Source organism: Streptopelia decaocto, assembly GCF_964273445.1.
Source record: "Streptopelia decaocto genome assembly, chromosome: 16".
In the NCBI taxonomy this organism is placed as follows: Eukaryota; Metazoa; Chordata; class Aves; order Columbiformes; family Columbidae; genus Streptopelia; species Streptopelia decaocto.
The window spans coordinates 11,039,950-11,105,215 of record NC_138671.1 but is presented as its reverse complement, the minus strand read 5'-3'; the positions used below and the strand labels follow the sequence as shown (position 1 = coordinate 11,105,215).

The 65,266-nt window shown below is 41.9% G+C and overlaps 2 protein-coding genes across 2 annotated transcripts; both read right to left on the bottom strand.

The window, feature by feature from the left end:
• Positions 1 to 13,389: 13,389 nt before the first annotated feature.
• LOC309447116 (myosin-1B) lies at positions 13,390 to 33,152 on the bottom strand (the record flags this gene model as incomplete). The annotated part of the gene is made up of 38 exons (XM_082067423.1): positions 13,390 to 13,673; positions 14,335 to 14,430; positions 14,710 to 14,814; positions 14,901 to 15,071; positions 15,168 to 15,293; positions 16,207 to 16,410; positions 16,501 to 16,809; positions 17,005 to 17,129; positions 17,301 to 17,466; positions 17,553 to 17,736; positions 18,154 to 18,350; positions 18,641 to 18,759; positions 19,627 to 19,753; positions 20,386 to 20,775; positions 20,863 to 20,953; positions 21,042 to 21,187; positions 21,270 to 21,446; positions 21,549 to 21,791; positions 23,053 to 23,308; positions 24,108 to 24,244; positions 24,330 to 24,453; positions 25,252 to 25,369; positions 25,456 to 25,543; positions 25,801 to 25,874; positions 26,525 to 26,819; positions 27,497 to 27,667; positions 28,333 to 28,482; positions 28,595 to 28,713; positions 29,949 to 30,087; positions 30,166 to 30,269; positions 30,370 to 30,468; positions 30,551 to 30,614; positions 30,728 to 30,820; positions 31,469 to 31,583; positions 31,681 to 31,708; positions 32,238 to 32,394; positions 32,724 to 32,867; positions 32,949 to 33,152. The coding sequence occupies 38 exons, from the start codon at positions 33,150 to 33,152 to the stop codon at positions 13,521 to 13,523; spliced, it is 5,808 nt and encodes a 1,935-aa protein (XP_081923549.1). The 3' UTR covers positions 13,390 to 13,520.
• A 10,876-nt stretch (positions 33,153 to 44,028) lies between these two features.
• On the bottom strand, positions 44,029 to 63,285 carry LOC309447041 (myosin-1B-like). The gene is made up of 39 exons (XM_082067301.1): positions 63,245 to 63,285; positions 62,108 to 62,345; positions 61,876 to 62,019; positions 61,627 to 61,783; positions 60,201 to 60,228; positions 59,983 to 60,103; positions 59,812 to 59,904; positions 59,635 to 59,698; positions 59,454 to 59,552; positions 59,241 to 59,344; positions 59,024 to 59,162; positions 57,532 to 57,650; positions 57,269 to 57,418; positions 56,486 to 56,656; positions 55,931 to 56,237; positions 55,515 to 55,594; positions 54,190 to 54,277; positions 53,977 to 54,094; positions 53,205 to 53,328; positions 52,983 to 53,119; positions 52,635 to 52,890; positions 51,386 to 51,628; positions 51,116 to 51,292; positions 50,886 to 51,031; positions 50,707 to 50,797; positions 50,230 to 50,619; positions 49,982 to 50,108; positions 49,653 to 49,771; positions 49,174 to 49,370; positions 48,571 to 48,754; positions 48,319 to 48,484; positions 48,023 to 48,147; positions 47,041 to 47,349; positions 46,686 to 46,889; positions 45,593 to 45,718; positions 45,327 to 45,497; positions 45,136 to 45,240; positions 44,800 to 44,895; positions 44,029 to 44,295 (listed from the first exon to the last, which is right to left on the bottom strand). The coding sequence occupies exons 2-39, from the start codon at positions 62,309 to 62,311 to the stop codon at positions 44,143 to 44,145; spliced, it is 5,832 nt and encodes a 1,943-aa protein (XP_081923427.1). The 5' UTR covers positions 62,312 to 62,345; positions 63,245 to 63,285; the 3' UTR covers positions 44,029 to 44,142.
• Positions 63,286 to 65,266: the final 1,981 nt, after the last annotated feature.

Here is a 65,266-nt window from a genome sequence, read left to right as displayed (position 1 = left end):
TAAATAGTTCTTCATGGATTTCTTCTATGAAATTAGTCAGTCATTTTAGTACTCCTGTAAGCATTTGGCATTTACAACATCCTGTGTCAGCAAGTTAATTGCATGTATGAAGAGCAACCACTTTAGTTCGTTCTGAGCCATCCATCTGAAAAACTGATATAATCTAAAGTGAAACATTATTTCCTGTCTACTCTGTTTTTCCACCCATGTTTTAGTTCTTAATAATTCCTGATTCAGAAGTGATAGCATTGCTTTGTTCACTATTGTTGTCCTTCTCTAAGCCTTCCCTGGTTCATTCATCTTCTTCTTGGGTTCATGCAGTTCGGACTGCATGCAGTATTCAGGCTGTGAGTACATGATATTTTCATACACTCATCTAATAGTTTTTCTTTGTGCTCCGTTCCTTTCCTAATAATCAAAGCCAATTGATTTCCCTTTTTGAACCATTACAAAAATAGAAGGTAATGTTCTGTGCGGTGCCTTCTGAGTAGTGATGGTCATCTTAGAGCCCATTTCTGTGTGTAAAAATGGGATTAATTTTTTTCTCATGAGGATCATTTCACATTTATTATTATTAATTTACTCTGCAGATTTATCACTCAATTACAAGATAGTTACAATGAGGAAAGCAAGGAATGAACATCTCCATCCTTTTTCTTGAAGCTGCTCTGATACGAAGAAAAAATTCAAAGTGTTCTGAGTTAGAACAAATACAAGAGAGCCAGAGATAACCACAGCTCTCTAGATTCACCAGCGAGGAGTTGTCCATTTATGCTATTTAAACAGTGGTTGCTTGCTATAAAATATATGAAAAGGCCTTTGAATGAGGTTTAGCATGTAGAGCTAACAGGTGGATTTCCTAACCAGTCATCACCACTTTTCTGCCTGTGTCCCAAGCACTCCTGTTGAGAATGTTAATCTGTTCCTCCATGGGCCTGTGCACATGCTGTGAGCTTGCAGAGAGCCATATAGCTACGGGAATGGGAGCTTGGCACCTGAATTCCTCAAGGAACAGTAAGATTTGATTTCAAGTCTCTTACATCTTGGGTAAATGCTCCTACCATTAAGTAATTTTGTACGGGAGGTGAGGTGGCAAAGCAGATTTGTCATCATTACCTCATTTTTTCTTTATTTTAAAGTCAGAAAAAGTAGTATTTGTCACAAGATGATTTAAACTTTAGAGGCCATGAAATCTTATCACCTCTTTGTAAATCGACCTAGGTCCCTATCTGGAAGGAGATGGATTTTCAGATGTGTCGTTGTCATCACTTTAAGTTGGCTCAGATGTCCTTTCACCGTGTCCCTGGTGCATTTCCACAGACCTCATTGGCTGTTCGTTTTGAATTATGTTCATGATGCCTAATATTTAGGTACACTGTAGTACTTAAAGGAAGCAGGAGAATATCTCAGAGCATATGTTGGATTCTGTCAGAGCAAATGGACTCCTTCAGGTCTGGCATTGCAACATGCGGTGTTGAGACATCCTATTTAGGCCTTTTCTTTTGCTTTTGGAGTCTTTTAGTATGCTTTTCAATGCTTTTATTACATTGTTTATTGGGGTTTTTTGGTTTTGTGTGTTTGTTTTTGTTCACAGTCTGTCGCAGTCTGGCCTGAAGTTTGAGCACAGACATGAAATGACAATGATAACTACTCAGATGTACAGATAATATTATTATTGTCTTTTTCTTTGACAACTTGCTCTCTATCAGATATCCAAAATAGCTGTGCTGGTTGCAGCATGGAACTTACACGCACTATTTACAGGTTGCATTCTTCATTATTTGCTATATACACTTACATTTGCATTTTAATTAAGTGCATCTGTAGCTGAACTGTGAGGATAATGGAACCATGATTACTTTTTCTCAGCAATTATATTGTCCTTTATATATGACTCATCTAATTTTTTTGTAAGAAATGTGATTTTGCGCTTTCTCCTGAGTCATCTTTTTATTAAAACAGAATACGGTGAAGGACCAATCCTTTCCAAAGGCACATCCACCCCCTGATGACCCCACACATACAGAATCATTTGAACACCTGTCAATTAAGCAACTTTTAATCCGTGTAGTGCTTACCGCTTTGGTTTTGTAGTTTTCTAGCTTGCCGATATACATATAAATGAAGACCAGAAACAGATATATGTGCTATTAGTATTATTACTTCTAAACTCATAAACATCAACACAGTTTAAGCTACCTTAAAAAGTACGAATTACTGTATTTATTTTAGCATATCAAGTATTCCAGTGTTTGTCTCAAATCACTATCAACATGATTATTACTTACAGCACTGTTTAAAGTGTCACAAACATTTATAATATTTATAGAATTTTAAGTTACTACCTGCCCTTTGGCAGTTCCCCAATATTTCAAGAATTATTGAAAATCAGTTCTAATGATGCTTTCGAAATATAGTATCTGTTTGCCAGATTGTCAGATTAAGTTACTTTAGAAGAGATGTGCAGAAGAATAGAAGAAAATGACTGGTATGGAATAACCTTCACCGGAGAAATGACTAAGTAGACTTTGGTTCTCCAGCTTGAAAAAGATTCAGTGGAAAAGGTAATATATCTTTATTATATCCTGAGTGTCATAGATATATTCACCGAGTCTTTTATCTAAGAACTATGCAACAACACATGAAAATAGTAGGATGATGGTTCAAAACAGATTAAAGGAGATGTGATTCATTGCCAGAGGTATAATAGATGACACCTATGCAGGGCATCTGACTGCAAGGTAGGTGAGAATGACTATCTCAAAGGGCACCTTTAGAATGAAGGAAGAGCAGTAAGGATGATCTTCCAGAGGGAATTCACAGGTCATTAGGGGAAGGCCTGGGCTGCTGAGAAACAAGGGACTGCAGGTGGTGCAGATGGTGAGTTTCGGGAATACTGGCAAACCACCCCTAGACTGTGCATATCTCCTCCCGCCAAAAGAAACTACCCTTATCAGTGATGGCAGTCTCAGATTTGTGATTGCTGCCGGCAGATATGAAGAACTTTTAACCAGGACTTTTAACTTTTATTTTGACAAAAATTCATTCCTTTTTCTGCACGGGTAGTGGTGTCTGACACTGCCTCCCTCAGAAAACCCCAAATATCTGTAAATCAGCCCTGTACTTCTGCACGCCATTTATTATGCCTCTGGAATACTGAATATAAAACATCACTGCAACCACTGAACTAGAATGGTGGAGACAGGTCCATACAACCTTCAGGGCACATTGTATCTTTGTCTCAGGTACAGTCTACTCTGAAAACCTGTGTGAGGAGCAGGGAAACCAGGAGTCCCTCAAGAAGAGAGAGAAGAAAGGAGAGCGCAGAGCCCTCTGCTCTGTGAGACCCCTGCAGTGCTGGTCCAGCTCTGGGTCCTCAGCACAGGACACACATGGACCTGCTGGAGAGGGGCCAGAGGAGCCACAGGAATGATCCGAGGCTGGAACAGCTCTGCTGGAGGACAGGCTGAGAGAGCTGGGGGGTTCAGCTGGAGAAGAGAAGCTCCAGGGAGACGTTATTGTGGCCTTTCTGGACTTAAAAGGGGCCATAAGAAGGATGGGGACAGACTTTTAGCAGGGCCTGTTGTGACAGGACAAGGGGTGATGGTTTAAACTAAAGGAGGGAGATTCAAGCTGGACATGAGGAAGGAATTGTTGGCCCTGAGGGTGGTGAGAGCCTGGCCCAGGTTGGCCAGAGAGGTGGTGGATGAACCATCCCTGGAGACATCCCAGGCCAGGCTGGACGGGGCTCTGAGCAACCTGAGCTGGTGCAGATGTCCCTGCTCATGGCAGGGGGGGTCTGGGGAAGTTTTGAAGGTGTTTTCCAACTCAAACTATTTGATGATTCTATGATTTTTCCAAAATGGCCACAAGAGGGTAAGTTGTGATCTGGACACAATGTGGGCTATGGTGGCTGGAGAGTAGCACTGCCAAGTCCAGAAATGGAATAGCATGGGGTGTACACTCTGCTGTGGTGCCAGAAAGGGGCTGGCAGTCCCATTGTTCTTGTGACTCTTCTTGTGAGGATGTTATGAAGGAGTAAAAAAATAAGGAATGGTCTGAGGAGGAACATTATCTTCTACAGAAGACAGACAGATCCACAAATGCTACTTCTTTTTGTATTCCAGAGCATATAGTTTCCTTTAAGAGCCCTCCCAAGTTCCTGGATACACGTGGACTTCAGTGTTATTCCCAAGGAGCGTGTCCCATGTTGGTAACCATCCAATAGACCTGCTTTCCTGTGACTGCAGGGCCATTACACTGAAAGAAGAGGAATATATAAAGACACGGAAAGGCTGTATGTGTGTCCTTGAGCACGGTGACTTTCTGGGGCATCCCAGTAAGGCGTTAGGGATCTAAATGACTCAGGGATCTCGATGTCTACCTTGCTTCCCATTGTATGAGTGGGGGAATAATGTCTCATTTGGGCAAATGAAATACAAAAGACAACTTGTGACCAACTGAAAATTTCCACTTCTAGTTAGATAAACTGAACCTTCAAAGTTTATTTAAGTAGAAAAAACAATCAACTGAACAGGTTTAATATAAAGATTCAGAAAATGTCATGTACCAGGAAGATTTGTTGAAAGTACATTTAAAGTCAATTCAGGTAAACATACCAGGTGATTTCTAGAAGTACTGTATATATCTATGCAAATATAGATGTGATATTTATATGATGAGTTTGTTGTCCATCTTGACTGGTATATTGTTGTTCATAGTACATATTTTCACATTATATATGCAGATGTGAATTTATCAAAACCATAAGTATGGCTGGAGTCTTTTACAGCAATTTCTCTGTTAAGAAAAGGGCCACACATTTATTGTGTCAGTTTCTAAACGTGTGTTGTACCAGCTGATTCATCTGCATGGTTTATGTAAATTCTGCTGTTTACATGGGCTGATCAATCAAGGCATCGTCATGCAAACAACATCTTCATGAGGTCTCATAATTCTGGTTTCGTCAAACAGTATATGAAATGTAAATGTAAGCCTGTCTTGGTAGCTGAAAGGTTAGATACTATGCAAAAGACAACCCGGAAAATTTGTGCATTTGATTATCTTATAAGTTCTTTGCTCATTGTGGATAGAACAGTGTTTGCGTTCTCTGTTCCTGTGCTTCTGTCAGGACTCCTCAGTTCCTCGCATTTAGTGTGGGGTGCAACACCACACCTGTTCACAGCACTAAATAGCTTTGATCCTGCTACAGTTACCCAGTATCTTCTCAATTGGATGATCTTGAAGAGAGAATTTGCGTAGTACAAGTGGCCGGTGAAGTACACCTGCCTGTGTAAATCCCCAAAGTGCTGCTTGATAAGTTGCTGGATCTGCACCTGTGTGACACTGTTGGGACAGATGGACATTTTGGTCTAAACTAGTGTAGCTGTTCTCATGTTTCATACCCAACCCCCTTTTCCTAGGCCTTTAAGCAGACACGTATTTGTTCCTCATACCATCCACCTTTCAGACTTTTTATCACTGCATCTTTATAGGTTATTGTGTTGCTGTTATTGGGATACATCAGGAAGAATGAAAAGGGAAGAATGGTAACTTGCCTCTAGTTGGCCTCATCAATTTAAACAGCTTCTGAAAATATCATTTTCTGTGGCTCTAGCCCTCATGTAGGATTCTTCCATTACGTGTTCAGTGACACAAAGTTGCCTGGCCTTTAGGCTCATAGGTTTGAACTGTATCCTGGTCTCTGACAACCACAAAGGTACTCTATCATATACATTATTAGTGTTCATTATGGGATAAAGCCTGTCCCCCGTGCTTTAAATCATCTATTTGCAAAATTGTGTTGGACTGATTCTGGAGAGAAGGAGAAAAAGAGACACCATCCAGAAGACACAGAACTGCAACACGACTCACTGCAATTTAATACCATGGTGACCCCACCGTTTCACTTGGTGGTGTCTTGTTTGTTGAAAGCTTTTTGGCATACTGTCCCCTGTTCCATGAGCAAAAGTGTGAGAATTCCTCCATGACCCTTCTCAGATTAGACAAACTGAGTTTTAGGCTCAAATGATCAGTGGCAGCAGAATAAATGCATACTCATGGAAAGATGTATCTTCAAGTACGCTTTTGAACTCAGCAAGGGTTCCTGCATTTAATAGAAACAAATGTACTGAACTTTGAAAACGTGTACTAAAAGTTCATCTTCTCAGCCTTCTCAGCATCTTCTTCTCTGTTGAAAGGTGAAAGATAATTTATGTGAGGGCAAAAGAAACTAAACTTGTCAGAAGTGTATGACATTGCATGCTGATTTTCTGTGTCACTGCGTGTGAGTTTGACGCTGCACCAAGGCCAGATAGAATTAATGATAATCTTTGAGACATTCCTTTCTAAAAATATATTTGCAAGGTTTTTTCACAGCTGTCAACTAGCCCACATCTTGAAGAGCTTCTGTTGTAATACAGGAACATGGGCATTGAGGATGTCTTTCAGCTAACTACTGAAAATGGCCGATGATATATATTGTGTATTTTCACATATTTTGGGGAAAAGTTGATGTCTATCCTAAATCTCTTGTTCTATCTTTTTTTCAGCAATTGTAAAGGCAGCAATCCATACTCTGTGCACTTTACTGACAAGAACTGTTATCCTGTGGACTGTGAGGCTATTTCACATTAAATGACAGGTCTTCTGCTTCCTTCTCCTTCCTGAGGCAACCAAACAAGAAAGCAATTCATTACCAGGCCATCATTTGTACGTTAGCATTGTGAAGGCAATTCTGACAGCAAGAGAAGAAGTAAAGGCAGGAACAATTGAAATTATACAGTTTGCTCCCACTTTGAGCTGGTCTCACACCTCTATTGTCTCCTTGTACAAGAGCAAATTATATTGTTTATTTGGGACGTTATCTAGTAGCAACAGAGAAAAAAAGTGTGTTGGGGAAAAAACCAGCTTGGCTTCCCTGCCAGAATCATTCAGCTAATAAAATGATGATGATTGTACATTCTGCCTGTTGCCAAATAGACAAAATGAATAGTAACAAGTGGCCAAGACCAGATGGGATTTAGACAAGATTTCCAAAAAGCCACAGCAATGAAACAGCTGAACTATTGGCTTGATATGTGAGTTCTTAGTAAAACTGCTTTGCTTTTGGAAATCTGGAAGCTGTCTAATAGAATGCAATTCTTTAAAAGGTGCTTCAGGGAACAGTGGCCCAGTAAACCTGGAGCCTGCACTGCGAAAAACATTATTAGCAGAAGCTGATAATGAGTAGAATTTGTGGACACACTGGTGAATGTAACATACTGAGAAAAATAATGTTTGTAAAGGGAACTGGTATTCCCCAAACGCAGTGGAGAATCAAAAATAGGTGGATAGGTGGGAGAACCAGCTGGTATTGCCCTGATGAATATCTAAAAGCCATGTGAGAAGATATATCACCTTTCTTAAAGAAGCTAAGTGTCTGTATGTGTTGTTATATGAGATAGTTCTGAGAAGTGATCCTGGACAAGGACGGGCTGATAAACATTGCTGCAGACATACGAGTGTCCCTGGGGGTGGTCTGAGTGTCCAAAGAGGCTTGATCTGAAGCAAATACCAGGAGCAGCTTGGGAGAAAGTTCACTCCAGCAGCTCTATTTATATATATATTGCATTAGAGCTCAGCACAGCCCTGCAGTACCACCTCAAGGGCCTTGTGTCCTCACACTCCTTACGTAACCTCACACCCTTCCTAAGTGATGTCCCATATGCCCTCACTGCCATTCTCTGCCCATCCTGCCAGCGGGTTATGAAACAGCTATCAATATTTTAAGTCATCAACGTACTGAGTAATGATTACCAGGTTGTCAGAAGGGTCTTGCCTAGTGCACTTTTTGTGAAGTATCTTCTACATCTGGGACATCAACCATGTCCAAAGCAAGTAGTAAAGACACAGGAAAAGGGAACTGGCACAGTCAGGATGGCTGTTCTCTGTTGCCGTCTCATTGCCCGGAGCTGCGTCACCTCTCTCCGGTGCCCCTGGCAGCGGTCGGCTCAGGGCTGGTCCCAGGGCTCTGCTCTTCTGGTGGCCGCTCAGCACCACCCGGCCAGTCGGCCAGTCCAAAGCTGCTCTGCGAGGCATCTTTGTGGATCTAAGCTGAATCCAGCTCTCTAAAGCACTGCTACTCTCCTTGCTATGAAAGTATCTGGGAAGATGGATATAGGAAACAGTGGAACTGTCAAACGTGCTGTAATTCTCTAGTTTTTTAAACAGGCAAAACTCTGTATTGTCCTTTTATTCCATATTTAACAGGGAAGACCCTGCACCAACTCTGCTTATCTCCCTCCCCCTTCTTCCCAGCTGAAGCCATTTGAGGGAACTCCTGGATACCCTTGTGGCAGCAATTCAGCCAGCCCGGGGTTTTAGAGGAAGATGTAACATGCTGGAGATGGTGGGTTGAGAACAGTGAGGCTGCCACAGCTCCATGGCCTCAGGAGCAGCCGGTGCCGAGCCTGCAGGTGTGTGCCCAGCAGGCACATGTGTGTAGAGCTCACGTACACACCCCACGGGCAATCGCACAGTGGCACTCCGTACATTATTGATTGTGCACACATGCACTATCCCCATATTTACAGTACTCGCAGCTACAAGTTTTATTTCAAATAAAGTATTAAAAAGGCAGGGTGTAGAGACAAAGGAGGTAGGGAAAGGGCAAAAAGCACAAAATCCGTAACAGGAAGGTGAGGCTGAAATTTGCGCCTTTCATCCTTCCCAAAGGCTCATAGTGTTACTGTATGAAGTGGAGCCCTATTAGCAGAGTTCATAAAATTAGGAATTCTTCTGTACGTTGAGGACACTCATTTGCAATTGTCAACACCTCTTTGTAAGTCAACTTCCATCAAGTGGTTTGCAGAGAACAATGCCTTAGCCTTCCAATCTCTACCTGCTTCGTGCTCAATTTAAAACTTAGTTTATGGTGGCAGTTTGTCAAAATAAACAAACTCTACTTGCAAAGCCAATTTACACACCAGTCTTCTCATCCACAATATTCTGTATGTATTTCTCAGTCCATCACCCTGATTAGCCCAGGAGTTTCTCTCACGATATTTCAAAAGTTTGTTAAATAATTCTAACAGATAGAACACATTTGCAAAAGGATCAGTTCCCTTCCCATGTTGCAAATGTTTAATCTGCTATTTTGGGAATACTCACAGCCCATCTGGCTCTTGCTGACTACACCAGATGTTAAATGCTGCGCTGGAGCCGACAGCCTGAGGCGAGGCTGCTGCAGCTCTGTGCCTCCAGATCCACGCTCCCCGGTCCATGCCCCCTGGAGGTTCAGGATGTACTCCCAGGAGGCACAAACACACACAGAGCAGAAGTATATGCACCATATATGCATTCAATGCATAAATACATCTATAGATATATTAAGCTGTATATACATATGTACTTATATACATATCTGTGTGACTGGTCCTACAGATCACAAATACTCAAGAGTGCTTACACGAACACAAGCAGCACCAGCAGCCTCATCCTTCCCCCCCTTTCTGGCTGTCCAGGATGGGGCTCTACTAGTGAACAGATAAATACATATGTACGAGGCGCATCCCTCCAGCAGCCCCTGGATCACGCGTCCCCAGTTGCTGACACCCAGACATACGGACGCCTGATGCTGCAGACACACTCCAGTTGCTGGTACAGACTGTCCCTCACCCATGCACAGCTGACCAGGACTCCCCTTGTCCCACAGCTGACCCCCTGCCATGCTCTTGTCCCTCAAGACAAAAGTGATCTCGCGGCCAGGGCTGGTCCCTTGCTCCCAGGACATCTCACCCGCTCACCAGCTGGTCTGGCTTGATCTTCACTGGCAGCCACACACTCCAGCGCAATCCAGACTCAATCCAGTTGTTTCATCATGGGCACACGGGCCCTCCGCCCCACAGTCTGACTCCTGGTGCTGCACTCACACCCCACACACACCAAGTAGAGAGCCCACCCACGATAGAGCTAGAAAGCAGTTAAATAAGACAGGACAGACTGTGATGATCAGACAGAGGACATGGCCAGATAAGTGTACTAACCAGACACTACATGCCATTGAACGTTTTTATCTCCTTACCCCTCTATTTTCCTACATTTGTTCACCTAACCCCTCCTATTCCACACCTTTGCTTTCACCCTTAAACATTCTGTCACCAGCCTTGTGCAACCCTGACTGCTCTTCCTCTGCATCCCACGACGTGCCCCACACTCCCAGCAGCAACTGGAGTTATTATTATATTATTCTCAGTGGAATAATATTTGCTGCTGCTGCCTTTGGGCCTACAAACCCCTCATGGCTGAGCTGCCCTGTTAGGTTGATTAAATAGACCCATCAACCTTGATTTCTGTAATGGACTGCTAAAAATCCCGAAGTTTTGAGGGCTTTTGCACTCCAGGGTTTCATCCTGTGCATACACTGCAAAGTAGACACGAAAGGGCCTGTGTAAAAGCAAAATGCTGTCTCTACACTGGAAAGCAGGCAAAGCCATTTTCAAATAAGGTAGCTACTCTCTGTAAAGTCTGTATCTGTGGCAGTAAAAGATGATCGGCTTGAGCCAGAGGCAGGAAAAAATAATTACAGAAAGCAAGAACTGGGGGCCCCAAAGTCTGAACAGTTCTTTGGCAGGTGAGGAGATTTCTGAGCAAAGACACTTTCTGCTGCTCCTGTTTCTGTGGCATACACGAGAACAGAGTTATCTGTGCAGTGTGAAGGCTCCATCCTGATTTGCCATCTTTTTTCTTCCTCCAAAAGGAACCTGGTAGCAATGCTTTTGGCGGGTGGCAATCAATCCCACAGACTTAATTTCTCAGGTGTCTGACATTTGACGATGGGAATGGGTTTGGAGAGATGGTGACACTGGACCAGGGGTGCAGTCGGGGGAAGCTGTCCTGTGAAGGTGTCAAATGCTTATCCAAGCCTTGAAATTGTTTGCTAAAAATAGTGACTACTTTTGACCTTGATTACATGTCAGTGATGAAACAGTAACGTACATCTTTACGTTACTAGATTGCTGCTGAAAAAAAATAGCTTTGGAAACTTTATGTGTTTATGTGTATATGTGGTCTCTTCATTTGGCTTCTTCTGAGTGATCCAGCCTGCTGGATGCCACCTGGCATTGAGACACCACTCTCTGAGACCCATCTTTCAGCTTTTGTACGTCTCACAGGTCAGAATAAACACTATTGCAGGTCTCAGAGCTGAACATCATCCTAAATAGTTTACCAGTCGTTCACAACCCTCCTGTTTCCTCTTAAAATAAAATTTAGTTATTAAGCTTCCTAACCATGGAATGGTTAGGAAAAGACAGAATTATGACTGGTGTTCGGTCTACTGCAGTCTCTTCTGACTATGTATTATGTTATACAACCTTTAGCTGCTTTGCACAGGTCTGATTCTTAATTTAAGACACATGAAAACAGCATTCAGTGACTGAGAGCTATGGAGTAATTTTCCCCCTTTTTTTTCTGTTTAATGAGCGGTATTCAAACCCACATTGAAGATGGAAATGCTGAATTCCTCATTGGCTTTCCAAGTTTATAAGATACATGTGTGAAACATTACATATTACTGTATTTACTGTATGCAATTTATGTATACATATACGTCTCTGCGTGTAGGTATACATACACATAGGTATATATGTATGTATGTATCTGTTGATGATTTCACATAGATTCCATGATCATCTACTGATGATTTCTTAAAGATCCAAAGGCCTAATTTTCTGTGATTTGATGATCACCTGCTGATGAATGTTGACACATTAAATGGGTAATTTATAAAACTCAGGAAAGAGAAATTTTAATCATAGATTAACCTCTGTGTGTGTGATCTGATTTTAGAACTGTTTTGTCTGTCTATTTGTCTGTTAGAGTGTCCATGTGTTTGAATTTACCCCTTTGTGTGTGTGTGTGTGTTTTAGTTAAGAAAATCCTGCTGTAAGTTTAGTGTGAACCTTACCATTTACCAATCTTTAATTAAGTTGCTATTTTGATTTATTATAACAAATTTGATTGAATAAATTTGTTAAACTGGCTGATGATTAAGTGCTGTTAGTAATTACACAACCTTTGTAATAGACCACAAGGTACTGATATATCCTAAATTGCTGTTAAATCAAAGCTGTGTAAAAATTCCATCTGCGAAATACCAATCAAAAAAGGAGTTGAACAGGCCCATGAGACACCAGTGCTAATCGGTCTATCAAATCATAGAATCATTTTGGTTGGAAGAGACCTTCGGTATCTTCAAGTCCAACCATAACATAACTTTGGCACTAAACTATGTCCCTAAGAACCTTGTCTAAAGGTCTTTTAAACACTTCCATGGGCAGTGGCTCCACCACTTCCCTGGGCAGCCTGTTCCAATGCCTGACACCCCTTCCCATGAAGAATTTTTTTCCTAATATCCAATCTGAACCTCCCCTGGTGCAACTTGAGGCCATTTTCTCTTGACATCCTTTTCCCAGAGGAGTATTTTCTCTAATATCCCGTTTTCACATTTTTCATTGTAGATAGTTATTTTTTATTCCTGCAGGCATAGCAGTACATCTTCAACAGGAATGGTTCATTTGGCTTTTCCAATTGTCTTATTTCCAGGTCAGATATGATACAAACCTAAGAAGGTCTCAGTGGTTCAAATCCCTTCATACTACGAAAGGACAAGTGCTCCAAGTATTAGATTATAACGGGAAGTGACACCTATTTCCTCTTGTTTTCTAAGAGGTGACCATGGATTCTCTGATCTGTGCTGATATGTATAATAAATGAAAACACACATTTTGAGTGAGGCCATGCTATGCAAAGCATTGGATTACCCAAATGGCTGCCTGACCAGCGTGGAAGATTCAGGGAACTTTTGGGAACAGAATATGGACAATAAATGATTATATGATGTAGCTGGTTGTTTTGCGCTTGCAACATTGGTTTGCACATCACTTTCCTGAACAAAAGTTAAAAGCGGATCTCATTTTAGGTTTAGGTGCCCACCAAACTATGTTTGAAAGAAGCTTGAAGGACTGAAGAGGTTTAACCTGAAAAAGATCTTGCAGATAAGACACATGATTTAATAGAATTGTCAGTTATTGGGCTGGATTACTGGATGGTGCAGTACCTTTGAGTTAAAATCTATTGTATCACTAAAGCAGAAGTTATGAAGGATAATTACATTCTGTTGCAAAGAAATAATGATTTTTTCTTCCTTAAGGAAGTCTTAGATAAAATTCCACTATGACAATGAAGCAGGCTGTCTGATGAGAACACTTTAACAGTGGCTGAAACAGTTTGAAGCAAGATTTTCAATTGAATTAATTTAAATAAGTAAGGAAAAATGTAAACCTTATAGGAATTCAGGGTAATGATTAAAATACAACAGCAGATTTCTCATTATTTCCATGGGAAAACATCTACAGTTTTTATTATCTAGGCATCAATTATCTAGAGATTGATGAAGGACTAAGCAGTGATTACAAAATTGAAGTGACAGAGTTTCACATTTTGTGCAGTTCTCTTTCACTTCCCACCACTGGAGACTTTTACTCTTCACTTTCTGCCTTCTTGCCAATTTCCCGGCTCTTCGCTCGGAGCTTGTTGACCTGCGACTCTGCAATGTCAGCCCGCTCCTCGGCTTCCTCCAGCTCGTGCTGGATCTTGCGGAACTTTGTGAGATTGACGTTGGACAGTTCCTCCTGGGCACAAGAAAAGAGATAAAATAGGTTTTACATGTTGAATGATGTTCCTACTGTAATATTGCGCTGGACATGCTGTGGTATTTTGCCTTTATATAATGAAACAAACAAACAAACAAACAAAAGAAACTGTTAGTGTGTAATTCTGTCTAATAATCCAAAGAAATACCTTGAATGCTAAATGTTTAGATGGGTAATAAGATAAACCAGGAATCCCTCTCTCAATATGAAGTGCACTTTGGAGTTTTTGAATAATTACATAGAATTACAGCTATTTCCGTTAAATCATTTTCTATTAATTTACTGCTATAACAGTTATAAATGATGTATTACATTTTCTGAAGGTATTTTTTTTCTTCTAGGTAGAAATGTGAAGTAAAGAAAGTGAAAGGAAGCACAGAACTACTTGCACAATGTTGACCTGAGCCTTTGCTGTTCTTCCCAGTGCTACAATAAATTTCACAGAACATGTATTCTACACCCTTCTAAACTCCTACAATGTTCAGTAGGAACAGCTGCTCAGCTGTTCATTCCTGCATGCACAGCAGGAAAAAGACAAAGAAATTAAGGGTTCAAACAGAGCTGTGCAGGGGAAAAAACACCAACACAGAATTCCACCTGCACTTGGACAGGGACTGACTCTGCACACAGCAATACTCACAGCCTCTTCAGCTTGTCTCTTGTAGGATTTAACTTTCATTTGAAGCTTGTCTACCAGATCCTGGAGCCTGAGAACGTTCTTTCGGTCTTCCTCAGACTAAAGAGAAGAATGAGAAAGAGAAGCACCTCTTTGCCCCTCCTCTTTAAATTCCCTCTATATGAAACAGAGAGTTACATTTCTTATGGACGATTGCTGTCGAGTAAGATGAGGTAATGAGCTGAATCTTCGTAGCATTACCAGAAAGATAATGTTTTCTGATGTTCTGAGTCTTCTCCTTTTTAACTTTTTGACTCAGGACAGAGATAAAACCCTAAAGACTATATTTTAGCTTCCTGCCAGAAGGGTATGTGAGCGCAAAGAGACCTCCTGCCTTACCTGGTAGGTCAGCTCCTTCACCCTCCTCTCGTACTTGCGCACACCCTTCACGGCTTCAGCGCTGCGCTTCTGCTCAGCATCAACCTCCCCTTCCAGCTCCCGCACCTGCAAGGACAAGCCCATCCTTGGAGCTTCCCTGATGGCTGCTTATGTGACATGTTCACTCATGTACAAAGAGCAGCCCTACGCACTCTGGCCTCCAGCTTCTGGATTTGCTTCTTGCCTCCCTTCAGGGCCAACTGCTCAGCCTCGTCCAGACGGAGCTGCAGGTCCTTCACCGTCTGGTCCAGGTTCTTCTTCATCCTCTCCAGGTGGGCGCTGGTGTCCTGCTCCTTCTTCAGCTCTTCTGCCATCATGGCTGCCTGATGAGAGCAAAGGGTCAAGTCCATTTGGGGGTTGCAGACAGTTTGAAGGAGAATTATATCCAGCATCAGCAATGAAAGGAGCCCCCAACTCACATCTGTGATGGCCTTCTTGGCCTTCTCTTCAGCATTGCGGGCTTCCTGGATCGTATCCTCCATTTCACTCTGAATTTGGGTAATGTCTGTTTCCAGCTTCTTCTTGGTATTGATCAAGCTGGTGTTCTGTTGAAGAGCATCAGAGATTTGGTTTTGTTAGCTCATTCTTTCAAGAATATTAGGGGGTTTTAAATTTTTAAAGCATAATTATGTGAAAAATCAATACCACAGATTTTAATGTAAAATTTCTTATCACTGGGGAACAATTTCGTGTTGTTGGTTTTTTTTCCTCCAACAATTCATTTTCTTAATTTGAAAAACAGTACTTAGAAATTTAATCCATACCACACCCACCCTTGGTGGGTCCACCCACCAAGGCCGGTACAGGAAAGTAAGAAAAATAAAGTGATATGCCTTCTCTTCAACACAATCAGTGAAGAGTAATCCATTCTTATCAACTGAGAAGAGAAAAATTTGTAACGTGCCAAAATCTTTTCAGCAATTGAAACCAGACACTTTCCATAGATTTCAGCATTTGACTGCTGATTACTGCTATGACATTCAGTTCATACCAAAGTCTGCTTGAGATGGGCTACATCAGAGCCAGGAGTTCATCCTCACTTTCTTGCTAGAGTGAAGAAGTACATTTTTGAAGGAATTTGAGGATTCCCTAATGCTGCATTTCAACTGAGCAAGGAATGCATGTTGCTCTAGTCTCAGAGTTTCAGTTTCTGGCTGCTCAGAGGGAGATCATTTGGCATGTGTGACAAAAAAAATCTGGTCCATGTTACTAAGTGTCTTTCCTCTGGAGATTATGTTAGGATGTGAAGAAGGTAGAAATACAGGTTTCATCAAATGCAACCTCAGAACATAGACAGTGTACACAGTTTTTCAGCAAAGATCTCTTTTAGTATAGTGATGATAACTGCAGAGAAGATAACTCTCTATTTCAAAGCTGAGCCTCCAATGGTGACTGGAATAAAGCATACAAGTGTTCTCCTTCTTACCAAAAGTGCCGTTTCTCACCAAGTGACCTAACCTGGGTATGGAGGAGCTGCACACGCTCACTTGCATCCATCAGTTCCTGCTCAGCCACCTTTCTACACCTCTCTGTTTGTTCTAGTGCTGCCCGTAGCTCCTCAATTTCAGCCTGCAACAGGTTTGCTCTGCGCTCCACCATGGCCACCTGCTCCTTCAGGTCCTCCTGTGTCCTCAAAGCATCGTCCAAGTGTATCTGGGTATCCTGTAGAGCCATTGAAAGAAATTGTAAGATGATGCAGGTCTCTTTGGCACTGAAAATAACAGCTAAGCTATTTCTCCATAGGCAACAGACCTTGAGCACTCCCTGGGTGTTCCTCAGGTTCTTTTGTGCCTCTGCAGCCTGACGGTTGGCATGGCTCAGCTGGATCTCTATTTCATTCAGGTCTCCCTCCATCTTCTTCTTCAGCCGCAGGGCTTCATTCCTGCTCCTGATCTCAGCATCCAGGGTGCTCTGCATGGACTCCACAATTCTGAGGTGGTTTCTCTTCAGCTGGTCAATCTCCTCATCTTTCTCTGCTATCTTCCTGTCAATCTCCGACTTCACCTGGTTGAGCTCAAGCTGGAGGCGCAGGATCTTCCCCTCTTCATGTTCCAGGGAGGCCTGGAAAGAATAAATTAGAATACTTTTAATGTGACAACTGTAGAACCTGAAGCTCTGTGTAAAATGACTACTATGTTTAGATGATATATAAACACTTTTATGCAAACACTCTTTTCTCTTGTGTCTTGGAATAACTCTAGTGTAATTATAATGAGGTATAAGATGTGTAAGAGAGCAACAAATAATGCCAGGTACCTCAGCTTCCTCCAGGGAGGCTTGGAGTTCAGATTTCTCCTGCTCAACCTGCTTCTTGACTTTCTCCAGCTCATGAATCGCCTTTCCTCCCTCTGCAATCTGCTCCGTGAGGTCGGAAATCTCCTCTGTGGGAACAAACACCAATGGCATGGTCAGGCACAGAGCACAACGGGAAGGGCCCTGTCACACCAAGGCGACAGACATCCCTGCCCACCTGCAGGCACAGACCCATGTGCAGCGGTGCGTAGTGCTGGACAGGAGAAAGCCCTGCCAGGAGCAGAGGGCCAGGCACTTACGCTGCAAGTTCTTGTTCTCCCTCTTCAGTGTTTCCAGGTGGTCCAAGGACTCCTCATAGGCATTCTTCATCTTAAAGAGCTCCGTGCTGAGAGAGCGAGACTCCTTCTGGGAGGCTTCCAGCTCAGCCTGTGTCTCCTCGTACTTCTGCTTCCATTCTGCCAGGATCTAAAGAGAAACCAGGTGTGAGTTTGGATGTGGCCATCAGGAGGGGATGCTCTGCTCAGGAACCCCAGGTCTGGAGCCCAAAAGACCTTGTCAAAGTTCTTCTGCTTCTTATCCAGAGCTGCACAGGCAGCATTTGATCGCTCCACATCAATCATCAGGTCCTCCACTTCATTCTGCAGCCTCTGCTTTGTCTTTTCCAGGGAGGCACATTTGGCATTCACAGCTTCAACGTGTTCCTCTGCATCTTGCAGGCGCTGTGCCAGCTTCTTCCTGGCAGGAGACAAGCACAGCTCCAGGTGAGGAAGGATACAGGAACCTGTGGTGTGCAGCCAGTATGTTTTTCACGGGAGCACACTTAGCCCCTTGGTGGTGTGTGATCCCCATTTACACAGAGGTGTAGGTCCTCTCCCAGCCAGCCATTGTATTTCTATGTCTGAATCCTGGGCTGTAGCACTTCACTCTTTGCTATTCACCCTGCGTTCATAAGCATCTCTCTGCTCTTCTGCATCTGAAGAGCTCTGCTGCCTCTGCTGTTCCCAATACATACCAGCTCTGGGCTATACGTCCTCTCTTCCTGACAATATCTCTACCCCAAAGCAGAGCATTGCCTTCCTCCTGACAATATCACAGTTGTCTCCTCAGATCTCTGTTCTTAGTCTGCTACTGTTCCCCACCTTCCCCACGTACTTGGCCTCCTCCAGCTCCTCCGTGCGCTGAATAGCGTCAGTCTCGTATTTGGTTCTCCACTGGGCCACTTCGCTGTTGGCCTTGGACAGCGCACGCTGCAGCTCCCCCTTGGCTTCCTGCTCCTCCTCATATTGTTCCCGGAGCAAGTCACAGTCGTGGCGAGCAGACTGCAGGGCGTGGGCCAGGGCGTTCTTGGCCTGGGGGAAAAATAGTAGTGTGACATTGAATCCAAATGTGCATTGAAGTCTTTCATGGTGATGGACACTGGATTATCCTGCTGTGAGCATGATGACAAGCTACTGAATGCGAAATGAAGATCTGGGAATCTGCAAAAGAATTAATGGATAAACTGCAGGGAAGAGGGAAGATTTTTGGTGACATGTTTTTTTTCTCTCTCATCTTGTTGATTCTGTGATTTCATATGTATCCAAATCTCCTCCTAGACAGGAGGCATCTGCCTAATACAAAATTTGGGAGGACTTCTCACCTTTATCTCTTCTTCTAGGTGCCTCTTGAGTTCCTCAATCTGTTGGGTGAATGCCTGCTTGCCTCTTGACAGCTGAGAAATCAGAGCATCTTTCTCCTCCACCTGACGTGAATATTCACCTGGGAAAGGTCAGATGAATAAAATAACTTTTTATGACTTATTTAAAATTGTTAACCTTGACTATTGAATGCACATTAAAATGTTTTGAGTTGAACAAAATTTTATTTCTTTCATGAAATCCTAATCAATAATACCTATCCATATCTCTGAGTATGCCAAAGTTTTTATCTTAGAGGCAAGAAATGAGATACGTCATGCCTCCTTGTCCAGTATCTGACTCATCTTACTGCATGTTTGCACTGAGTTCAGTGGTCATTTCAAGCCTTAAGCTTACAGAAGTAGTAGTATATGGCTTATGTGCTCAGGTATATCACTCTCCTCTCCTGAATGTCTTATGGGAAGTAGAAGGATGAAGTCTAGCTTATGAAATATAGAAATTCTTCTTTGAAGCTTCAGAATCATAGAAAAGTCCAAGTTGCAAGGGACCTTGAGAGGTCATCTGTCCCAACATTTAATGTGAAAGGGAGCCTAGATTTGATTACTTAACATCCTGCCCAGTTGTGTCTTAAGAGCTCCTGTGGTGGGGACTCTACCACACCGCTGGGGAGGTTGTTGCAGTCCTTGAATCATGTTATTGGTCTTGCTCCAGATTGTCTGTATCTCTCTGGTACTGGGGAGCCAAACACTGGACACGGCACTCCAGGTGTGGCCTCACCTGTGCTGAGGGAAGGGTCACCCTTTCCTAACTCGCTGGCAACTCTTCTCCTAATGCAGCTCAGGATTCTGTTGGCCATCTTTGTCACAAGAGCACATTTCTGGCTCATGTTCAGCTTGGTTTTCAGCTAGACCTCCAGGTCTTTTTAACCCATTCCTTTAAAGCCCCAAGTCATATACGGTGTTCTCTTAAAACATAAAAATGTGTTTACCAGATTCTGTTTGCAGCCGAGATCTCTGAGCACTAATGTCATTAATTGTACGCTGTTGTTCCTCTTCCTTTGTCTTAATCTCACTGAGCTGATCTTCTAGGGAGCGACACATCTTCTCCAGATTTGCCTATTTGCATGAAGAACAACATTAAAGATGATCAGTGATTCAACACATAATTACTGACAATCTGAACTGTTACAAAGGGGAAATAAAAATAAACCAATGATTTAGAAGGAAAGTTAAAATGTCTCAGTTAACTGATACATGTTTCTATGAAATTTGCATCCCTAATTGCAACACTTTTGTAACTTATTAATGTACACTCCATTTTTGCAATAGATAAAAAGGATGATGGGACACTGTAACACAAAAAATTACTTTAAATTTCTGTTTGGCTCTTAATGATTACGTTACTGAAGTACTTAAGGAAGAAAAAGAAAACTATGAATAAAAAGGAAAGCATATGGCAGGAGTAATTTTCTGTTTTAGAAGAAACTAAAACCTGATAAGGTCAGTACCATAATATTCTGAACCAAGCAATGAGGCCCTAAAGCACCTTAGATTAGATGCTTCAGGTGAAGTTTTGAAACTCTTACCCAAAGGACACAATATATTATTATACTAATACTGAAATATACAAAGTAAATTAAAGTTGCAAAGTGCAACTATTTATTTTAAAGTAAGACTAACTTAAATTTCTATATTATAATATCAATACTTGGCTATATTTGAATTACTGCAAAGAAACATTTCAGTACCTTGGCCTTAGAGACAGACTCCATGTTACTGGCCAAGTCATCAATCTCCATCTTCAGCTCACTCTTCTCCTTCTCCAGCTTCTGCTTCACTCGCTGCAGGTTGTCGATCTGCTCCCCAAGCTCAGCTGTGCTGTCCGCGTGCTTCTTGCGCAGGGCGGCAGCCGTGGCTTCGTGCTGCAGCGTGGCCTCTTCCAGGTCGCGACGCATCTTCTGAAACTCTGCCTCACGCTTCTTGTTCATCTCGATCTGAGCTGCCGTAGCCCCTCCTGCTTCTTCCAGGCGCTCGCTGATCTCCTCCAGCTCCCTGGAGAGGTCAGCACGATGCTTCTCGGCTTTTGCCCGAGAGGTTCGCTCGGCCTCAATTTCCTCCTCCAGTTCCTCAATACGGGCCTGTGGAACATTAGGGACCCTTCACACCTGGGCCTCCTCCTACCTGACCTGAGACTGGGAGAGAGAGGGGAAGGAACAGAGACTTGCCTGAAGCTCCTTGATCTTCTTCTGTAATTGCATGCCCAGGGATTGCTCATCCTCAATTTTGCTCTGGATCTGGCTGATTTCAAAGTCTTTCCTGTGGGCAAATCAAACCCTGTTAGAGATGAGGGAAAAAAGACAAGTGTGACCACCCCAGCACTCAGGTGCCCCACAGCCATGCTTACTTCTTTAGTTTCTCATCCAGCTGTTGCTTATCATTTTCCAAATCCATTATGGATTCCTGGTTCATCTTCAGGTCTCCTTCGAGTTTCCTCTTAGCTCTCTCAAGGTCCATGCGCAGTTTCTTCTCTTGCTCCAGAGACCCTTCCAGCTAAAGAGAAGACCATCAGTGCTCAGCTGGTAGTGGCTGAATGTATAACAGCCTTGATCTCCCCCTATACATTTGTGCTTACATCGTCCACTTGCTGCTCCAGCTTGGTCTTGGCTTTGGTCAACGTGTTGACTTTGTCCTCTTCTGCCTGCAGGTCATCCAGTGTCTGCTGATGGGCCTCTTGGAGGGCTTTCTTTTCTTTTGTCAGCTTGGCGATGGTCTCATCCAGGGCTGCCATCTCCTCTGTGAGGTTTTTCACCTTTGAGAAGGGAGCAAGTGTCAATAAAGCAAGTAGGAACAGAAGTCTCATAACAGCGGGGTGCTCTTTTCTGGAGCGTGAGTGACAGGTTCTGCCTCATACCTTGTTTTCGGTGGCATGTTTTTCCTTCTCAACCTTGGCCAGTGTTAACTCAAGGTCATCAATGTCTTTCTTCAGCTCTGAACATTCATCCTCCAGTTTCCTCTTCTTGGCTGTCAGCTCAGCATTCATCTCTTCTTCATCTTCTGCTCTCTCTGTTAGCTCCTTGATTTTGGCTTCCAGCTGGATTTTGGTTTTGATGAGCTGGTCACATCTTTCCTCAGCATCAGCCAAACCATCAGCTTCCTACACACAATTTATTTAAATATTTTAAAGAAATAATTAGTTTTTGTTACTAATTTTAAAAATTGAAATTATTTTCAAAGCAGCTTTACAGTGTACTTTGTAGTTTAAACTTATTATTATCAGAGTATCTGTTTGCTTTGGACTGCCTCCATCTCAGAAAACAAAGGAATATGTTATCAAGCTATAAACCTGGGCTCTGAGCATTTTTTAGATATGTAATTTTATTTGAAAATTGTAATACTGATTTGAAGATAGAACCTGAAATCAGATATGGCAGTAACTCCCCTGTATCTTTTCACCATTTTACTTACGTTGCATTTGACTGGACTGGAAACTGCATATCGTTCTACTGAAGACAGATTAGTCTTCAGTAGATTACATAGACAGACGTTTTTAGCATACATTGTTTTAAACTTGAGTGCTAAAACCTCTGACATTCAGCTGAGAAATTCTCATTACAACTCTCTCCAAAATATTTACTGAGCAGGAATTTATTATCCAGTTTTGACAAAAATTGTTTTAAGATCACTGTTTTGAATGCAATACTTGAATCAGGCATGTTTCTAGCCCTTGTGGTCTTGAAGAAAAGTCTGGAAGGGAGTCTGATGTTTACCAGGCCAGTGTCAACTACCTGAATTTACACATGTTCTAAGATGCAAGTTACTGAGAATTAATCTTTATTTTCTACATACTGCTTGTTCTTCTCCTCTTTGTTGTAGTGAAGAGCAATGATACCATCCAGGCAGAGGACTTTTTATAGCTCAACAAGATAGCTAGGTTGGGGTTTATCTCATGTACATTAGGACATCTGCCACAATATCAAGATGCAGCCCATCCAACGAAAAAAGTTTACATTTTTTTATTAATTGTATAATACTCTAAGAGGATGAGTTTCTCCTCGCTGAAGATGAAGGAAAACCTGAGGCTACTAGCTCAGATACAGACTTTTAGACTGTAGACATGGAAATGGGGTCAGACAAATCCTAGTCCTTGCTGGTAGAGACTGTTTTAAGGGGATTATTGATGCTACCTTTTTATTTCGAGGGAAAAAGGGGAGGACTCCACTTTCATCACTGTTTTTCCTGACGAGACAGGGACCATAAATGCTAGACAAATGCCTGACACTCTCAGCCTCTCCTACTCCACCTGAATTCACTTGTGATTCTCCAACTAAAAGGTGTTTGTAGGACATCCAGACTACCATCATTGATCAGTTGAGAACATAACAAAATTACAAACCAAAAACATCAGCGGTACTCACCGCCTGCACTTGAAGCTGCAAATCATTTTTCTCCTGCAGTAGTTTCACCATTTTTTCCTCCAACTCCTTCCTCTTTGCCTCAGACTTCGCAAGCTCTTCCTTGGTTTTCTCAAATTCCTCTTTCATGTTGGCCATCTCCTTCTCAGATTCTGCGCTCTTCAGCAAGGGCTTGATCTTGAAGAACAACTTCATCCAGGGCCAGTGCTTCACATTCATGAATGCACGGATGTTGTACTGAATGCAGAAGATGGACTCCCTGAGAGGTAATAAAAATACATTATATTGCATACTTTAACATTTATAATAAATAGTTAATTCTATATGTTAATAAGCATAACATGAAGTTCTACATATAGTAATTTATACTTATAGTTGTATATGTCTTTGTCTATAAAATATTTATTATGTATTATTAAGTATATATTTATGAATTATTTTTAATATATTTAATCTACAAACAGTATGTATTTCTTTGAAGAAAACTCCCCAGTATGACGTAGATTGTCGACCGGTATGGACACTTTTGAAATCCAGAGGTTTGGCTCACTTTCATGGGCAACGAAAAGGAACACCTCCAGAACTTGACTTGGTCCATTTCATGAAAGTTATCCAAGGGAAGAGGATACTTGTCTTGTGCTAGAAGTGTGTGTTTCTCACCTTTCATTATAATGGTGACCTGAAAAAATCAGCTTATACTAGATATCTGGTTTCTGGACATACATGTAATGTAGCCATTTGCTGGATTTAGCAAAAAATAGTATGAAGGTTGATTTAAAAACAACATGTTTTTCACAAATTGGGATTTTATACTGCTTCATCTGCTGCCATGGTATACTCTCAAATACATCCATATTAGTAAGCTGAATTAATGAGAAATAGATGAAATTTGGCTAGAATCAGCTTATTTTCAGTTTTGTTTATGTATCACAGTATCACAGTATCACAGTATGTTTGGGATTGGAAGGGACCTCAAAAGATCATATAGTCCAATCCCCCAATGTCATTGGTATCTGATAGGAATTGGCTCAGCAGGCCAAGTAAGTATAAATACCTACCTCCTCTCCATCATTTTCTTGAACTCCACTCTCATCAGGAAGCCCCTGCACAAGGCTTGTGTGCGGGTGATGAGCTGTGCCAACTTCTCATCCCTCATCTCCTCCAGCAGTCCCAGCAGCCCAGCTTTGAAGAACACCTTGAGAAAGGGAAAGTTGCAGCACATCATTGTCAGGCAGAGCAAAGCACAGGCACACAGGGGGTGAAACAAGAGGGGGTTGTACCTTGGTGTGGCCAAATTTGTACTGGGTGTGGTCCACATCGATTGACCCAAGAAGCTTCTCAGAAGCCTTCTTGCTATCGATGAACTGTCCCTCTGGGATGGCGCTGGCATTAAGCACCTTGTACCTGTGGGAGGAAGTAGAATATGAAGAAGGTCACATTCCTGAAAGCTCAATCAAACCTGTACCAACTGATGCCACTGCTAAGATTCTCTGAAGAGGAATCAATTGTGAAAAAGAGGTAAATAAGTCTGAACTCTATTCCATTGTTTAGAAATCACATTTTCATGGATAAATATGTTTTTAGGAAAAACCTTGTACTTTCCTTAGTCCAGAAATTCTTGAGACAGAATGGGTACTGATTTCCATATTTAAGTGTTGACATCCTGTTATCTAATACCTGAACTCCAAATGAGAACTTTATGTGCAAAGAACAAAATATGAGGAGAGAAGCAATTCTTCATCCAAAATAGTGGCAGGACATACTATCTGAGTATTTTCAAGCTGATATGGAACAAAAAGCACGTTATTTTTATTTTATCTGGATTTCCAACAAGTTAGTCTAGAATATCTTGTGGTTTCTTTACTCACATTTCTGTGCTGAGGGCTACAAGTCATCTTACTTTGCTACCCAGAAGTTAACTAAGTCTAAGCTAGTCAGCTTCATTTCTGTCTAGTTATTTAAAAAATGCTTTATCCCATACCAGAATATGAATCAAGGACAGGAACAAATAACTGCACTTTGAAAATGCCTGTTCTTCTATTTAGCTATAGAAAGAAACTGGATGGTTCTTGGACTTTTGTATGCCTAAAGGTAGGTACAATGAACTCTTCTCACAACTCCCATATTAGTTAAAACAATTAGGAAATGCAAATTATTTAGCATTGGCGAATATGGTGGAGGGTGGATGACATGGAATCTGACCTCTGTTTAAAGTCAGCATAGAGGATTCTGCTGGGGAATCCTTTCCTGCAAATTCTTATCCCTTCCAACACGCCGTTACACCGCAGCTGATGCAGCACCAGCTCATGTTCCATGGCACCTAACAAATGACATAATGAATTAGTACTTCATTGCACTGCACAGAGAAGAACAGATTTGTCACATCTTTAGAATTTAACAACTTACCTGGTGTTTTTGTTTCATTAGGAATAAGGCATCGCACAAAATGGGGATGTGTGCTTCGAAGATTGCTCATCAGCTTGTTTAAATTTTCCTTAAGAGCAAGAGCAAAGACTTGTGTTTAAAAAGGTCACTTACACAATCTCAGTATCAGATGATCAGTACTTTTGGGCACTTCTGAAAGAATACTTCCAAGGATTCAGAGAGAATCCTTCTTTATTAAGAAACATGTGCCTTTATCCCTTCTAAACATTTTGTGTATTAGCTCAACCTAAATCTTTTCTAAGCCATATTTTCTATATATTTTTATTTGACAATGAAGTAAAATTTATAATGATTATACTACAGTACCCGGAAAAGAGCCGAGACAGTCTGGAAAGAAGAACCCTTCTTCTTGGCACCCTTCTTGCCACCGCCACCACTCTCTAAACGATATTAAGAACAAAACAAACCAAACCAACCAACCAAACATAGACACACACAAAACCCAAAAGCATGCAGTTAGAATCTGAAGAACTTGTGTGTTCATCTTAAAAAACAGAAAAGGTAATAACATGATGAAAATTTGCAAATGCATACAGTACTGAAAGTTATGATAGAAGACTTTTTCAGATGATAGCAGAATGAAATCTAATGCCTTGAAGCTGAAGTTAAGAAAATGCAAACAGGAAATAACATTTTGCATAGTAAGATATTTAAGGAATTAAATAAATCTCTAGTGAATATAACAAATGCAGTCTTTATGTACCTTTACATCTAAGGGTATGCATACATTTAGCAGGATGTTGATACGTTTGGTTGCATTCCCTGGAGTATTGCAGAAATCTGTTTTGTCAGCTAACCTCTGTCGATGTTGTAGTTCAGCTGTCTGGTCTTAAAACCTACATATCTATTATGGTCTCTAAGGAAGTGTAATATCCTTCACTAGTCAGAGTGACTGTGTTCCAAAAAGTAGATGAGGTTTTTGGTTTTCAGATTTTGAGATGTAAGTATTATTGCAAAATATTGTGAGGTTTTTTTTTTCCTGTAAATTATAGTACAGTAGATTAAAAAAAATTACCTGCTTCTGCCCCACCAACAGAGGCAAAGAGTAAGGCCAGTGTCTTCAAGGATGATTTCTGATACAGCCCCACAACAGTTTCATTCAGGGGGTCCTTGTTCTTCTCCAGCCAGCCAGTGATGTTGTAGTCCACCGTGCCAGCGTAGTGCACCAGGGAGAAGTGAGCCTCAGCCTTGCCTTTGGCAGGTTTGGGCTTCTGGAAGTTGTTGGACTTGCCCAGATGCTGGTCATAGAGCTTGTTCTTGAAAGAGGTGTCAGTTGCCTTGGGGAACATGCACTCCTCTTCCAGGATGGAGAAGATGCCCATGGGCTGGAAAAAATAGCAACAAGTGAAGAAAGAAAGCATGGAAGCAAGAAGCAGAGAGAAGGCATATAAGAAAGAGGAACCAAAGACCAGCATTATACAAAAAGTCCTCCTCAGAATGTGTAATCTTAGGGTTTTTTGAGAAGGACATTTTGTTATTGGATATGACATCAGCTATATGAAAACAAGCTCACCCATAAGTTTCATGGTTGTGTTGTAATAAAGATCTAGCATGTAGTAATTAACTATGTGCATGCTAGTTGAAGATGGAAAGCGCAATGAATGAAATTAGTAGCATTCAGATGTAAGGAAGAGTTTATACTTCCTAAATCTTTTTTCTTGGAACCAAGACAGAAAATTTCTTTAAACATATTAAAATAGAAGTTGCTCAGTGTATTTACTCAGTCTGCATGCATTCAAAAAATTTGAATATGAACTCCAGAACAGTGACTAGGGCTGAAATTTTTGCCCCGTGTAAACCATATGCATTACATGACAGAATCCTGCAGGCAGTGAAATAATAGAAAAATGAAGATGTATGTGAAATGTTTGGAGCTCAGAAAAGATCATGTCATGTGCTGCTTTAAGTGTGAGTGCCACACATTAGAGTGGTCTAATTAGCATAGAAGATTCCTTTTACATTTTACATCTGGAAAACTATTAAGTGTGTAGGGCCCAAGAACCTTCTCAATGAGCTCAATGCAGGCAGCCAGGTCCATCCCAAAGTCAATGAACTCCCATTCAATTCCCTCCTTCTTGTACTCCTCCTGCTCCAGCACGAACATGTGGTGGTTGAAGAACTGTTGCAGTTTCTCATTGGTGAAGTTGATGCACAGCTGCTCCAGGCTGTTGAACTGCAGAATGCAAAGAGCTTTAGTTACTTGAGAAGTTCAGTTCCAGGAACGCTTCCCACTTGCAATGTGTTTAATTTTCAGCCCATTAAATTCTCCATGATGGGGGCCTGAATTTCTAGTCATGGGACTGGGCAGGTGACTGGCACATCCCATCCTCTAATATGCCTACCCTTTCAGGCTCTGGCACTGTCTCTACATATTTTGAGCTCTGAAAAGAGCTACAGAGCTTAGTCCAAGTCCAGCTTTTCATCTGCTTGAATTCATCTACACTGCCAGTCTGTTCCCCAGCATTCAGAGAGAATCTGACCTTAGCATTAACAAAATCTTCCTTCAAGACAGCACATTTTAACTTCCTCAAAATCTCTTCTATTACCTATCAGTTCAACATTTTCATATCAGTTTTCAATGCAATTTTCCGCTCTACATGTGACAACAGTCATCTGTAAATACCCCTAACCTTTTTGGGATAATAAATACCATGAGAACAAGAAGAGTGCCATTCCTACAGGAATGTCAGGATTATCCAATAATAAAAACACCACCACCACCACATAACAACAAATAAACAAAGAAACAAACAACAACCCCCCATCGCCACCCCCTCCAGTCTATCATGGTTTCTTAATGCCCCTTCCAGGAAACTGGTATGGAAATCCTCCTCTTACATCAAAGATCTCAAAGCCAGCAATGTCCAGGACACCAATGAAGTACTGTCTGGGCTGCTTGGTATCCAGCTGTTGGTTGATGCGAACAACCATCCACAAGAACATCTTCTCAAAGACAGATTTTGCCAGAGCACCCACTGAATTGTATACCTAAAAAAAAAAAAAAATAAAAAAAAGGAAAAGTTACTATCCAGGGCAAAAGAGAAAGCTCAAAGTTTTAAATTCATGTCATTTTTTTCCCCTGTCATCTCTTCTTTCTCACCTGCTGCACAGTTTGACCCTTGGTCACGTATTCATTCCCAACCTTGACTCGGGGGTAGCAGAGGGCCTTGAGCAGGTCTGCTGAGTTCAGACCCATCAGGTAGGCAGCCTTGTCAGCAACTAAGGAAACAGACATACAGTGTGGTCAAGCAGTAGCTCTCCAGTAGATGTATCTGGTAGTAATTCAGAATAGTTTCTGCAGAACTCGCATGTAATTTGTCACATAGTTTAAAATACTATATTTTTTCTTGATTTACTGTTTTTTTTTTCCCATTTAATTTAGATGATTTTTTAAACGTAAAGATTCTTCCAAATGCCTTTACAAAGAACATGCCAACTTTGAAACAAGTGACTAGATGGAGGGAAGGGCAAAGGGCCATGAAAATGGCAGGTTGAACAACCCACAAATTCTGAATTGGAAAAAAAGAAACTGGTTGGTACTGAAATACGTTGTACTGAAGATAGTACAGTGTACAGAAAATAGTCAGTGAAACTCGACTGTCATGTTATGCCAAAATTATGAAAAGGAAATTTCACCCAACTTTCATAGTGTTGTCACATTGTCCCTATGGACACTTATCACACACATAGGTCTTTTCCAGCTCTCTTTTTCTCTCAATCTAGACTATTAAATACAAGCACTGGAGCACTGGGTATACTCTCTTGTCACTTTCCATTTCTTCTCACAGCAATGATGATACAAAACACCAGTGCTATTTACAAAATCCTTTAATGCGAGAAGGCCAGACTTCAATATAGAATATATATACAGATGCTGGTTTTGAGCTGCTTCTATTACGTGTGATATTTACAACTAAGTATTTAATGTACACTCATCACTAAAAAAAGTAAGGCTTGATTCGAGAACGAAAATGGAACTTACATTTTATTTAACTCTTTTACAGTTATTTTTAAATGTTTAAATAGCAATCTAATTCTATTATACTCTTCTATAAATCTTTCCTTTGGATATATTCATGAAATGATTACAACTATTATTTGTAGTCGGTTCTACTATTATTATTTATCATTATCAGATTAGTCACTATTGCACTACTTGCAGTCATTTTCATTTGTCTTAACTTTCCTGAAAAACTCCAGACCACACACACACACACAAAACTCAAGGAAAAAAAACTCCAACGTTAACAGTATGTGTTTATGATATATGCAAATAACTCTAGTCTCAGGGAAGTATTTCGACGAATGCACCTTTGAACCCTATTGGGCAAGGCAAACATGACAGACATATCTTAGATGTCTATTTTTCAAAAAAAAGTCCCGGAGACTTGCCAAGACTCTACAGGAAATGTAGAACATATCAACCACAGCTGCAGTATTAACTGATGTTGTACCTTCTGTGCCGTCCGGCTCTGCCTGCTCCTCACGCTGCTTCTGCTTGAACTTCAGGTTGCCGTAGTGCATGACGGCCCCGGTCAGCTTGTAAATGGCTGTTTTCTCATCAGGAGTGAAGCCCAGGATGTCAATGGCACTCTAACAAAAGAATCACTAGAATAAGTACCATGCCTGTTAAAGGCCAGAGTCAGCCTGGGAAAACTGTGTGTTACTTACATCTGTGGCCATCAGCTCTTCCTGGTCGTTAATGCTGGGTACCGTGATCTCACCTTGACTCACATACTGATAGTCATATGGGTTGGTGGTGATCAGTAACATCTCTGAAAAGAAGGACCCAACACATACAGATCAAATGAAGGTAATTGGCATGTAAATGTTACTCCATGGCCTTTGTCTAGAGAAATTACTAATTTTTCCTACCAATGAGCTCTGGCTTCTTGTTGGACATGATCTGATAGAAGATGTGGTAGCTTCTTTCTGCCTTGAGCTGGAAAGTGACTCTGGACTTCTCCAGCAGATCTGGCAAGGGCAGAAGTACGGAGTTAGCACAGGAACTGAGGAAGGCTGGAGGGAAAGGGACAAGGCCAGGAGAGTCACTTACATGTTTCAATGTCAGCTGAAGCCAGTTTCCCTGTGGCACCAAAATGGATTCTGATGAATTTACCCTGAAGGAAGCAGGAAAGCCAACTGAGAACTATTTTACCAGTCTTGACTGCAAGAATATGTGAGTCTGGGTGCTGATGCGAAAAAAGTAATTTTGTCTCAGACAACAACTTACAAAGCGTGAAGAGTTGTCATTCCTCACGGTTTTGGCATTACCAAAAGCCTCCAGCAGTGGGTTGGCGCTGATGATTTGATCCTCAAGCGTCCCCTAAAATAGAAATCTTGTTGTCATGTGTGCCCAGGTTCCCAAAAAGGCCAACAGCATCCTGGCTCTGATCATCCCCCTGTACTTGGCACTCGTGAGGTCACACCTCAAATCCTGGCTTCAGTTTTGGGCCTCTCTCTACAAGAGGTGCTGGTGGAGTTCAGAGGAGGATGATGAGGCTGGTCAGAGTGCTGGAGCATAAGTCTGATGGGGAGAGGCTGAGGGACCTGGGGGGTTCAGCCTGGAGAAAACGAGGCTGAAGGGAGACATCGCTCTCTGCAACTGCCTGAAAGGAGGTTGGAGCATGGAGGGTGTTGGTCTCTTCTCCAAGTAGCAAGTGACAGTATGAGAGGAAATGGCCTCAGATTGCACCAGGGAAGTTTCAGATTGGATATTAGGAAAATTTGATTCACAGAAAGAGTTGCTGGGCATTCGAACAGGCTGCCCAGGAAAGTTGTGGATCTACCATCCCTGGAGGGGTTTAAAAAATACGTAGGTGAGGTTGTTAGGGACATGGTTTAGTGCTAGACTTAGGTTATGGTTGGAGTCAATGATCTTAAGGGTCTCTTCCAACCAAAATGATTCTATGATTCTATGATATAGCTCATAAATAAATTGTGTAGTTGCAGGTTCCTATCCCCAGGACCTCACCTGCATTTTGCCTGATGGCTGCTCTTCCTTCTTCTTCTCCCCACTGGCTGCAATTGTTGCAAAGTACTGGATGACACGCTTGGTGTTCACAGTCTTCCCTGCACCGGATTCTCCGCTGTCAAAGCAAAGAGAGAAGCAGAGAGCGTGTGGTCAGGCAGGAGATCCCCTGGCACCGGGCAGCCCCGCAGGGACCCAGCAGGGAGTGTACGTACGTGATCAGGATCGACTGGTTCTCCCGATCTGTGAATGAGACAGAATGAAAGATGATGTTAGCAGTTGACCTGGGTAATGCCGAGCTGGATGAGAAGTAAAGCTGTAATGGAAGTTGGGGCTTCTCTCAAGTCCAAGTAGTCCAAGACTGCCCAATTCCTTTTTGGGCCCCAACAGTAGAAAGCAAATGGATGCAGAGGCATGTGGTCCTCACATGAGCTGCCCTTCAGACAGCTCTTGTCATGAAATTTAATGAAAATTACTATCTGTATTCAAGATAGAGGATTATATATAATTATAATTCTTTCTGTCCCACCAATAGAAAAGGTAACAAAGTCAAATAGTATTTTTACAGTGGGAGAGTGTAGAATTTCCTACAATTAAGTGCAAATAATACACACTGCTGGTCCACACATGCTATTGGGTCAGTTTTGCTTGAACTGAGTTCCTGCTTAACTTGATCAATTTCTTAATCATGCAGCTCCCTGGTGTTTTTTACTGGCTTGTCACATGCTCCAGTGAGATCAGGGGGGCCTTTTGAAGCAGGTCAAGCACTCACCAGTCAACATGAACTGATAGGCGTTGTCAGAGATGGAGAAGATGTGTGGAGGGGCCTCCTGGCGCTTCTTGCCTCTGTAGGCCAACACCACCTCCGGGTTGTACACCGGCAGCCACTTGTAGGGGTTGACAGTGACGCAGAAGAGACCTGAGTAAGTCTAAGAAAGGGAGACAGGATGCTGATGTTGGAGAGCTGAGGAGAGTTACATGTAAGGCAGAGGTGAATCAGGTTCTGGGGAGACCAGGGTAGTGAAAGGAAATGGAGGAATGATCTATCAGACAATGGATGAGAAAGGGCATACAACAAGGAAAGGCAAAAGTGGGAAGGAATGAGAGTAAGAGAATTTAGATAGCAAGAGGAAAACACTTGCAGGAAAGAGAGAAGAAATAGAAAAATGAGTAAAGAAGAAGACAAGAATTGAAGAAGATCTTCAGAGAGACTGAAAGGTGTCTTCACTAGTAATTGTCTCCTTCTGCTGGTACTTACGTAGATCATCCAGGCTGCATAACGCTCTTTGAGGTTGTACAGCACAGCGGGTTCGTGGAGGTGGGTCATCATGGCCATGTCCTCAATTTTATCATACTTGGGAGGGTTCATGGAGAAGATTTGATCATCCTTCACGGTAAGAGTCTGCCAAAGAAAAGAAGATACATATTTGACATCTAAAAGTCCATAGGAGGATTAAATTTTATTCTCAAGCCTTTTACTCACTTCTCCACCTTCAGTCTTCACAGTGACCTTCCCTGCTTCCCTGCTCTGGATTGTGCTTTTCACATAGGATTCCTTTGCATGTACCACAAAGACAGATGACTTGGCATCAAAAGGCTTGTTCTGGGCCTCGATTCTCTCTTTTTCTGACTTTCGGAGGTAAGGAGCAGCCTCCCCAAAGATCGCCATCTCAGAGTCTGACGACATGGCTGCTGTGTACTAGAGATAATGCAGCAAGTATCTGTGAGGGTAGAAAATACATTATAATAGAGCATGATGGAAGAAACACTCTTACAACACAGTGGATTAGATGGCTCTCTGCTGTATGTGTCAACTGATTGAGTTGACTCTTTCATTATTATGCTAATTAAGAGCTCTGTTCCATAATTTTATTTCCTTTTCATCTATTTTTGGTAGTCAGATCTCTAGGCCTGTTGGACGATTGCATTTACAGAGAAATGCTTTTTGTTTTTCATTTGTTGAATTAACAGGATAAACAGATCCTTTCAAAGGCTCTAAACACTGCATTCACTAGATACTCCCAATTTTGGAATTGTGGAAGCCCTCTCAAGTCATTTTTGTTTAGAATCTTTCGGACTATGAGATTTGTTTACAATAAAATACTGGAAGAAGCACAGTAAACTGGATATGCAGAGAGATAATATTATTAGCACTTCTCATTAGATACATTCCATTAGGATAAAACAGCCCAAGTTGTCAAACATTTCAATTATTACACAGATCCATCTGCTAACAAACAAAGCTGATGTTCTCTGCTTTGATCTGTTTCATAACAGAAATCAAGTAATCTTGCATTCATTCACTAGTATTAAAAAAAAAGTATTAAAAAAATTATCATTAACTCTGTTTATTATTGCCAAACTGTTTTCTTCACTGAAAAATTTCATGCAATTGTGCTACTGGAATTTAGGTATATTGTTCCAAAATGAATAATGTTTCAAATTTACATTTTTTTATCCTAATTTTATCTCATTTTTATCACCTAGAATTTGGATTTTGAGCAGCTTTTCTCAAAAAAATTAAGCAGATCATTTCTCTGTCAATACATTTACCTATGGCAGACCTCTAGGTGAAAATCAAATAATTGGTTAACTTTTCCTTGAGAAACAGTTTCACTCCGATTTCAGGAAAGACATTTGAACTTTAAGCTCTTTTCCAAACCCTTTACCATTTAGCAGCCTCATCATTGCAATATTGCCAGCTTAACATAAATAATATTTTAATAACAATCATGGTATTTTTGTACATTATAAAAATCATTTTACCCAGTATTCCCCTACTTAATCATGAAAAAAATTACTTTGTGTTCTTAGCCAGCAAAGACAGATTTGCACAACTTATTGTTATCAATTCAACTACGTGGGTACAATCTCCTGACTGATCATTTTGTTTCTAACTACATGATTTTCCACTTCATTAAAGTGTTATTAATCAAATGAGACCGTATGCTATTGTTATTATTAGAATGTACCTTTATGGTATTATTACAATGCATATTATACATAGCATGTTAGTATACATTATGTGAGCATATTTTATATAAAAATATATTTTAATATTATATTATTTATATTATATATATAATATTTATGTCTATATATATATTTATATGCCAGTAGTTTCCCTTTTTAAAGTATTGGGTGACTGTTTTCATTTGACTGTTTTATATGATTTTTCTACTGAAATCAGTGCTATGCTAACTCTCCTCCACTTATTCAAAGCATGCTAGTTATATCCTTTACACATGATAGCTTGTTGACAGTTTATAATTTTGAGGGATATATTGCAGTGAAAATATTTGACAAAATTAATAGAAATTAAAGTAAAAAGTAAATATGAACAGTTAATTTTCCTGTGTGCAAGTATTTTAAATTTTGAATTTAGTTGCTGTTTCGTCTCTGTTTTTCTAGTTATCTGAATACGTATCATACTGTATCATTTCCCTATGATTCTTAATATTTTCTTATGTAATTATATTACAATTGTGCAATATTTTCATAACATGAGCAAGCTTATAAGGAAGGTCAGACTGAAATGCCTTCTGTTAGCACTTTGATGTTTTGATACACAACATTCTAGCCCTATTCCCCAAGTTTCCCTGTGAAAAAAATTATTAATGCTATTTAAATACATATGTCTTTTCCCATTGCTTCACAGCTAGTGCCAATGACTCTTGATATTTAAGCAAAAACGTAAAAAAAAAGAAATTGTTTGCCTCAGGAATATATGTAATTTATGGACAAGTAACTGGAAACTACTTCCTGATGAGGCTTCTCTTCTTAAAACCGTTTCTTCTAAGCTTAGGATCTAATGTCTGATAATGTAGGAAACCGCTCTTTGTGGAAGAATCCTGGGGAGAATGTGGGTAATGCAGTAGTGATCAGTACTTTTAAGACCTCTGTCTTTGAGCATCTCATGGCAAAGATATCGGCAACCCAGTCCAACTCCTGTACGGTATTTTTAGAACGTACATAAATAAAAGGAATACAGGGATTGCCAACACTCCTATATAGAAGTCCTACCTTAGAGCATCTCTATCTCTTCCTAAAGAGTGAATAAATCAAGATCTTACCTTTTTTTGAGAAAAGATGAATGACTCACAGACTGGAAGCTGGTCAGTGCTGCAAAACACAGTTAGCAACTTCCTTCTTACTGCTGCACAGAATTCCAGAGCAAATTTAGAGACATAAAACATATGGATGCCTCAAAAGCAGACTGAAAATCCCAGCTGACACTGGCAGTTGCCCATTGAATAAATGTGAGCCTCTGTAGGAATGCACTGGTGCTTGTGGAATGCAGGGCCAGTTTCCCTTCATCCCCCAGCTCCCTGTCCAAAGCCTCTGACACACTTACCTTACAGATTTCTGAGGAAGGACAAGACACACTGATCCCAAGGCACTTTTATAGTGTCTGATCTGCATATGGAGCCACCACCTCCTCTTCCTTAGGTCAAAACATTTTTGGCAATCTCAACTTCTAGCAGAATTGCCACTCATACTAGAAGTGAATGGATATAATTAGACATAACAGATCTGTGAATCAATGTCCTATAAATAATTTGACAAGAGAACCTGAGAAGAGGGGGAAGCAGGAGGGTGTGATAAAGGAGATGAAAGGGGCTACATCAGTACTGTAATCCATTGGATGCTGACTTGAGCAGAGAAAGTGAAGACTAAGAGCCAGTATATTGTAGTGAGAAAACATGTAGGGATGGAGAGGTGAAGGCACAGGCTCCTGTGTGCTGCAAATGCTCTGTGTCTGCAATCTGAAAAAGCATGAGGGGTTCTACTGAAATGTGGGTCAGAAGAAGGAAATCCCAGTGCAATAGGAAGCATATTAGTAGGAACAGAACTCACAGGAATGAGAATCGAGGGATAATATGAATGACCAAGTAGTAAAATGGACCAAAGGCAAGGCAAGAGAAAGGGGAAAGGATGAGTCTGAAGGTAGTGATAAGGAAGGAAATGTGGTTAAGGAAGAGGAAGTATATAGAGGTGTGATTCAAAGGGGATAACAATAGGTCACCATGGGCACAAGGACCAATAAAAGAGCAAAACAAGGTAAGTCTAGAGTTGGAGATAGAAGCCTCTAAGACCAGTCACTGAATTAGATCCCAGAGGAAAGCCATAGAAGTTCAGCTCTTGTTTCTGGGGCTGAAGTGTTTCAAAGATCATAGGAACAGGACGATGGAACTCTTGAACAGAATTTAAGACATATATCCCCCTGGAGGCAGGAGAATTAAGTGCTGCCTCAACAAAAAGGAGTCATTCAGCACTGCTTTTGCAGGATAAGTTTGATAGATGAAGGAAAGGATTAATAAATGTAATTTTTCTGGAAGAGAAACAGAGAAATAGTGATGTCTTATGGTAGTCTGGAAGAGAGGCAGTTATTGTCAGAAGGAGATGCTAGTATGTGAAAAAAGCCCATCTACTGTGCTGTTCCCTGGGATGTTCCCCACCCAGATTAAGGAGGAGGTTACCCATGTTCTGCAACAGCACAAGGAGGGAAGTGGTGAAGAGGGCAGTGGAATGCCTGTGCTTTATTGGGAAACAATTTCATCCTCATGCAACAGATCTTGATTTTTATTTTATTTTTTTGGTCATGTGTTGGTCTTCATTTTCCAAACTACAGTTCCTATGACAAAAAAAGGCCATCTGAACTGCATCACATATCAGCAGCTTCACCTGTTCCCATAGCGTACTGCCTCCTCACTTACAGCACCTGTTGTGCTCCGCTCCCTCTTAGCATCACCTACTCAGTGGGCTGCAGAAAGTGAGGAAATTCCTTCCTCCTCTTCCCTCAGATGACTGTGTCTCTGTGATGGCACTGTAATCCTGGGGGTGGGGAGGGAATCAGCAGGTATGGTTTTCCCTTACTCTTGTTTACATCTACGTTGTCAATCTAACAGGATAAAATGTGACAATTTGTTTTCTATCTGTATGTATTCTTGCTTTCGCTTTTTCCTTTTAGTCATTTTTAAAGCAAAGTTTTCTTAATTTGGATAAACTCTGTAGCTGTCAAAAAAACCCTGTGACTTTATGAATTGGAAAAACTTGGAAAAAATACAGACAAGCAAAAGCTGGAAGTCAAGAAAAAAATGTGTGTGTGTGTCTGGGGGATTTAGCCTTGCATGTAATTTATTGTGCTACTTTTAGTAGTAAAATTAAAAAAAAAAAATCAAAATTAAAAAAATAAATTGTGGCAGCTCATAAATAATGCAGTTTTTTCCAGCTCTAAAATGTCAGAATATCTTTTGCCTTAATACAACACTTTTGTTTCAGTCAAGCAGAATGAGAACAGCCAGAAGTTTTTGCAGTCTTTCACAAAGGACATTTTAGCATATTTTAGCCAGCTGTAATACTCTCTCAGGGCCTCCTCTTCTCTACCAAGTGCATTGCAACTCCCTCCCTACTACCTGCACAAGTATAGCACTCCTACATGCACTCCCCAGCTGCTCAAGTCTTCCATCAACTGCAACCCTGCACAACAAATATGCAGATATGCTCTCATACCTGTGATCTAGGTGTCTGAGATCCTGTTGTCACTGATGGAGCTTGAGCTAATGGAGCCTGGAGAATGATTCAGTTGTCCTAATGTGTTTACCTACCTTAGAGAGAACCGAAACATGTGCTTGACTCTAATAGTAGTCTCTACAATAGTTTAGACATTTAGCTCACTCACCTACATATTCATTTAGTCATGAAGATGACTAAACACAGACTTTTAACTTTGGAATTGCACCTCACTCACACGTGTAACAACTCCAAATCTAGTACTGCACTAAAATTCCCCTCTCCTTGTGGCTAATTCCTGTTCATTTCACCCCTTTCTGAGGGTGTCCACAGTGGCAACAGTTATTGAAGCTAAAATGGTTGCACCACTGCTTGAGAAAGGGGAAGCAGCAGTTGTCTGGGCACAGAGGAACCTATAAATCCTTCTGGAGAGGCTGCAGTGAAATGGGAGCCCTGAGCAGCCTCTTCAGCCAGCTCTCAGACCTGTTGAAAGTTTGTGGATTCTTCAAAAGGAAAATGTTTGAAGCACTTAAAATGGACAAGTTGTTCTTCTTGGACATAAAAGTAAAAACTCTGGTAATAAAATTTTCTCCTTTGTATTATAACTAGTTCATGCTTCACCTTTATATCACGTTTACTTTGGACTAACAGTGCAGCTTTTGAGGAAGTCAACTATGTTAAATTGTAATCCCTGATAAACATCAGCCAGAGAGCAATTGCAACTGACTGCTGTTGAATATTCACTGAATAAACTACTACAAACTGAAAGAGCATAAAGACTAGCTTATATATCATACATTCCAGGAAAAAAAAGAATATATTCATATGGAGGACAAAATAAATAATTTCCCATGTAGGCATACTCCAGAAATTGTCCAGGTATCTGTTGATGCCAATGACACTTTCTTTTTTAACATCATCAGTATTACATAGACAATGTCATTTTTGACTGGCAAGAGAAATAATGACTAAATAATGTCACAGTGTTTTTCTTCGTTCCCTACCTCTGACAGGCTCAGCCCATGCTCCCCTCCTTCCTTCTGCTTCCCCGATGAAGATATTGCAGCCAACCTGTATGGGCACCATGTCTAAAGGGAAGACCCCGGAGGCAGGGGCTGCAGTGTGGGTGGTCTGTGGGGCTCCAGCAGTGTGACCAGTGTCTGTGCTGCCAGGCGGCACGGCCGCAGGGACAGGTCGGATGTTGGCGGGGCCCTGAGTTGGCCGGTGGTGCCTTTGGCCTTCCTGGGCCTGCGTCAGCCTGTGCCATGGGTGGGGAGGCAAGGCCCTGGGTGTGGGGCATCAGAGCACGGTGTGACCGTGGCTGAAAAAACAGTGAAAAGAGAAAGGAAACTATTGAAATTCCCAGAGAGCTGAACAGGCTGTCAAAAGGGATTTTAAAACCAGCTTGTAGCTGGCATTCAGTGGCCTGCCTCCCTGCACACTTTGCCTGGCAGGGCCCATGTCCTCAAGAGCCAACCAGGGTGGCGGCCATAGCCCCACAGGAGAGCACGGTGTGAGGCGCTGTCAGAGGGTTCCTGCCTCACTTGACCTGTGCTGCCTGCCTCGCACTGCTCCCCTCCCATGCCCTGCTCTTGTGGTAGAGGAGCTGGATGTAGGTGAGCAGCTACAGCTGTAAATAAAAACAATCTCCTGGTGCATGGCCAAACAAGTGAATGCATTAGCAGAACAGCTTGTTCACCTCTTGCCACCCTTTCTGAAATGTGGCTGGTACCAAAAACTCTGATGTATTAATGGAAGCCTCTGGTTAATCCTTAGATTAGTGGGGCATACATCAGTAGACTTACAAATCCTGAGATGGGCAATGCTGCTTCTCACTGAAGGTGGGTTGTGTTTGACATTACCAGTGTCACAGGGAACACAGGTGCTGTGTGTACAAAGGGCACCACAATAACCTGAAAGGTTCAAGAGGCACTAATAGCACCAAAGATGCTCAGCTATGGTGGGTTCTGAATTACCATTTCTAAAATGGACAGAGTAGTGGCCCTTCCTAACTCTAGCGGTCTTCTGCTGCCCAAATGTTGTGTACATGTTTTATTAAGAACCCTTAGCCTTTGAAAGCAGTGGTTTTTTTACAGCACTTGAAGGCTGGCTGGAGGATCAGAAAAGATATCCAAAAAGGACACATGAAGGTCAGCTAGGGATTGACAATTCTGGCAGGATGGTCAATGTTTAGTGCTTGCTTTAAATAAACGCCAAGTTTGAGGTAGCTGCTAAAGCTTGTCACATATGCCAAAAATACCAGCCAAGTCAATCTCACAATCTTTCTCTGTGGCTTGGCAAAAACAAATTTATTTAGCAGTAACAGGAGTCCCTATACAGTTTCACTTCTAATTTACCAGAGGCATTAGTTGTATTGAATGTATTCCCTGATCACCTAATTTACTTACCCATCCGTAAAGTGTGATAAATAGGCACTTTACACAATCAATGGTGTACTTTATCTTATGTTACATTTGCAATCAACTTGTAAATGTTGAATGTTTAGTTCAGCTTAATGCAAAATATTCTGTTTGGGGCTAATAATCTGGTTTTAGGAAAATGAACAGGCCCAGTATGTTGAGAATGAAAATAAACTGGCAAGAGAGTTGACCTGTGGACAGAGAAAAGTGAGCAGGAGGGGTGAAGAGTGGAGGGGAGAGAGAAGGCAGGAGAGCTGGTGGACCTGAGTAGGAGGGGCAGAGCCTCTAGTCACAAGGCTTGAAATGGGTCCGTGGGCTGAGTAAAGGGCCAGCTCATTTTGCTCATGGAAGATCTTGTCATAATGCAGCAGCCTCCTCTACCTGCTATGAGGATAATGAATGCATCACCCCCTTCTCACCACCTGATTTCTTGTGGGTGGCTGGAAGCCTAACATTTCTTACAGCATGACATGTCTGACCCCAATGCTGGTCTTAGCTGTCAAGTTGTGTTAACAAGCACAGACTCCTTCCATCTGGTGTCAAGGCTTTACCTTGATCATTCCTGGGAAACAACTGAATTTTTTAAGCAACTGCCCAGACTGGAGGCTGACCTGCCCTGGAGAGTCTTGAGTAGGCCGGAAGATAGTGGTGGACCTGTGTCCAATGTGCAAAGAGGTTGTGACAGCCTGACTTGGCTGTGTTCCCACACAGTATGTAGTAGAAAGAGCTTCTAGCCATGGTCACAATGTCCCTTATACTCTCCTTCAGAGTATCTGGTCTCTGCTGGTCCCCTGCATTCTGGACAACACAGGACATTTCAGAGCTAAGACTGGTTTGTGAGAGCAAGAGACTTTTACAAGACTGGCCAGAGTAGGGATCTCCTTAAAGTGACTATTCTGCTTGTAGAGACAATTCAGAGAACAGATGTGCTCCCAGGAATCCCCCTTGGTACTTGTGTCCTCTGAGACATTCTTCTAAGACCACATTGCTTGCTGCCAAAACATATCACCATGGTGATTGATCTGATTTACTTTATTATTTCTGAGTGATGAACCATTGTGATTGCCTCTCACAACTGAACAGCATAAGACAGTTCTCCACTGAGCACCTTTTCCCTGCTGTGGTGGTACAAACATGTAACTACATGTGAGATATGTACTATGTATATTTGACAGTCCTCAGTTGTTGTAGTAAGCTGACCATCTAGCTGTTCTTCTGTCCAGCTTTACTGTCCAACATTACAGGACATTACTGTGATGTAATAACTTGAAGAAAGGATTAGTTTTTCTTAGGCCTTTGCATGAAATTCCTTGAGCTTTGGCTGAAGTTGCTTAGGGGTATATGTGAAGTTGGCTGGGACTTGCCCTGTGTTCAGAACGGGTCGTGGAGCAGGAAAGCATGCACGTAGGGATAGAGAGGTAAGGACATGCTCTTAGCTAGGAGGAGAGAAATTTTTTGCCACCTTAGAAAGTTCCTGCTGCAATTAAGAAATCTACCGGTGTTGGCTCTTGTCATCTTCCAGGTTACTTCTCTTTTATTATGTTCTTCAGTACACAACTGGGCTATATTTGCCCTCCTTTTACCATAAGGTTTTGGGGCAGTGAGGTTCCTGAAGATGATCAGTGCAATTCCTCAGTCGTGAGGTGCCCAACACTGTCAATAATAGAATCATAAAATATCTTGAGTTGGAAGGTACCCATTGGGATCATTCAGTCCAAATCCCTGCTCCTTGCTCAACTACCTAAAACTGAACCACATGACTGTTCAGATGCTTGAACTCTGACAGGCTTGGTGCCATGACCCCTTCCATGGGGAACCTGTTCCAGTGACTGACCACCTTCCTAGTGAAGAAACTTTTCCCAGTGTCCAATTTGAATTTTCACTGATGCAGCTGCATTCCTTTTCCTCATGTCATTATGTCTGAGGATTGCCAATGTATTGGGTGATCTTGTTGAGAGGTATCTCTTGTAGTGTTCTTGACCATAGGACCCTTCCCAAGATTTAGACATGTAAAGATTAGTGTAATTGTGTGACTGATCTCTCACCTTTATTGCTAGATATGGAAAGCAGTATTCTGTACTTAACAATCCATCTGTCATCTTCAGAGACTCCTTCTAAAAGCAGAACTTCTCTTGGTCTAGGTCCTCCAGGAGATGCAGATATTCTTTCATCCCTCTTGGTGCTCAAGCACAGACAAATTGTCTGTGCATGTCAGAATATAGAGAACCTTGGAGAGTAGGTTTGCTTTTCAGAGTCTTTTGTAGGTCTCGCTAGAGCAAGCATGCATGCAGGGAATAGTGAAATGAAGCAGTGGGATGGGATAAACTCTTTGATAGGTGTCTACTCTGCATCAGTATGTGACAGGTAAATGTCACCCAGAACATGTATTTCATTGTGAAACAATGTTTGGTTTATATGGAAGGCAGGTTCTGAAAAAGAGAGGTAAAATATCTCCATGCACTGTTGATAGCTGCTGCACCTCTTACATTCCAAACTTTTATGTCCATCAATTTTTATGTTAAAAATTTCCTTATTTTCTAAAAAGGTGATTTAAGTAGACTCTATGTATTCTTTCTTCTAAACTGAACTGACCCACTAACATTTATTAGATTATTATCTTGCATTTAAAGATTTGCTTCTAATGCTGCTACTTATCAAAATCAATTGTAGTTTGTGACCTCCTCTTGTTTCACAGTTTGTTGGAGAAATATAAAACCCCACAATTGTTTTTGATCTTCAATCTGTATGAGGGAAGTCAACACGAGAACACAATTTCCAGAATTGTTTCTCTTTTTTATGATATGGAAATACCTATCCATAGTCAAATCCAATCTCTGGTAAGTGTAGCAGACTTTTCTGATACCGTACTAATAATTCAGTAGAAACTTATAATTTCTGAAAGTGATTTTCACCTAAAACTTGTTCTTTACATCTATGACATTACTTCTTTACATTATATTGTATCCAGAATTAAAAAAAGAAAACACTTCATCATTTTATCTGTTTTAATTTATCTTCAATTATCTTTCAGTTGCCTATAAAATACTTGGTTTTGCCTATGCCCAGGATTCTTTCTTCACAGTCTTTTAACTGGGGATTCTTGTCACTCACTGCTTCTGTGAACTAGGTCTGATTTTGTGTTATGTATCAAACAAAATAGCTCCAGAGAAAGAGAGTGAGGATCTCTCTTCATGCCATTATCTCACCAGGACGGTTTGACTACTCGTCAATGCTTGGAGTGAACTTCAGTCTCTTGAATCAAAGTAGAGATTTTAATTTCTCACACCCAGAAGGATAACGAAATAAGCAGCATTTTTCAATTAATAAAAATAACATATATTAAAAGAGCCCACAACAACACTACAGGAATCTGCTGTGCTTTTTTCCCCCCTAATATTTCATCAAAATAACTGAAATAGATTAGTCTTAGTCTATCAAAGAAAGGCATACTTTTCATTGCAAGATGAATAGAAAATCCATAAAATTGTTATTATTCCTTATACATTTTTTAAAATGTATTTGTAAAAATGTATAGGTATTTAATATACTTGTAAATGTGAATATGAACTGTGTACATGTACTCTAATAAACGCTGAATAAATAAATAAAGCACGCTAATCACTGTTCATATGCAAAGGTCTCTACTGTCTTTATTATCTAGACATACATGCTAATTACAGAAGAAAGCAACACAGAGATTTACATTTTATGCATCTCTCAGGTCACTTTTTAGACTTGAGATCCTCATTCCTCCTCTTCTGCCTTCTTATGAAACTCCCGGCTCTTTGCTCGGAGCTTGTTGACCTGCGACTCCGCAATGTCAGCCCGCTCCTCGGCTTCCTCCAGCTCGTGCTGGATCTTGCGGAACTTGGAGAGGTTGACATTGGACAGTTCCTCCTGTGCGGGGAGAGGGAATTGTGAAAACAACAGGCAGTGTGCCGACACTCGTATATGTGAAAACTGGGCAAAGAGAAACTTAAATGCTACAACTGGGCAAGCAGAGCAGGTTCAAAATGAAGATAAGAAGCTACTCAGGGTGCCAGAAGAGAAAAGAACATTAGAGTGTCAAAAACGCCAATGACCACATTACACACAGCATGGCGTATGCAGAGCTCATGGCAGAGTCCTGAACAGATGGACTAGCAGCTGCTTCTGACAACCAGGATATGGTAGGAAGCAAGAAACAGAGGTGGGAAGTGAAGCTTAGAGCAAAACAAATAGTGCTGGGGAAGTGCAGTTCCTCCCCAAACCAGCAGTTCTTATTGTTACATTCTCCTTTGTCTTGTAGCAGCAAGTGCATCAAAACAGTCAAGGTTTCAAAAAGTTGGACAGAAGAAAACACCAACACAGAATTCCACCTCCACCAGAAGGAGATCTGGCCTTGCTCAGAGTGGTACTTACAGCCTCCTCAGCTTGCCTCTTGTAGGACTTCACTTTCATTTGAAGCTTGTCCACTAGATCTTGGAGCCTGAGAACGTTCTTCCGGTCTTCCTCAGACTACAGAAAATGGTAAGTAAGAAAAATCTTTGTTTGCCTCTTTCTCTAATTTCCATAAATGTGAAATACAAGGAGTAACATTCCTTACAGAGCATTGCTGTCCGGATGGACACAGGTCAAAATGATGTTAACTGTGTCACTGACTGAGGTACAGAAAGAAATACCTCTGGAAGGCAATGTGCCAACATTTGCACTTCCTGGAAGAAGAGTATGTCAACACAATGAAGCCTCCTGCCTTACCTGGTAGGTCAGCTCCTTCACCCTCCTCTCGTACTTGCGCACACCCTTCACGGCTTCAGCGCTGCGCTTCTGCTCAGCATCAACCTCCCCTTCCAGCTCCCGCACCTGCAAGGACAAGCCCATCCTTGGAGCTTCCCTGATGGCTGCTTGTGTGACATGTTCACTCACGTACAAAGAGCAGCCCTACGCACTCTGGCCTCGAGCTTCTGGATTTGCTTCTTGCCTCCCTTCAGGGCCAACTGCTCAGCCTCGTCCAGACGGTGCTGCAGGTCCTTCACCGTCTGGTCCAGGTTCTTCTTCATCCTCTCCAGGTGGGCGCTGGTGTCCTGCTCCTTCTTCAGCTCTTCTGCCATCATGGCTGCCTGATGAGAGCAAAGGGTCAAGTCCATTTGGGGGCTGGACACAGTTCCAAGGAGAACACATCCAGCATCAGCAATGAAAGGAGCCTCCGACTCACATCTGTGATGGCCTTCTTGGCTTTCTCTTCAGCATTGCGGGCTTCCTGGACCGTCTCCTCCATTTCACTCTGAATTTGGGTAATGTCTGTTTCCAGCTTCTTCTTGGTATTGATCAAGCTGGTGTTCTGTTGAAGAGCATCAATATCACAATTTTGTTTTTGTTAGCTTGCAATATCATATGAAGAACTTTGCATGAATGCAAAGGAACAACAGTTCTAAAGGAACTGTTGTGGTAGTAATCATTAGTTTCTCAGCTATTTCAGTATTTCCAGAACATCCTCCATAAAGTCTTCCTTCACAGTTTCTCAGACAAGAAAAAACTTAGAATTATTAAGGAAAAAGATGTAATCTTTTGTTATCATTTTCTAGTGGCAGTAAAAAAGTTATTTGGTGCTGTAGAATACTTATAATGACATCATTAAATTATGTTAATGACAGTATTACTGTATTCCTATTTTCTTAATGATCAACATAAGTTTGATTTACAGTCTCCAATGTCAATGTGAAAGCTCTTGACCTCACTTAAGTTCTAGAGTAAGAACTTCACATATCTATTACTCACATATTTATTACTTTTAAGTTATCCGCATTGTGAAATTAATATAATATCTGCAGCTAAAAAAAGTCACATTGTATATTCATTATCCATACTGTGAAAGTTAAAATGTATTTTACAAAATACAGGTACAGTTCATCCAGTCTTCAGCTACTTTATATCACAGAATCATAGAATCATTCTCGTTGGAAAAGTCCTTTAAGATGATTGAGTCCAACCATTAACCTAACACAGTCACTACCCCATTTCCCTAGGAACCTCATCTCCACATCTGTTCAACCTCTCCAGGGGTGGTGACTTCCCCACTTCCCTGGGCAGCCTGTTCCAACGCCCGACAGCCCTGTCCAAGAAAAAATTATTCCTAATATCCAACCTAAACCTCCCCTGACACAACTTAAGGCTATTTCCACTCATCCTGTCACTTGTTACTTGGGAAAGTAGATGCACCCCCTTGCTCCAAACTCCTTTCAGGTAGTTGTAGATGTACGAAGCAAAAGCATTATTATTATCATTGTTGTTATTATTATTACACTGACCTGACTGTGGAGGAGCTGCACACGCTCACTTGCATCCAGAAGCTCCTGCTCAGCCACCTTCCTTGACCTCTCCGTCTGCTCCAGGGCTGCCCTCAGTTCCTCAACTTCAGCCTGCAACAGGTTTGCTCTGCGCTCCACCATGGCCACCTGCTCCTTCAGGTCCTCTTGTCCCCTGAGAGCATCATCCAAGTGTATCTGGGTATCCTGGTAAGAGAGAAAAGACACATTGTGAGGCATATTTTTCCTGTTTTCCTATTTCTTATTTTCTCATCAGTATGCAACTGACAGGATTTTAGAACAGAAAAACTTTTAGACGTATAAGAGACCAGTGAGCACCTGTTCCGTTGTGCCATACCTTGAGCACTCCCTGTGCATTTCTCAGGTTCTTTTGTGCGTCTGCAGCCTGGCGGTTGGCATGGCTCAGCTGGATCTCCATTTCATTCAGGTCTCCCTCCATCTTCTTCTTCAGCCGCAGGGCTTCATTCCTGCTCCTGATCTCAGCGTCCAGGGTGCTCTGCATGGACTCCACAACTCGGAGGTGGTTTCTCTTCAGCTGGTCAATCTCCTCATCTTTCTCTGCTATCTTCCTGTCAATCTCCGACTTCACCTGGTTCAGCTCAAGCTGGAGGCGCAGGATCTTCCCCTCTTCATGTTCCAGGGAGGCCTGGACAAGAATAAATTATAATACTTTTAATGTGACAACATAGAAAATAATAATGTCAGTAACTTTACCTGAACTATTTCTCTTGAAGGATAACATACAACATGGGGTCTGAGACCGTAGGAAGGAAGTTAAAGGTGTCAAAAAAACCCATGCTCCTGTACCAAGAGTTTATTCTCACAGGATCACTGAATGGTTGGGGTTGGAAGGGACCTCTGGAGGTCATCTATTCCAAGCCACCTGCTAAAGCAGGTTCACCTAGGGTAGATTGCATGGGAATGTGTCCAGGTGGGTCTTGAATGTCTCCAGAGAAGGAGACTCCACAATCTCTCTGGACAGCCTGATCAGGTGCTCTGTCACCTTCAAAGTAAAGAAGCTTTTCCTCATATTCAAATGTAACCTCCTATGCTTCAGTTTGTGCCCGTTTCCCCTACTGTTGGGCACCACTGACAGGAGTGTGGTCCCATCCTCTTGACATCTACCCTTCAGATATTTATAAAAACTGATGAGATCTCCTCTCAGATTCTCTTCTCCAGGCTGAACAGACCCAGCTCACTCAGTTTTGCATAAGAAAGGTGGTCTAGGCCCCTAATCATCAATACATATAATTTCAAAAATGGTATCTGAGGTTACTAAACTCTACTGTAAGTAAAAAACAAAGAACAGAAGAGTGTACCTCAGCTTCCTCCAGGGAGGCTTGGAGTTCAGATTTCTCCTGCTCAACCTGCTTCTTGACTTTCTCCAGCTCATGAATCGCCTTTCCTCCCTCTGCAATCTGCTCCGTGAGGTCGGAAATCTCCTCTGTGGGAACAAACACCAATGGCATGGTCAGGCACAGAGCACAACGGGAAGGGCCCTGTCACACCAAGGTGACAGACATCCCTGCCCACCTGCAGGCACAGACCCATGTGCAGCGGTGCATAGTGCTGGACAGGAGAAAGCCCTGCCAGGAGCAGAGGGCCACGCACTTACGCTGCAAGTTCTTGTTCTCCCGCTTCAGCGTTTCCAGGTGGTCCAAGGACTCCTCATAGGCATTCTTCATCTTAAAGAGCTCCGTGCTGAGAGAGCGAGCCTCCTTCTGGGAGGCTTCCAGCTCAGCCTGTGTCTCCTCGTACTTCTGCTTCCATTCTGCCAGGATCTGAAGAGAAACCAGGTGTGAGTTTGGATGTGGCCATCAGGAGGGGATGCTCTGCCCAGGAACCCCAGGTCTGGAGCCCAAAAGACCTTGTCAAAGTTCTTCTGCTTCTTATCCAGAGCTGCGCAGGCAGCATTTGTTCGCTCCACATCAATCATCAGGTCCTCCACTTCATTCTGCAGCCTCTGCTTTGTCTTTTCCAGGGAGGCACATTTGGCATTCACAGCTTCAACGTGTTCCTCTGCATCTTGCAGGCGCTGTGCCAGCTTCTTCCTGGCAGGAGACAAGCACAGCTCCAGGTGAGGAAGGAAACAGTAACCTGTGGTGTGCAGCCAGTATGTTTTTCATGGGAGCACACTTAGCCCCTTGGTGGTGTGTGATCCCCATTTACACAGAGGTGTAGGTCCTCTCCCAGCCAGCCATTGTATTTCTAAGTCTGAATCCTGGGCTGCAGCACTTCACTCCTTTTTCTATTCACTCTGCATTCATAAGCATCTCTCTGCTCTTCTGCATCTGAAGAGCTCTGCTGCTTCTGCTGTTCCCAATGCATACCAGCTCTGGGCTATACGTCCTCTCTTCCTGACAATATCTCTACCCCAAAGCAGAGCATTGCCTTCCTCCTGACAATATCACAGTTGTCTCCTCAGATCTCTGTTCTTAGTCTGCTACTGTTCCCCACCTTCCCCACGTACTTGGCCTCCTCCAGCTCCTCCGTGCGCTGAATAGCGTCAGTCTCGTATTTGGTTCTCCACTGGGCCACTTCGCTGTTGGCCTTGGACAGCACACGCTGCAGCTCCCCCTTGGTTTCCTGCTCCTCCTCATATTGTTCCCGGAGCAAGTCACAGTCGTGGCGAGCAGACTGCAGGGCGTGGGCCAGGGCGTTCTTGGCCTGGGGGAAAAATAGTAGTGTGACATTGAATCCAAATGTGCATTGAAGTCTTTCATGGTGATGGACACTGGATTACCCTACTGTGAGCATGATAACAAGATACTGAATGTGAAAGGAAAATCTGAGAATCTGCAAAAGAATTAATGGATAGACTGCAGGAAGCGGGAGCAAAGCTAGTATAATAAGACTCCCACTGCATTACCTAAGTGGTTAATTCTCCCCCTCTCTTCTGTGATTTCTGTGATTCTGTGATTTCATTCATTTATGACAAAACCTTCTCACCTTTATCTCTTCCTCTAAGTGCCTCTTGAGTTCCTCAATCTGTTGTGTGAATGCCTGCTTGCCTCTTGACAGCTGAGAAACCAATGCATCCTTCTCCTCCACTTGGCGTGAATATTCACCTGGAAAAGTTTGTAGACACACAAACATTTTATTGCCATTGATTACAGTATTGTGGATATTTAGAACTTTAAATCCAAATAGTTAGCAGAACTTCAGAAATTTATGATCCTATTCCAGGCATTTTGAACTGATCATGTGCCCAAAAGGTTCATTTCTGCATTAACTCTCTGACATTATTCATTTGAACATCAGCCATGTGAATGTCTCACCTGCTTCTGTCTGCAGACGAGCTCTTTGAGCATTGAGGTCATTGATCATGCGCTGATGTTCTTCTTCCTTTGTCTTAATCTCACTTAGCTGATCTTCCAGTGTGCGGCACATCTTCTCCAGACTTGCCTTGTGTCAACATACAGAAGGGGAAGGATTAACCATTCACATTTTCAGAAATAGCAGGCTCAAGAAGTTGCATTTTATAGAATTCCATTGAGGCAGAAACATCCGTAAGGTATTTGTGTACCTTGGCTTTGGAGACAGACTCCATGTTACTGGCCAAGTCGTCAATCTCCATCTTCAGCTCGCTCTTCTCCTTCTCCAGCTTCTGCTTCACTCGCTGCAGGTTGTCGATCTGCTCCCCAAGCTCAGCTGTGCTGTCCGCGTGCTTCTTGCGCAGGGCGGCAGCCGTGGCTTCGTGCTGCAGCGTGGCCTCTTCCAGGTCGCGACGCATCTTCTGAAACTCTGCCTCACGCTTCTTGTTCATATCGATCTGAGCTGCCGTAGCCCCTCCTGCTTCCTCCAGGCGCTCGCTGATCTCCTCCAGCTCCCTGGAGAGGTCAGCACGATGCTTCTCGGCTTTTGCCCGAGAGGTTCGCTCGGCCTCAATTTCCTCCTCCAGTTCCTCAATACGGGCCTGTGGAACATTAGGGACCCTTCACACCTGGGCCTCCTCCTACCTGACCTGAGACTGGGAGAGAGAGGGGAAGGAACAGAGACTTGCCTGAAGCTCCTTGATCTTCTTCTGTAATTGCATGCCCAGGGCTTGCTCATCCTCAATTTTGCTCTGGATCTGGCTGATTTCAAAGTCTTTCCTGTGGGCAAATCAAACCATGTTAGAGATCAGGGAAAAAAGACAAGTGTGACCAGCCCAGCACTCTGGTGTCCCACAGCCAGACTTACTTCTTCAGTTTCTCATCCAGCTGCTGCTTATCATTTTCCAAGTCCATTATGTTGTCATGGGACAGCTTCAGGTCTCCTTCGAGTTTCCTCTTAGCTCTCTCAAGGTCCATGCGCAGTTTCTTCTCTTGCTCCAGAGACCCTTCCAACTAAAATAACAAGACCATCAGTACATGACCAGTCAGGTCTAACTCCATACCTGTCCTGTTCTTGCTGGGTGGCCGTGTGCTCACATCATCCACTTGCTGCTCCAGCTTGGTCTTGGATTTAGTCAGTGTATTGACTTTGTCCTCTTCTGCCTGCAGGTCATCCAGTGTCTGCTGATGGGCCTCTTGGAGGGCTTTCTTCTCTTTTGTCAGCTTGGCAATGGTCTCATCCAGGGTTGCCATCTCCTCTGTGAGGTTTTTCACCTTTGAGAAGAAGGCAGCAAGTGTCAATAAAGGAAATCCTGTAACAGCAGTGTCCTCTTTTCTGGAGCATGAGTGACACGTTCTGTCTCATACCTTGTTTTCGGTGGCATGTTTTTCCTTCTCAACCTTGGCCAGTGTTAGCTCAAGGTCATCAATATCTTTCTTCAGTTCTGAACATTCATCCTCCAGTTTCCTTTTCTTGGCTGTCAGCTCAGCATTAATTTCTTCCTCATCCTCAGCCCTTTCAGTTACCTCCTTAATTTTGGCTTCCAGCTGGATTTTGGTTTTGATGAGCTGGTCACATCTTTCCTCAGCATCAGCCAAACTATCTGCTTCCTGGTGGAGAGACACAGATTTTAGGGGTTGTAATGTTTTGAAGTTTCTCTGCTCTGTCTTTTTTATCCCTGAGTAGGCACGCGTTCATACAGGACCGACCGTGGCCTTCCACTCCAGAAACTGGGAGATCCTGCCTCATGTCTATTGGGAAACCATTTTATCTGCTATCAACATTGATTCCAAATTTTTTGTGTCTCTTCAAATTGTCTCACAGAGAGTGTAGCTATGAGATATCTCATGCACTCACAAACACAGCACAACACAAGAGTGGTCACTTCAATTACTAGTTTCAGCAGGAACAAAGGCTTGGAGTCCTTTTTCCTGACAGGAGAAGTACTTAGTAGCTTTTTAATTGTCTCACTGAGAACCTTATAAGATTTGGGAAATTAAGGCTTTTCCATCTTATGAGAATAATTTAGTTGAGAAAGAAATTTATCACCTTTCTACATGCATTGAAATTGCTGTAAGTCCAGCAGAGTTCTTGCCTTTGCTATCGGTCACCTCTGTGCCTTCTTTCTAGCCCATGCTGAGCATTTACAGTGCTAAGTAGTTGATAATTTCATTTGGTGTGAAGAAACTGCCTTTTCCTAATTGAGCTTGAATGGAAAGTATCCATGTTTCTGAAAGTAATCCTGGCTTCCCTAGTGTAGCTGTAAATAGTGTACCCTTCTGAGCTTTGCCTTGACTCTGTTAGACAGATACATGGTGATGAATGTTAAGTAGGTGGAGATATTTCCCTTCAGTTCAGAGCTCTCTGCTGTGGGTTACTTGTTGCCCGGTGTTACGTGGCTCTTTTTTCAGGCAGCAGGAATGCCGGGTCTCGTGTGGGGCAGCCACGAGACTCACCATGCCCCTGTCAGTGCCTGTTTACGCAGTGTTAGAGTGAGTGATTTAGAACGTTTTCTACTACACATTATTCAGCCTCCTGTGAGTCCCTGCTCAGGGTGAGAAGCGTTCTGGCTGTGTGACATTACTTTCCCAGGGAAAAATTAACAGTGATACTCACCGCCTGCACTTGGAGCTGCAAATCATTTTTCTCCTGCAGCAGGACCACCATTTTCTCCTCCAGCTCCTTCCTCTTTGCCTCTGACTTTGCAAGTTCTTCCTTGGTTTTCTCAAATTCTTCCTTCATGTTGGCCATCTCCTTCTCCGATTCTGCGCTCTTCAGCAAGGGCTTGATCTTGAAGAACAACTTCATCCAGGGCCAGTGCTTCACATTCATGAAGGACCGAACATTGTACTGGATGCAGAAGATGGACTCCCTGGAGCATAATTAAAATATACATTGAATATTTTCAGTATGACAAGTGTCAACACTTTCCCCCAGGTACAGTGACATTAACTGAAGATGTACCTCCTCTCCATCATTCTCTGGAACTCCACTCTCATGAGGAAGCCCCTGCACCTGGCCTGTGTGCGGGTGATGAGCTGTGCCAGCTTCTCATCCCTCATCTCCTCCAGCAGTCCCAGCAGCCCAGCTTTGAAGAACACCTTGAGAAAGGGAAAGTTGCAGCACATCATTGTCAGGCAGAGCAAAGCACAGGCACACAGGGGTTGAAACAAGAGGGGGTTGTACCTTGGTGTGGCCAAATTTGTACTGGGTGTGGTCCACATCGATTGACCCAAGAAGCTTCTCAGAAGCCTTCTTGCTATCAATGAACTGTCCCTCTGGGATGGCGCTGGCATTAAGCACCTTGTACCTGCAGAATGAGAGGAACTATGAATGAAGGCAATCTCAAGTCATAAGGTTATACAGTTTATTGAAATTAACAGCAGTCTTTGCATAAGAATAAGGCTGAGCAAGTTGGAATTTTACTCCTTATTTAGAGATACAGTTATAATGAAGTGCTAATTTGGTTAAAAAAAATAAACAGGAAACTTTTACTGTCTTTAAGTGATCAGTCATAGATGAAAATAGGGCACTGGTCTCCAGCCATTTCAGTCTTATATCTTCACAACTATACTGTAGAAAATTGCTTTATGTGCACAGGAGGAAAACATCTTTCCTTGAAAGGGCAATGGGCAGAGCACTCATAGAGGCAGTCATTTTTGCCTGGGAATATGTTGTAGCCACATCCCAATCTGCATTTTTTAATCTTGTAATCACTGGCTCGTGTATCTATTGTGCTTCCATACTCAGAGACACTGGCAAAGTTCAGTTCTGCGATGACCAGCAATCAGTGAGAACAACTCAATTACCTCTTAATTTCTCAACATTCCAACATTGCTCCTCTCTTTCCATTATAAGCAGATAGAGTTGGCACTTAAAAATAACCACAAATGCTAAAACAGTCAAGATGTACAACTTATGCAGGAAAGACAGGATGGAGAGCAGAAAGAAGGATGACCTCTGTTTGAAGTCAGCATAGAGGATTCTGCTGGGGAATCCCTTCCTGCAAATTCTGATCCCCTCCAGCACGCCGTTACAACGCAGCTGGTGTAGCACCAGTTCATGCTCCATGGCACCTAAGCAAATAAAACAATTATGTGATACTTCATGATAAGGCACAGAGGATAATGGCTTCTTCGCACTATGGATTCTCTCTACTTGATGTTCTTACCAGGTGTTTTTGTTTCATTGGGGATGATACAGCGCACAAAATGGGGGTGAGTGCTCCGTAGATTGGTCATCAGCTTGTTCAGGTTCTCCTGTGGGATCATGAGAAAAGATTTTTTGTTAACAAATGGTACCTCTGCAATTATACTGTCAGATGTGCAAAAAGTGTTGGAAAGTAATAATGAATTTATTATTTGCACCTATAGCCATCCTAATTTGTGTTTTCTTTTGCCTTTAAGTCTTGAGCATAAAAGACACAAAACTGTGTAATATGTTTCCATGAGACTGAGGGATATATTCACTCAGACAGGACACCTATGGAGAATGGTGACCAGAAGTTCGTGACAAAAGGCATACATATGAGTGAAAGATGATTCTTTGTAATCACCAGATTCTCACCCTATGGAAGACACTGGCTGCTGATGGAAACAAAAACAAAACCAAAAATAGGACAAAAGGGAAGACTGGTAAGGACCAAGTTTGTAGATAAGACTCTGAAAGAGCAGCTTAATGGCATTAGGAGCTACTTGTGAAGTTATATTTGACAAAGGTTGAGCAGAGGAAGACCAGAAAGTCTCCCTGTTCAGTGAGAATGAGGTCACAACTCATAGAGAAAAAGCATGAGCAATAGGTCCTACAGCACTCCTTTCCAGAGGAGTTTTTAAAAGCAAACTCATGAACTATGTCTGATTTTAGCAATCACTTTTGCTAGCTAGGTCCTAGTATTTCTCAGTCTGGCACTGGCTTGTAGCATGGGCAAAGCTACTCAAACAAATATATCTTTCACGTGAAAATCTGTTCAGGATGCCACATAGCAGCTGGATGGGCACGGGTGCTCAAACAAGAGTGTTTCCAAAGCTCTGTCCAATGATGGAAAGGTAACCGGCCTTGGCATTTCCCTATTGCCTTGTCTTCATATGTATACTTGTGCAAACAAGTATGTGTTATATGAGTTCTATATTATCATGTGAAAATGCACACACATTTGTGTGTGCTGATCCAGACTTGAGTTTCCCTGAGGAAGGCAGCCAGATCCACCATTGCCTCCCCAAGGCAGAGAGAGAGGGGAAAGAGCTTGAACCTGCCAACTCATGAGTAAATGAAACTGTAACCTGACCCAAGTACTTCTTCCAGCATCAAGATGGATCTTCCTCAGCTGACCTCAGCTGACTTGCAGTCAGCTCTTTCATGAATAACTGAAGAGTTGCTCTTTATGTGGAATAATGTTAATAGGTTGCAGTAAAATGGCTTTGTTGGAGGTACTGTGAGGTTTCACAGTCTTAAACTAAAAAAAAAAAGAGAGAGAGAGACAATGACTTTGGTACTTACCCTGAAAAGAGCTGACACAGTCTGGAAAGAAGACCCCTTCTTCTTGCCTCCCTTCTTGCCACCACCACCACCACCACCCTCTGAAGAACACAAAAAAACCATGGGTTTGATTTGGATATTTTTTTCTATGACACTGCAAGAAGCTTGTTCATATGTATCAGTTATGGATGCAGTGGGAAACAGAGTCATCACTCAATCTGAAAGAACACAGGGCCAAAGGTGTACGATAAACTAAAGCTGCATGATAAATGAAGGGACTATGATGGCCGAGTGGAAGACCTGAAATACATTTGAATACATTCAAACTATTGGAGACTCTACAGAATATGTAGTTTCTTTAGAACACTCTAGCTGATATTCATGGCTCTGGTAGAGTCATTAAATAAAAATGAAAATATTAATTTCACAGAACTTACCTGCCTCTCCTGGAGCAGCGGCAAAGAGTAAGGCCAGTGTCTTCAAGGATGATTTCTGGTACAGCCCCACAACAGTTTCATTCAGGGGGTCCTTGTTCTTGTCAAGCCAGCCAGTGATGTTGTAGTCCACCGTGCCAGCGTAGTGCACCAGGGAGAAGTGAGCCTCAGCCTTGCCTTTGGCAGGTTTGGGCTTCTGGAAGTTGTTGGACTTGCCCAGATGTTGGTCATAGAGCTTGTTCTTGAAAGAGGTGTCAGTTGCCTTGGGGAACATGCACTCCTCTTCCAGGATGGAGAAGATGCCCATGGGCTGGGAGAAACAGAATGAAGGAGGAAGAGGTGAAAAGGAAGAAAGAATGACAGATAAAGATATAGCTTCCTAAGTGGAACAACATTAACAGCCTCAGGAATTATTCTGATGCTCAGCAGAGAAAATTGTAAAATATTATAAACTTATATATTTACAATATCACAATTACCCTTTCAAGCTGCATTTATAAATATACAAAAAATTAATACATTTCTGAAAATATTAGACATGGTGAATTGCACAAATACCTTCTCAATGAGCTCAATGCAGGCAGCCAGGTCCATCCCAAAGTCAATGAACTCCCATTCAATTCCCTCCTTCTTGTACTCCTCCTGCTCCAGCACGAACATGTGGTGGTTGAAGAACTGTTGCAGTTTCTCATTGGTGAAGTTGATGCACAGCTGCTCCAGGCTGTTGAACTGCAATATTACAAATAAATATTATTATTAATGTTAATTTAGAAAGCTACAGGTAAAGAACAGTGCTGGCTTTTTGTACCAAATTACAGGAGGATAGGAGAGTGTTCCTGCTTTGCTCAGCCAGGAGTTTGTAACTTCTGTCAGTGTGTCTCTCTTGTCAAGCTAATATTTATCCATATGTTTACGACCCCTAGAAGATTAGGCCACATTAATAATTCAGACTTGCCAGTTTTTATATGTACTAGACTGGGATAATCCAGTCACGGGACAGTCCACAGCACAGCAGTTTGTCCAACATTTCCAAATGCTGATTTCAGAGTATGTCCCAAGCCTTCAAAGCACAAATTATGTCTATGGAACTGCTCTCTCTACATTAGGTACCACATGCCATGTTAGTCTACTGTTTCTAATCAGTCAAAACCCCCTGCATTTATGTATGGATTTCCATTGGCATATGTGAAACACAAAAATCTATTCCAAATTAAAATCCTGTGGAAATCATGATACTTTAGATACAATCTGAAAGGATCAAATAATTTCTGGAAAGAAAAAAAAAAAAGGCACCACTCTAGAGTAACTTCTGAAAGTGTTGTAATAAAACACTGTTCTTACATCAAAGATCTCAAAGCCAGCAATGTCCAGGACACCAATGAAGTACTGTCTGGGCTGCTTGGTATCCAGCTGTTGGTTGATGCGAATAACCATCCACAAGAACATCTTCTCAAACACGGCTTTTGCCAGAGCACCTACTGAATTGTATACCTAAAACAAACAAACAAACAAAAACAACAAAAAAAACAGAAGGCTTGTAGATATAATGCAGAGCAAAAGAGGAAGCCCAGAAGGTTTGTCAACAAAACAGGCATTTTTGTTACCTGCTGCACAGTTTGACCCTTGGTCACATATTCATTGCCAACCTTGACTCGGGGGTAGCAGAGGGCCTTGAGCAGGTCTGCTGAGTTCAGACCCATCAGGTAGGCAGCCTTGTCAGCAACTAAAGACCAAAAAAGTGAGTTGTTAAGGTACCAGCAAACAATGTTCCTTAAAACGAGAATTAAAAGGAAATTCTAGTAAAGATAAAACAATCAGTTAAGATGAAAAAATAATGTATTTCTAATTTATCATAGTTAATATTCTCTAGTAATTATGGTACATTTATAGTGCGTCTTTTTTCTTCACCTATTCTTAGTTTATTTTGAATTTTGAATGAAAAATCAGTTAAGAGACATTTAGGTGGGCAGACTTCTCTATAACAAGTACTGAAAATGAAAAATCAAAGGTAAGCCTGGGATGATGACAAAAGTGCAGGCAATCACAGATCCTCTCAGAAGCAAATACAGTGCAATTTGTTTCAGTGACTAGTGGTAGGGTAACTTCAAAGACATAATGCTCAAGAGAGCACAAAACAAGTGTCAATTATGCCTTTATGAATCTACAGCTAAACATACGAGATGAAGGGTTATTTTTAGAAGTGCATCCTCAACAAAAATTTGGCATTTTACCTTTTGCTATCGCTTTTACTATTGAATTCAGACTCCACCAGCAGGCACAGTATGTAAAATTATTTGTTCAATAATGCTTATACAATTAATTTGAAATCATGATAAAAAAGTATAGCAGATCACTGCATAAATATTGGACAAGTTCTAACAGTTGTCAGGAAAAATTTCTAATGAGTAAGGATAGTGTAATGCTGAAATACATTGCAGGTTTTCCTCAGTGTTTGCAAAAGCAGGTAAGGAAAGACTGCACAATAGATGGAGTCCGCAGGAGATGGAGAAGATGAAGTGTCATAGCCTTCTCCCAGCTTTATAAGCAAGTAAAACTAGCAAAATAAATATGACACTGCCACATTGAGAAATTTGTTCACAGCTTCAGAGTTATCCTCTGAAGAGGATTATAGTGGAATCAGTGGGATCAGTGCTGTGTACACTGCTCCGAATGTTTCCAAGATTTAGTCAGCAAAATACCATCACTTATATAAAGTTCCAGCTATTATTTGTAGCCTGTTCTACTATTACTATTCATCATTATCAGATTAATCGCTATTGTATTCCTTGCAGTTATATTCATTTGTGCCTTAACACTCCCTAAAAAAACTCCAGACCACAAGCACACACAAAAGTCAAGAAAAAAACCCCAACATTAGTAGTATGTGTTTATGATATATGCAAATAACTCTAGTCTCAGGGAAATACTTCCACAAACTTCTACAGGAATGCACCTTTGAACCATATTGGGCAAGGCAAACATGATAGACATATCTTAGATGTCTATTTTTCAAACAGAAGTCCCGGAGACTTGCCAAGACTCTACAGGAAATGTAGAACATATCAACCACAGCTGCAGTATTAACTGATGTTGTACCTTCTGTGCCGTCCGGCTCTGCCTGCTCCTCACGCTGCTTCTGCTTGAACTTCAGGTTGCCGTAGTGCATGACGGCCCCGGTCAGCTTGTAAATGGCTGTTTTCTCATCAGGAGTGAAGCCCAGGATGTCAATGGCACTCTAACAAAAGAACCACTAGAGTAAGTACCATGCCTGTTAAAGGCCAGAGTCAGCCTGGGAAAACTGTGTGTTACTTACATCTGTGGCCATCAGCTCTTCCTGGTCGTTAATGCTGGGTACCGTGATCTCACCTTGACTCACATACTGATAGTCATATGGGTTGGTGGTGATCAGTAACATCTCTGAAAAGAAGGACCCAACACATACAGATCAAATGAAGGTAATTGGCATGTAAAGGAATTCAATGTTACTCCATGGTCTTTGTCTGGAGAAATTAGTGATCTTTCCTACCAATGAGCTCCGGCTTCTTGTTGGACATGATCTGATAGAAGATGTGGTAGCTTCTTTCTGCCGGGAGCTGGAAAGTGACTCTGGACTTCTCCAGCAGATCTGGCAAGGGCAGAAGTATGGAGTTAGCACAGGAACTGAGGAAGGCTGGAGGGAAAGGGACAAGGCCAGGAGAGTCACTTACATGTTTCAATGTCAGCTGAAGCCAGTTTCCCTGTGGCACCAAAATGGATTCTGATGAATTTACCCTGAAGGAAGCAGGAAAGCCAACTGAGAACTATTTTACCAGTCTTGACTGCAAGAATATGTGAGTCTGGGTGCTGATGCGAAAAAAGTAATTTTGTCTCAGACAACAACTTACAAAGCGTGAAGAGTTGTCATTCCTCACGGTTTTGGCATTACCAAAAGCCTCCAGCAGTGGGTTGGCGCTGATGATTTGATCCTCAAGTGTCCCCTAAAATACAAATCTTATTGTCATGGTATTGTTCACAAATAAATTGTTTAGTTGCAGGCTCCTACCCCAAGACCTCACCTGCATTTTGCCTGCTGGCTGCTGCTGCTCTTCCTTCTTCTTGTCTCCACTGGCTGCAATTGTTGCAAAGTACTGGATGACACGCTTGGTGTTCACAGTCTTCCCTGCACCGGATTCTCCGCTGTCAAAGCAAAGAGAGAAGCAGAGAGCGTGTGGTCAGGCAGGAGATCCCCTGGCACCGGGCAGCCCCGCAGGGACCCAGCAGGGAGTGTACGTACGTGATCAGGATCGACTGGTTCTCGCGATCTGTGTAGGAGGAAGAAACAAATAGACTTTGTAAATGAAGAATACAAAAAGAGTGTAAATTAATGCAGTAAATATAAATTACGACAAGAAAAAATTCTGCATTTTTTTTCCTTTGCTAGCTCCTAATATTTTTTTTCAATTTCTAATTTTTTCAAAGCAATTTGCACCATGTTCTTATGTCTAAACATACTCAGAACACTGTTGCCTCTTATTTAGAGAGTTATGGGTTTGATGGGTGGACTGTTAGATGGATAAGAAATTGACTGAATGACGGCATCCGAAGTGTTACAGTCACAGTCTCAATGCCCAAATGGTTAATTAGAGTTATCCCTCAAGGTTTCTCCTGGGACCAACACCTCCATTAATGAGGTATTAATTAAATAGTGGGATTAATTAAGTAGTGGGGTTAATTAAATAGTGGGATTGAGTGCACCCTCAGCAAGTTTGCAGATGACACCAAGGTGAGCAGTGTGGTTGATATCCTAGAGGGAACAGATGCCATCCAGAGGCACTTCGACAGGCTTGAGGAATGTGTCATGTGAACCTTATGGAGTTCAACAAGGCCAAGTGCAAGGTCCTGCACCTGGGTCAGGTCGATCTCCAATATTAGTCCAAACTGGGGGAAGACTGTATCATAGAATCATAAAATGTCCTGAGTTGGAAGGAACTGACAACAATAGTTGAGTCCAACTCCTGTCCCTGCATATGACAACAACATGAAAATATGGAAACAAAACTAGCAGCAACATATAATTCTGTTTCATTTTTTCATGTCATGGTTTTATCAAGACAAATCTGAACTTTTGTGGTACTGATGTTTCCTGTAGGCCTCTGATTAAATAACTTCACATCATTAGTCAGAATTTTCACATCACATATCCATCTCATACTCTTTTCACTTTCACTCTTTCATTAAAGACATAATTATCTTTCTTGCTCCATCTGATCCATTTGACTTAACATTTTTCCTGATACACTATCTGTGGTAATATACTTTCTTTTTAGAAATATTAACATGAAAAACTAATTTTAAAATTAGCTGTCATTAATACTATGACTGAAATAAAACTCTAATGATGTGTTATGGAAATGTCAGCATATTTATTAAGGAAACTCCGTGATTACTTTTAAAATGTCTTTTTGATAGAATCATGCTGACATCCACTCACCTGTTAGCATGAGTTTAAACAAGAAAAATGCCACAATACCTCACTGATTGCAGGAATTTCTTTCATTTAAAAGACCAGAAACAATGGTATGATGATTGTAAAACACACAGTAGTGTGTATGCATCAGAACCATGAAAGCTTTGAAAATGTCTACTCCTACTACTGGGACAGAGTATCCCTTCCAAGAAATTTATGGTACTGTCCTTCTGAGACAGATGGAGCCACTCACCAGTCAGCATGAACTGATAGGCGTTGTCAGAGATGGAGAAGATGTGTGGAGGAGCCTCCTGGCGCTTCTTGCCTCTGTAGGCCAACACCACCTCCGGGTTGTACACCGGCAGCCACTTGTAGGGGTTGACGGTGACGCAGAAGAGACCCGAGTAGGTCTGCGAGGAAGGGACACAGCACGTTGCCTTCCCCTGAGCCTGGCAGAGCAGTTCTCCCAGCTCCCCAAAGGAAGACTGCTGCTGGTACTTACGTAGATCATCCAGGCTGCATAACGCTCTTTGAGGTTGTACAGCACAGCGGGTTCGTGGAGGTGGGTCATCATGGCCATGTCCTCGATTTTATCGTACTTGGGAGGGTTCATGGAGAAGATTTGATCTTCCTTCACAGTCAGGGTCTGTCAGAGGAAAGAAAGTTATATGCGTGTCAGCTCGGATGTCAGAGTGGAAATTAAATGCTGTTTGTAAACCCTGCATTTTCCTCACCTCTCCAGCTTCAGTCTTGACGGTGACCTTCCCTGACTCCCTACTCTGGATTGTGCTTTTCACATAGGATTCCTTGGGATGCACCACAAAGACAGATGACTTGGCATCAAAAGGCTTGTTCTGGGCCTCGATTCTCTCCTTTTCTGACTTTCGGAGGTAAGGAGCTGCCTCCCCAAAGATCGCCATCTCAGAGTCTGACGACATGGCTGCAGCTTATTGAGTGCAGCACAGCACGGGCCTGTAGTGGAGAGACACAGTACCGAGTGAAGGAAGAAATGCCTTTGCACCACACACCTGACTCTGTAGTGCTCTGCTCTGCGTATTCTTACAGTCTCCCTCTCTGTCTTATCTGCTTTTCACCCTATATATCCTTTAATTTATTTAGATCTTAAAGAAAATAGGTGCCTTTGATTTGGATGATTTTAACTTCTCTCTCTTATTGCTGTTTACATGGTCAGTTCTTTGGATCTAGTAGTGTTTCAACTAGGCTACACAGAAAAATTGGATTGGCACATTATATAGCTTTTCTATACAAAGCAGCAGAGATACCAAGGGAAGTCATCATATCAAAATTATGAAAGTCCACTTATATCCTTTCTCTTTTGCATGTTTTAGACCATGTAATTTGTATTGAGTAAAGAGATGGAGCAACAACAAAAAGATGTGGTGTAAGCAGAAGCATTGGTGTGAATCGTCTATGCAAATCTTTTTTCCTCAGAAGTCAGAGTTTTATCTTCTGAAGTTATTCTGCCTTTTCCAGTTCAAGCTTATCCTTCAAGATTAACTTATACTTAAAGAGGAAAACTTTTCAATTAAAAAAAAAAATCAGAGGGATTTGACAAAATCTTCACTATATGTGCTCTTCATTCACCTTCCCTTTCCTGGATTTCTCTTCACAGGCAATCTCCTGTTGACGGTTCTGTGTGGTAAGAGCCAACTATTTCCCAGGAGGTACCAAACAAATATGTCCAACCCAGCTATGAAAGGAAATTTGCTGTTTCAGAGAGCACAACTAGGTAGAATTGTACTGCCTTAGTATGCACAGATGTAAAGGGATATGGGAAGTGCCCAGATAGCTGCCTAAAAACAAAATCTTGGAGGGTCTATTCCTATGGAATAGGCAAATCAGAGTCTTACCTCTTGTGATACCAGCTGGCCTTCAGGCTGGAAGCTGGTCAATACTGAAAAACAGAAATGACAACTTCTTATTTTTGCACAGAACACCAAGGATATGTCACAGGGCAAATGTACGCTGGTGATTCAAAAGCAGAAAGAAAATATCTGTTGATACAGAGAGTCCTCTGAGGAAAGCAGTTCCACAGGCAGCAGGAGTGCAGTTGGTATTCTGCCAGCACCCAGCCCTCCAGACTCTTACCTTGAAGCTTTCCGTGGAGACAGAACAGCCTTGTCCTACCAGCACTTTTATAGGTTCTGGTCTGCACATACACCTCCCACCTCCTCTTTCTTAGGTCAAAAAATTTTTGGCAAAGCATTGTTTGGCAAACTTGACTGAGTGCATGATTCCCATTCGTGCTCGTGGATATATTTAGAAATATTTGAAGTCTTCCTAGCTATGTGAATAAATCTCCTATAAATATTTTGACTAGGAATCTGAAAGGAGGAAGTGCTGCCCAGCAAATAGAGCAGGACACCAGGTCTTGGAACGGTTGGCTTCTCTTCTCCTGACTCTGAATTGCTGTTTGACATATAAGATTTGTGTATCTCAGCACTCAGCAGCAGTGAGAAGGATTACTATTACAAAGAGCTTTGGGGACATTCTATTTAGAAATATTCTGGAAATAAACAATAGGAACAATCTAGTATAGTCAAATGATAATGTTTGGACAGCCACATCATGCTTGCATTACTGAACCTATTTACAACTCCTTAGCTTTTTGCTGGCTACTTGCAAAAGATCAGAGAAGAACCAAGGTTTATCTACCTTGATTCATACATTTAATCACATCTTTTACCTTCTTCTGAACAATTACCTATTTTCTACAATTTGAAATTGGATTTTAAAAGTATTTTTTTGCTGTTCTTCATATCTGGCTGGTCTGCCTTGCTCATACATGTCTAGCAGAAGTTTCGGTAGGGTCAGATTAGCAGTGACTGCTGCCATTTTGCATCCTTCGTCTTTTAGACTTATTGGCAGTTTTAACTCACCAATTTGCTGCTACTGTAGAGACTTTGGACAGTGGCTGTAGTTACCAAATGCAAGAATGGGGTTTAGATCACAAACGCACCTCCTCCAGCCTTCCCAAGCACAAGCAAAAAGTCCACAGAAATTTTGAGAACTCCTGGGAGGCTCCAGGTCTTGACACGTCTAACCTGTGGATGTAGATGCGATTTTTTTTTTTCCCCCATAGCATTCCAGTGCAAAACCTAGGTATTCTAGGTAGAATTATTCTACCAGAGGTCTTGTTCAACAGAATGTATTAACAAAAGCAACCTAAACCTCACCCTAAGAATACAAATCTAGATCAAGAAGAAAGTTTTTTCTTAATCTTAAAATGCCACGTCATTTCTAAAGCAAACAAAAAAGCAAAGAATCATTACTTTTAGCAAAATTCACAAAGGTTTTGGATCCTGTTTGCATAGAGGAGAAGAGCACTTGGCTTGTTCTGACACATCAATGACAATGCATTTTGTCTTGAGACAGACATGTTCATGTACGAAGAGTTCTAGTTGTGCAGATAGTTTTTAAATTAAGCATGATGCTTTTCAGTGAAGGTGAATATTAGGTAAACCTGGGAAGAAATGCTTTAAGTAATTGATGAAAAAAAAAAAAGCTGTTCACATGGCTTTTAGCAATTCATCAGGAATTTTAAGGATATGGTCACTTTAAGGGATGTGGTGTGGCCATATCCTCTAGTGCTACAGATATGCATCAGTCAGCAGAAAATCTGTATCATATCTTGTGGGAAGGGTGTAGGGCGAAAAAGTCACAAGTAGAACACTCTAGCTGCTCTAAATAATAAAAGTTCGAGACTCATGAGGTGTCTGGGAATACCTTCTGGGCCCTGCAGACCTGTCACTTTCTTTGCAAAGAGTTATGTATGAAGTCCTATTTGAAGCTCTTCTGTGGAGCTAGGATGAGGTGCTGTGATTCTGTACTATATTCTGAAGGCTTATGCTCTCCGTCAAATGTCTGGAAGG

Bases quoted from the DNA above. Each gene is read 5' to 3' on its own strand.
- LOC309447041 (XM_082067301.1), bottom strand. From the start codon at position 62,311: ATGTCGTCAGACTCTGAGATGGCGATCTTTGGGGAGGCAGCTCCTTAC. The intron at 59,699-59,811 runs GTAAGTTGTTGT...TGCTTCCTTCAG, and splicing joins ATGACAACTCTTCACGCTTT to GGTAAATTCATCAGAATCCA. The intron at 59,553-59,634 runs GTAAGTGACTCT...TGCCCTTGCCAG, and splicing joins TTCAGCTGACATTGAAACAT to ATCTGCTGGAGAAGTCCAGA.